The sequence below is a fragment of the Dipodomys ordii genome, unplaced genomic scaffold, assembly GCF_000151885.1.
Source record: "Dipodomys ordii isolate 6190 unplaced genomic scaffold, Dord_2.0 Scaffold97, whole genome shotgun sequence".
Classification (NCBI taxonomy): Eukaryota; Metazoa; Chordata; class Mammalia; order Rodentia; family Heteromyidae; genus Dipodomys; species Dipodomys ordii.
In genome coordinates this window covers 6,050,909-6,122,997 of record NW_012267313.1, presented here as the reverse complement: position 1 = coordinate 6,122,997, position 72,089 = coordinate 6,050,909, and the positions used below count along the sequence as shown (strand labels likewise).

Here is a 72,089-nt window from a genome sequence, read left to right as displayed (position 1 = left end):
AGGGCGTAGGAATCAAATACAGAGAAAACAGGGGTTATACCATGGAGGAAGAACATACAAAAGAAACAAAATAATCACATAGTACATTATAAATACCTTAGAAACAACTTTCTTCACCTTTCTTCAGGTCAGATTTCACTGCCAGATGAGTTCATTTCAGGTCAGTTTTGCTGCCAAATGAGTCAGGAAATACCTTTCAGTTTGAAAGCTTTTTGAATTTCAAAATCATATATATGAGATTGTAAATCTGTAAACATTTGTTCTCTTTTCTATTTATTTCTCCACCTAAGATTTAAGAATTATGGATTTATATTTGGTCTATCTTTATTTACTGTGCCTACAAAGTCAAGAATAATATAACATATTTCCAATAAATACCTGTGGAGTGGATGAATGAATGAGACCTGCCAACAGAGTTGTGCCAAATAAGGGTAATCGATCATTTATGCTAGAAACTTTAGCTTAAATAGTAAAATCAAGAGTAGAGTACAGGCTATGGATTGATGTAGAAACTAAAAAAAAAAAGACAAAGTTACATATGGAAAGAAAAGTGTAGACACAAAACATTCATGTAAGAAGACACCATGAGATAAAAGTTACAGAACTAGTAGCTCTTACATAAGCAGTATTTTACAAAACATACATGAAGCATTATTGAAATCCCACTGCCCTCTGCATATGAGTTGAGTTTGTTCATTTGTAAAGACATGTCCATATTCTTGATAGTCACTTGATTTCTAATCAAAATGAAGATCTTCTAGGGAAAAATAATAAGAGATTTTTTCCCACTGTGAAACATTAATCATAAGCTAACTCTTAAAAAAATAAGTAAACTCATGTTTAATATTTTCTCACAGACACAGAGACAAGCTTCACAAAATGGAAATTTTAGTATTCTTGTTTCCTTTGGACTTAATTGTTTTAGGTACTTTCTAGCAGGCTGAAATCTTTAATTTCAAATGCCATGACATAGACAATCTAAGTCCAGTTGGATTTGAAGACTTAACCAAGGTGTTTACTTCCCTGGAAGTAAGTCTTATGGAACAAAAACTTGACAGGGTAATTTTCATTACTCTAACCAGTACAAGAGAAAAGCTTTGCTACTTTTTGATACTGAGCTCAAGATTATATTTAGAAAAAAATATTTAGAATATGAAAGACTGTAAAAATAATCTGAGAAAGTCTACAACCACCAAATAAACAGACTAACTTCTTAACAATTATACTTCAAAGAGAGTAGATGCCATTATTCACTTACAAAAACAAAAAATAGATGTAAATCACTGTAAGTCCCTGTGATTCCATGAAAAACATGTTTAAGTAATAATTGTAACCCCTCTGTACAGTATTTTCACAATAAAAAACTTATTAACAAAAAGTTTAAGTACCAAATGGAGCCTAGGCAAAGCTACCCACTCAGCTTTCCTAACAGAAGGAAAATTGCTGTGGGGGTCTAGGTAATTGATCCATGATTATTATCACATATATACACATGATGTGACATAGTATATAAAAAGTACTGAAAGTGAACATCTGGGTCTTCTGATGTTCTTCCTGAAAGGAACAATGGAACCCTAAAAACTTAAGTATGTATGGTACCTTAGTCAGTTTGCAGAGTGGGGGTGGGTGAGAAGGGAAAGGAAAGAAAAGAAGGCTAACAGTGGAATTTTCCCCCTAAAGCCATTTGTTAAGCTAAAAGTACTCTGCCTCAAGGCTGGCATTTAACAGGTTTGCCAGGAAGCCACATTTATCACACCAAGAAAAAAAAAAAAACTCCACAAAGGAGACAGCATGATAAATACTTTGTTTCAGGATCCATGGATAGAGTGTCCAGGAACAAGGATAAGAATTTATCTCCTTAAAACCTGGGACCTGGCTCAACTAAAATCTTAGCAATTTGCTTCTGAACACCCAACCTAGTAATTGATTTAAGACATTAAATATATTTAATTACATGATGCTTCATCACATTCTTAAAAGGCTGGTAGAGTTGTTCACTGATCCAGGACACACATGCTAGTTATTTGTTATGGTGATTACTTGCTTCACAGAGTCCCTACCCTTGACCCAGCCCCATAGATCAATGTCAGGGCAGGGGAGATCACCAGCAACAGACAGCATGAACCCTCTCTTCAAGGTTAGGCTTTGGAAGCTAATAGCTAATCCTACATTCTGAGATCAGATTGGCCTGGCTTTGAATTTTATCTCCAAACACAAAGTTGTGTGACCTTTCGTGACTTAACCTCTGGAAACCTCAATTTCCTCACACAGAAAATGAAACTAATTATAAAGTATGTTCCAAAGGATGTTTGTGAGTTGAATATGTGGTACATGTGAATGTATATAGTACATAGTAAGTGTTCAAAAACTAGTACTATTTCTATACTACTATTTTATAGAACTTCCCTTTTAAACTGATGTCAGATTAATTTACACTCTACTCATTGCCTCTGTTAAAAATGTAGACTGTTACCTGCAGAATTCTAAATGCTCTCAACAACAGACTGCATCATAGAAGGTCCATACAATGTTATTCCTAACAGTTGAGTTTTATGCCAAACAAATGTCCATAAATTTGTACCTAATCTGTTATAATAGTTGTAATTGTTATCCAACTTTTGCAATTCAATAACTAATAACTAAAACTAAAGAGCTTACTGGGAAATTCAGTTAAATATATTTAAAAGTTTAAGTATAAAAATGATTTCTGCCAAACAAATGACAAAACAATAAAAAAAGGATTATAATCTAAGAAGTACTGCAATTAAATTGAATCATGGGTACTTTAAAAATCTTTACACATTTTAAATAAACTACAAATGGAAATTGTAAAAGGTGTCTTTTATATATTACTAATGGAAGTAATATCTAATGATCATTGATAGTCCCAGCTGAAACAGAGAAAAGCATTTCTAATAGCTTCAGAAATACTGTTAAAGTCATTAACCACTCAGGAGAACTTTGGGACAGTGGACACATTCAGTTAGAGAGAAGTAAGACCAAGAAATACATTGTACATCACAGAAAATACACTTAGAAACATATTTTAGATTTTTAGAGTTCTTGAGTGTAGATTTATATATATTCTCACAACAAAAAGAAGCATGAGATATAATATGTATGTTAATTAGCTCAGCCTAACCATTCTACAATGTGTACATACACGAAAACATCATAAATATGCAAAATATTAACTTATCAAATAAAAATAAATGTGTGATTTTTTAAATAAATGTTAATAGGTTAAGGAGAAGGAATTACTTTAGCAATCGTGGAAGGACTTGTTGTTCTGTGATTACTCACAACCATATTTAGTCACACTAATGATAGAGGACAGAGTAAAAGTTCTCAATAAGCCATGCTAATAACTGGTAAAATAACCTGGAGAGTTTTGCCATAAGTATAGATTCCTAAGACTGTGTTCAGCAGTGTGATTTAGTAGGTGTGAGGGAGGGCTCAAGAAACGGGGGGAGGGTAGATGTACCTGATGGATAACTAGGTAGGAAAAATAAGGACATGGAGCAGTTCTGCCTAATCAAAACATAATGTGAAGCACAGACAAGATTCACATTTTCTAGAAGCCTCATTTTAAGTGAAGTCTCTTAATAATACATTGTAACTTCATAATAATATACTTTTTCAAATTAATTTTGAAAAAAAACTCCAAATAGTATTATTTCAATGTGTTGTCAAGTTAAAAATTATTAATGAGCCAGGTACCGTGGCTCATGATTAAATAATAGGTTACTGGCTACTCAGAAGGCAGAGACCTGAGGATTTTAGGTCCAAAGCCTAGGCAGACAAATCTAGAAACTCTTATCTCCAATTAACCAGCAATAAGCTGGAAGCAGGAGTATAACTCAAAAGGTAGAACTTCAACCATGAGTGAAAAAGCTGAGCAAGAGTTCAAGACCTGACATTCAAGCCCTAGTACCAGCAAACACACACAAAAAAGAAAGTAAGCCAGACACCAGTGGGTCATGCCTATAATCTTAGCTACTCAGGAAACTGAGATCTGAGGATTGAACTTTAAGGCCAGCCAGGGCAGGAAGTCTATGAAACTCTTATCTTCAATTAATCACAGAAAAGGCCGGAAGTGGAGCTGTGGCTCAAGCATTAAGAATACTAGCCTTGAGCAAAGGAGTTCAAGACAGCACCTAGGCCCAGAGTTCAAGCCCCAGTACTGCAAAATTTTAAAAAAAAATTAAAATAAGTTATATTGCATTGTCTTAACTTGTACCCAGGCTTGGAAATCCAAGGTATGTAAAGTTTACCTTTGCAGCACTTCTCAATTAGTACCTGCCATATAGAGCTACTGGCTACCATCTTGTGAAGGGAACATACTAAAAAAGTGTAAACCATCTTAGTGACGTTGGTACCTTCATAATAGTACTGTATATTTTTGTAAGTAATATTTTTAATTTATGTTTTTATTATTCATATTTTATTTTTAAAATTATATTCTTCTTATCTTTAGTTGTACAAAGGGCTTATCACTCAACAGTACTATAGTTTAAAGATTTATCATGATTAAGTGCTTCAGGAAAGGGGATGATAAATTTGGGAGGTTAAAAAAGACTGAGGGCTGGGAATATGTCTAAGTAGTAGACTACTTACCTAGCATGCATGAAGCCCCAGGTTCCATTCCTCAGTAAACAGAAAGGGCCATAAGTGGTGCTGTGGCTCACGAGGTAGAGTTCCATCCTTGAGCAAAAAGAAGCTCAGGGACAGTGCCCCAGTGCTGAGTTCAAGCCCAGGACTGACAAGAGAGAAAGAGAGAGAGAGAGAAAGAGAGAGAGAGAGAGAGAGAGAGAGACTGAAAGAACATGGAAAGATCAGAGTGAATATCACTTAACTGCAGTTTTTGCACTGTGAATTGAAATACCTACATAAGTATTTAAAGGAAAACAAATGAAACATAATTATGTACACCAAAATAGTTTGTAAACTTTAAAGAGACAAGATTAAAAAGCTGTCTACTGCTAGGAATGTGACTTAGTAGTAGAGTGCTTGCCTAGCATGCATGAAGCCCTGGGTTCAATTCCTCAGTACCACATAAACAGAAAAAGCTGGAAGTAGCACTGTGGCTCAAGTAGTATAGCATTAACCTTGGGCACAGAGAGGTTCAAGGAAAGTGCCCAGGCCCTGAGTTCAAGCCCCAGGACCAGCAAAAAAAAAAAAAAAGTTGTCTTCCAAGCCAGGCACCAATGGCTCATGCCTATAATCCTAGCAACTTACGAGGCTGAGGTCTGTGGATCGAGGTTCAAAGCCAGACCAGTTATAAAGAATTGTACTCATTACCTTGCTCATGTAACTGTAACCCTTCTGTACAGTATTTTCACAATAAAAAATGTACCAAAAGAAAAAAAGCCAGACCAGACAGGAAAGTCTCTGTGAGACTCTTTTCAGCAATTTACCATTCAAAATCAGGAAGCTGGGCAGTAACTCAAGTGATAGAGCACTCGCCTTGAGCACAAAAAAGGAGGCTCAGTGCCTAGGTCCTGAGTTCAAGCCCCAGAACAGACAAAAAAGAAAAAAAAAGTTGTATGCCATACTATTCTATTTTTAGGTCTAAAAAACAAATTTCCTGAAGAATTTTTATCTTTCAGAACTAGTGAGATACCAGTGGCACAGAGGAGTATAGTGCTTTGTCTCATAGTGTCCAGTCCCTTCCAATGAGGTTGGAGAAAAAACAGGCTCTTGAACCTACACATGGATATTCCTACAATGTCTCAATGACTAACGATGCAGGGCACAGTCCTAGCTGTCTCTGAGATGTGAGATAACCATATATGTTTAAGAAAAGTTTGTTTACATTATCACCATTGAAGCCCTCTTGTATTATTAATGTATACCAGTTATAAAATCATAAAAGGAAGAAAGGGAATGAGGGATAGAGTAAGGAAGAAAGAACAAAGAGGAAAACAGAAGGGAGTGGGAGAGAAAGGGAGGAGAGAAGGAGAGGCTAGAGGCATTATTCAAATGGTAGGGCACCTGCCAAGCAAGTTGAAAGCAGTAGATTTAAGCCCCAGGAGGCTGGGAAGATGGCTCAGTGGTAGAGCGCTTGCCTTGCATGCATGAGGCCCTGGGTTCGATTCCTCAGCACCATATAAGCAAAAAGAAAAAAGCCAAAAGTGGCGCTGTGGCTCAAGTAGTAGAACGCTAGCCTTGAGCTGAAGAGCTGAGGGACAGCGCCCAGGCCCAGAGTTCAGGCCCTATGACCAGACCCAAAAAAGAAAAATTAAGATCAAGCCCCAGTACCACCAGAAGAAAAAGAGAGAGAGAAAGAGAAGGGGAGAGGGAGGAAAAGAAGAAGGGAGAGACAGAGAAAATAATGAGGTTAGGAAGAGAAATATCTTTATAGTCGACTGCCCAGTGTAAAAGCACACAGTAGATGCATTTCTAAATGTTCTACTGTATGCACATACTTCCTGCGTTATCTCACAGTTATTATGTTAGTGAAAGTATATTTTGGAGGCTCAAATTAGTTTGAACAATGACTTTAACATAGAACTGATGCACATTCTCCTTTGAGAATTCAACAATGCTTTGTTTTGTTCTGTTTTGTTTTAATCTCAACAGTACAGTATTCTAGCCAGGAATATCACAGCTCATAATGCCATAAATCAAACAAAATATTTGGGAAAGAAAGTTGCTTAATTCCTCACCCAACACTTACAGCAATTTGAGAATGAAACAAATTCAATGTCAGAGGTTAATAGACATATATGAAATACCATATTACAGACTTATTAAACAGTATAAAATGCTATAGAAACCTAGTTTTTCATCTCAAGATGTTCTTAAATTTACATATAAATCTATTATACTTCCTATGTGCTTTTTCTCATTTTTTCCCTCACCTGAAGAATACAGATGACTCAAAATTAATTTTTAAAGCAACTACAGAGATATTTATAAAATTATATTAATTCACTTTGAAAGTGAATTATTTAATATACTAATTCATGAATACATGAAGGTAATGGTAGAGATTGTCTACCTGAGATTACATTTGATAGTTGTTTATCAAATAAAGGCACTAGATTTTTACCGATCTGTCACCTACACTTTCATTCTGGTTAAAATGTTCATGAAAACTCAGGATCCAAATTCATAAGAAGTACCTTGACAATATGAACATTTGGTTTTACATTTATATATACAACTCATAACAGATATATATTTATGATTAACAATTTAATAAACTTTTGTAGCTTCTTTAGAGATAGATCCAAAGGTATTTCAAATTTTGCCAATTATCTTTTAGTAAACAGATACTCAATATATGTTTTGGATAAAATTTGATAAGTACTATTATCAATTAATAGGACCAATCAAAGTGATAGTTAAATAAATGAATTATTTATACCAAGAACAAAGGTGTCAGTTTAAAATACTGGTAATTAGAGTATATCTTCCAGTAGATTTTTATTTTGAGTGGCAGGACTGAGTATTAAACTCAGGGCCTCTACCACGAGTCATGACTCCAGCCCCTTTTTACCCTGGTTGTTTCTTGAGTAGGGTTTCATGTTATATCCAGGAGGACCTGAAATTTGATTCTCCTACTTTTACTTCCCTATGTCACTGGGGATGACAGGTGTGTACCACTGTGCCCAGCAATTGTGCTGATTTAGAGTGAGAATAACAAGCATATACAACCATACCCGACATTGAGTGAGATGAAGTCTCAAGAACTTTTATGCTCACATTGGCCTTGAGCCACAATCCTTTCATTTCTGTCTCCCAAACTGCAAGGATTATAGGCTTGAGCCACTCTATGGTGGCCAGGAGAGTAATTTTTATTTATTCCCTCATCTAATACTTTTCAATATACAGCGTCCTTTGTTAACATGCATTAAGTTAAATCATTACAATCATTGGTTCTTCATGGTCAATAATACATACATTCAAACACAACTACAAGGTGAGTATACACATTTCATACCATATATTAAACACTGTGTTGCCCAGCTCTGGTGGCTTGCACCTGTTGTCCTAGCTACTCAGGAGGCTGAGATCTGAGGACAGCAATTCAAAGCCAGTTTGGGCAGGAAAGTCCATGAGGCTCTTATCTCCAATTAACCACCAGAATACCAGAAGTGGCACTGTGGCTCAAATGGTAGATCACATGCCTTGAGCTGAAGAGCTGAGGGACAGTGCCCAGGCCCAGAGTTCAAGCCCCATGACCAACAAAAACAAAAACATTGTGCTGACTCCCTATGTGCAAAACCTGCTCCCTCCACAAGTACATATTAATCTTCTCTGCCATTGTTCTGCCAATGGACAAATTACTTCTCAAATTCTGAGGCATCTAGGGTTGTGGGGATTTTTTTCTTTTCCTTCTATTTTGGGCTCCTCTGGCTGCATAAGCACCTCTTACTTATTCATCACAGACTTCTTCCTTTTGAGAGATATTTCCTTAACACAGATGAACCAGTGGTTGCCTGTTTGTTAATCCTATACAACAAATAAACATCAGGCAAGAGTCATAAAACATATTAAATAAATGTGGCAATGAAGTGATATGAGGCCTGAAGATACAGATGCCAAGGAAACAGAAAAAAAAGAGAGTTACTATCGTCAGCTTTCTATAAACTTTGGGCCGGCTGGAGCTTAATATTGTAGAAAGGGCATCATCCATCTGTAAACTTCCCCACAATGTTTCCTACTTCATTTTTCCATCCCATGATCAGCATGGATCAAGCAGGGATTTAGACTATTTGACATCTAGTCTGCTTTATTCTCTGACTATTTGCAGATGTCTACTTTCAGTAAATGCACATGTTCTCTGCTGGGTACTTTACACTAGAAACTTGGTCTCATATTTCTTTTTGTGTCTCTGTGCAAACTCTATAATCTCTCCTATCTTCTTTAGCTCCCACAGATCATATTCACTAGAATGTGTTCATATATCTGTGTTCGTATATCTAGCAGGAGAAGTATGGAGTACTCAAACTGGAACAAGGTTTAATGGGGGGGTGGGAAGACTGTTTACAAAAGGCAGTTTGGAGAAATGGTAAAGGATGCCATTAAGTCCAAGGCCAACCAACACTACAAAAATGTTATTACATATGTAGCTATTAGTCGCTGTCCTCTTGTTCTACAAAAACTAGGTTAGAGGCCCTGAGCCTACGCACCCTCACGGCCATCTAATCAGAATAACATGCTGACTTTTTTTTCTTTTGCAGAGATGTTCTTTTCTGCTATTCTCACATGGAGCTGTGAGTCATGTTTTCATAGCCCTCACCTCCATGGCCACAGGGATTCAGCTGGAGATGAAGAAGTCACTAAAACTAGACCTCAAATGTTATCTTGCTCTAATTAGTCTCTGACTGAAGAGGGCTTATTAAAGTCCCTGCCTAGACATTTTGAATTTAAGCTGTACACTGGTGGCTCACACCTCAGGCTGAGACCTGAGGATCGTGATTCAGAGCCAGCCTGGGCGGGAAAGTCCCTGAGACTCTTATCTCCAATAAACCACCAGAAAACCGAAAATAGCACTGTCAAGTGGTAGAGTGCTTTCCTTGAGCTGAAGAGCTCAGGGTTAGAACCCTGGCCCAGAGTTCAAGCCCCATGACCAACATAAATAAATAAATAAATGAAAATTTGAACCTAGGTGAACCATTCCATTACTTTCTAGTTATGACTGTGGTGTGCTGAGCATGGGAAAGCTTGGTGGCCCTGATTTGATCTGTCACAAAGGAGTCTAGGGTGAGGCAATAGGCCTTTCATAGTCCCTTGTTTGCATCGTACTCATGACTTTCACAGGCGTGATGTATTTCTCATTGCCTGAATCTTATTTTTCTCTCAACCTACTGAACTTTTCTTCTCCCTCTTTAATATTTCAGATCCAAAATTATTTTTTCAGAAAGCCTTCCATTACTTCTCTGTTTGTAAAAATGAAAATTATATTTTAGTAGAAGGAGGAAAAGACAAATTAATTATAAAATTAAAATTATGCTATTCCTTAACCCAAACATGCAGGTTCCCTTAATTATTCATTTTATACACTGATGACACACTATCCAAAACTTCCTCTTTACAGTCTATATTAACCTTTGGAGTAATGTGCCATCTATTCAATATGCAAAGCAGCTTTCTTCCTTTTTAGTTAATTATTTCATGAATAAACTAATTTGCAATGAGAAAATCACTATTTTATCAATCATTACCCTGTCACATTATTCAATTATCATCTTTCCAGAATCAAAAGTCCCATTTTAGTCTAATTATATTTAGCAGTGCAAATCATATCTGGAAATCCCCTGTACATGAAATATGACAAACATTCTTGTTAACATTCTCATTTGTGTGTGTGTGTTTTTGTTTGTGTGTGTGTATGTGTGTGTGTATGTGTGTGTACACAGAGCTTGAACTCAGAGACTCAAGCTTTTGCTTAGCTGGCATGCTACCACTTGAGCTACACCCCTGGTATATGCTGTTTTGCTGACAGATTAGAGATAGAGTAGACTTTTCTGCCTGCCTGGCTTCAAACCATGATCTTTAGATCTCAGCCTTCTGAGTAACTAGGATTACGGGTTTATCACAAGTATCCAGCTGAACAACACCATTTAAATTTTTATTTCATTTTATTATAAAGGTGATGTTCAGAGGGGTTCCAGCTACGTAAGTCAGGTAATGAGTTCATTTCTCCCTGAACAGTGTCACTCCTCCCTCATTGTCTCCTAGATTTTCCCCTTCTAACCTCCTGACCCCTAAGTTGTATAGTTCATTTCCAACATAGTGTCTAGGGAGTATCATTGCTGAATTAGTTCACCCTTTTCCTACTGTTTCTGTGTTCCCCCTTCCCCTCCCAAAATCAGATAAACACATATACAAGAGAAAGGGTACAGAGCCCAAAAACAGTGACAAAAGGGAATAAACCAAAGAAAATGAAAAAAAAATCACAAAATAGTACAATAAAAACAAAACCTCTAGTTTCCATTTCTTGGAGTTCATTTTGACAAGCATTATCTTGTATGATCATATGCACACAGCTATTGAGCCTTTGTGAGCCTCTCCTAAGAATATCCTCCTTTGGTCTCACTGTTTGAATGTTTGCTGTTTAATTAATCATGTCAAAATGTAATTTTTTTCTTACTGTCCATTGGGTTTTACTTTTAGATTTCTAGGCACATTCTAATTGTTACAAAAGAAGGATTTTTAATCATTCTTTGAACAAAAGACTATTTGGGTTTGGTAGCTCATGCCTATAATCCTAACTAGAGGTTGAGATCTGAGCCAGCAAAAAAAAATCTGTAATCTCCAATTAACTAGCAAAAATTTGGAGTAGAGGTATAGCCCATGTAGTAGAAAACCAACCTTGAACAGAAAAGCCAAACTAGAGCATGAGGCCTTGTGTTCAAGCCCAAAGACTGGCACAAGAAAGAAAAACAGCACATTTTATGAACCATGGGAAAGGCATATTAAGAAAGTATTCTCCTTGGAGTCTTGATAAGGTGGAAGGAATAGATGGAGGAGAAGAGTAATAGAAGGAGTGAGTCAAATTAAGATGCAATGTACACATAAATGGACATTTTAAGTTAAAACCTTTTACAACTAAATATAATTTCAAAAAAAGTTAAAAAAGAATGTTCATGCCGGGCACCGGTGGCTCACGCCTGTAATCCTAGCTACTCAGGAGGCTAAGAGGATCACAGTTCAAAGCCAGCCTGGGCAGGAAAGTCTGTGAAACTCTTATCTCCACTAAACCACCAGAAAACCAGAAGTGGCGCTGTAGCTCAGGTGGTAGAATGCTCACCTTGAACTGAAATGCTGAGGGACAGCACTCAGGCCCAGAGTTCAAGTCCCATGACTGAAAAAAAAAAATTCACTATTTTGAAGGAAATCTTAATCAAATGTGCAATCTATAGGTTAATCTGGAATGGAAAAATTAGGAGCCAGAAGAGATAAGAAAGTGCAGAGAAAGAAGAACAAGAACAAAGAACTATACTGTCTGACCTCACTGCTCAGAAAACTAAATTGCAATAAAAAGAATATACAAAGAACCTAACATCAAAGAATGAAGGTCACAGACTCAGACTGGAAATATTTAAGTAACAAAGAAAATTTACAGAAATAAAAAGTAAAATAACAAAGGAGGGGGTAACAATGCTCAACAAGAAATGTACTTATTATCTTACTTATGTGACTGTAATCTCTCTGTACAGCCCCTTTATGAGAAAATAAAATATATATTTTATTGTAAAGAGGCTGTACAGAGGGGTTACAGTCACATCAGTAAGGTAATGAGTACATTTCCTATAGAGCGTTATTACCCCTCCTTTGTTTTTCCCCTACTATCCCTTCCCTCCCCACCACTCCAACTCCTCTCCTCCCCCCCCGCAAAGTTGTAAAGTTTGTTTTCAAAGTAGGGTCTTATACATCTCATTGTTACAATGGGTCAACCTCTATCCTTATTTCAGCTTTTTGTTACTAAGAAAATAAATTTTTTAAAAAGTAAAATATCACATTAAGTACTGAGTATGCAAATAGTGAACAAAACTGAATTTTCTATTTGAAAAATGCTGTTCAGAGCACCAACAGCTCTAAATGGTCACAAGCAATGCTCTTAACGAGCATGTTATCTACAAAAGCACAAACCCACAGTGGAGAGCTGAAACCAAGAGCAGGAATCTGAACAGACACAAGGTCCCAGGGGGTAGAACAGTTTTCTATAATCTTTATAAATAATCTTTAGACCTGCTTCTATGGACCCCTTAGGACGGGGGCCCTAATAAAGTCCATGGACTCTGAAAGTTATTTATAAAACTTTTCTGAGAAGGTTATACAAATATATTGTCTCAAGTACTGTGTAACAAAAAGTTATAACCTATTCCTTAGGGGATATCTGGGTTTTAACAGATCTTAAAACTATCTGTATATAGGTTGATGTTTTACAAAAACAAGTAATCCAACTGTATTATTTGTGTGTGTTTGTATATATAAATATATATATTGTGTATATACACAAACATGTATCTGCTACTACAATTCTATATAATAATAATAATAAACACTATAATTTATATTTCAAATATTGGACTAAGCCCTTTATGTACTATATGACAATCCTCACAAAACATGATAAAACAACTATTATTTTTCCTATGCTAGAGAAAAATAATTGAGGTTTATATAATCTATTTCCATGTTGTCTCCCAAATACTAAATGGAAAAGCTAGGATTCATAACCAATCTCCCTTGACTATATATCAGTATGCAGACAGAGCTAAAGGTAGGCACATTTGTATGTATATATCTATATTTGCATGTATATATGTATATAGAAACACCCACATGTATATATATATATATATATATATATATATATATATATATATACATATCTAAAGTGTTTTTTATTTTTTTTGTGCCAGTACGAGGACTTGCACTCAGGACCTGGACTCTGTCCCTTACCTTTTCTGCTCAAGACTAGTGCTCTACCACTTGAGCCACACCTCCATTTCTGGCATTTTACTAAGTAATCAGAGATAAAAGTCTCATGGGCTTTACTATCTAGGCTGAGTTGGAACCATGACCCTCAGATCTTAGTCTCCCAAGTAGCTAGGGTTACAGTGGTAAGCCACCAGCACTTAGTTACATTTGTTTTGGGCAGTCATGGGGCATAAACTCTAGACATGGGCACTGTCCCTCAGCTCTTTAGCTCAAGGCTAAGGCTCTACCACTTGAGCCACAGCACCGTTTTGGCTTTTTCTATTTATGTAGTGCTGAGGATTTGAACTCAGTGTCTCGTGCATGCAAGGCAAGCACTCTACTACTGAGCTATCTTCTCATCCCACACATTTTTATTTTTAAAGCCATTGCATTCTGTTCCCCAAGTTATCACTTTTCATATGGACTGATATGGAAACTATAGGAACCCTTACTAACCAATCTGATGCCCAGTGGTTAGCCTACAAATATCCCATTTTAAAGACCTTAGTATAGCAAAGAAATAAAAATGTTACTATTGTCTTTGTTCATCATGTCTGAATATACCTAGTATATTTAAAAAGAAAAACAAAATAAGTTTTAAGATCAGATATGCCCTCCCCACTATTTGTGGAGCCCAGAAAAAACTCCTGGATGCATTATGATTAAACATCTATGGTTTTCATTTATTAATACTCACACTCAACTCATTATTACTGATACAGTAATCCTGCCAATGATATATGTTGCCAAGTAGTAGACTAAATTTCAGGTTCACCTTTGATTTTCTGATGAGCCCATAAAAACTATATTTATTCATTCAATAGCCTCAGATTTTAATGGAAAAAGATTTAGTGTATTAATAAAATGTTCTGTTTAGTACACACAGTCAAATATATATACTATAGAAGGACTACTTACTCAAAGTAGTAGTTTAAAATCAATTATGGCCTGAAGTAAAATATATGCAGACATGAGAACATTAAACTTTAAAGGTTAATTAAAGTTGTCAAGAGAAATCCATAGTTTAAAGGTAAAGTTAGGGAAATTATATCTAAACAAGACTTCTAAGAAGATAGAATTATAAAATGAAGATAAAAGTTAGAATGAAACTCTCCAATTTAAAAAAAATGTTCTGACTCTTTATTAATTAGGATAAATATCTAACATAGATGGGCATCAAGAAAACTTACGTTTAGGCCTTGATTTTCTTGCTTAGTCAGTAAACTTTGTGTGTGTGTATGTGTATGTGTGTGTGTGTGTGTGTGTGTGTGTGTGTGTGTTTTATTGTAAAAATGCTGTACAGAGGGGTTACAGTTTACATGAGCAAGGTAATGAGTATACTTCCTGTTGAACATTGTTGCCTCCTCCTTTGTTTTCCCCCCTACCATCCCTTCCCTCCCACCTCAACTATGCCCCTCCAGCCCTGCCAAAGTTGTAAAGTTTGTTTTCAACATAGTGTTTTGTACATCTCATTGTTACAATGGGTCAACCTGTATCCCTATTTAAGCATTTTGTTTTTTCTCTTCTCCTGTCCGAATTAGAGAAGTGTATATACAAGATGTAGGGCACTGAATCAAATACAATGAAAATAGGGGTTATATCATGGGGGGAGAACATACAAAGAAACAAAAAAATCACATGGTACATTACAAATACATTAGAAACAATAGCAAGAAAGAAAAAAGATATTTGTGTCCCTATCTTGGGGTTCTTTTCACTTAACCTCATCTTATATGGTCATATGTACATAGCTTTTGGCCTTTTCTGCTTGTTCTACTCATGTACTAGTTATTGCAACTAAGGGAAACCATGGGACCTATGTTTCTTTGGGCCTGGCTTACTTCACTTACTATAATTTTTTTCCAAGTCTTTCCATTTCCTAAAAATGGGGCAATGTCATTCTTTCTGATAGAGGCATAGAATGCCATTGCATATATATATATATATATATATATATATATATATATATATATATATATATGTCACATTTTCTTGATCCATTCATCTACTGAAGGGCATCTGGGTTGGTTCCATATCTTAGCTATGGTAAATAATGCTGCGATAAACGTAGTTGTGCTGGTAGGCCTTGTTTGTGATCATTTCAAAAATTCATGTGGAACAATAAAGGACCCAAATAGCAAAAATGATCCTTAACAGAAACAACAGTGCGGGAGGAATATCAATACCAAATTTCAAACGCTACTACAAAGCCATAGTAATCAAAACAGCTTGGTACTGGAAAAAGAACAGACCTGAAGACCAATGGAATAGAATTGAAAACCCAGAAATGAACCCACAGACCTATAGCCACCTAATCTTTGATAAGGGAGCTAAAAAAAAAATAGAATGGAAGAAAGACAGCCTCTTCAGTAAATGGTGCTGCCCAAATTGGTAATTCACCTGTAGAAAACTAAAGTTAAATCCTTATATATCACCCTGCACCAGAATCAACTCCAAATGGATCAAAGGCCTCGAAGTCAAAGCAGACACCCTGAAAACATTACAGGAAGGAATAGGAGAAACCCTAGGTCTCCTTGGCACAGGCCAAAATTTTCTTAATAGAGACCCACAAACACAACAAATCAAAGAAAGGCTGGACAAATGGGATTGCATGAAGCTGCAGAGCTTCTGCATGGCAAAGGACATAGCCAGTAAGATCAATAGAAAGCGCACAGATTGGGAGAAGATTTTCACTAGCCATACAACGGACCAGGGTCTCATATCTATTATATACTTGGAACTCAAAAAATTAAATCCCCAACAACAAATCCTCAAAAAAACCAACTGCCCAATAAATAAGTGGGCTAAAGACTTAAAAAGAAACTTCTCTGAAGAGGAAATAAGAATGGCAATAAACACATGAAGAAATGCTCAACCTCCCTAGTCATAAAAGAAATGTAAATCATGGGGCTGGGAAGGTGGCTCAGTGGTAGAGCCCTTGCCTTGCATGCCTGAGGCCCTGGGTTCGATTCCTCAGCACCACATAAGCAAAAAGAAAAAAGCCGGAAGTGGCGCTGTAGCTCAAATAGTAGAGCACTAGCCTTGAGCTGAAGAGCTGAGGGACAGCGCCCAGGCCCAGAGTTCAGGCCCCACGACCGGACCCAGAAAAAAGAAATGCTAATCAAAACAACACTGAGATTCTACCTCACCCCAGTTAGAATGGCTAAAATCAAGAACTCTAATAACAACAGATGCTGGAGGGCATGTGGCCAGAAGGGAACCTTACTGCATTGTTGGTGGGAGTGTAAACTTGTTCAGCCACTTTGGAAAGTAGTATGGAGGTTCCTCAAAAGACTCCACATAGAGCTCCCCTATGACCCAGCAATCCCACTTTTGGGCATTTACCCAAACGATCAATAGTCAGTAAACTTTTATTTTCCAGGTATTCTTGCAGTGCTCTGTTCAGCTTAATGAAGGGAGCTAAAATGGATTACAAATTCTCTACAAAAAAAAAAAACATATGTAAATTTATTACAGCTCTACAAGGTGCTTTGGTGAAACACATTCCAGGTTTATGTTCCTTGGATATTGTCTATCAAGGAAAGGTTCAAAATTTAACTCCACAAAGGGCCTGGAGGCCCATGGATTTACCAATCTATCATTTTTCTCTGTATCACTAATAACTGTAACACACACATACCAATAGTTTGTACTCCTAAAGTGTTTCTGTTGATCTGCATTGTTAGTTTATTTACTAATATTAATATCTCCTTAAAGTTTGAAACTGGCTGGGCACCGATGGCTCATGCCTGTAATCCTAGCTACTCAGAAGACTGAGATTTGAGGATCACAGTTCAAAGCCATTCTGGGGACGGAAAGGCTGTGAAACTCTTATCTTCAATTAACCACCAGAAAACCATAACTGGCACTGTGGTTCAAGTGGTAGAGCACTTACCTTGAGCTGAAGAGCTCAGGGAGAGTGCCCAAGGCCAGAGTTCAAACCCCCTGACAAAAAAAAAAAAGAAAGAAAGAAACTGAAACTGAGTGTCTATTGTTCTAAGAAAATTAATACTACTGCTACCAACACAGAGTGAGAGAGAGAGAGAGAGAGAGAGAGAGAGAAATACATTAACAATCCCACAGCTCTAAAACCAAGCATGCTCAGTTTTCTAAAGCCCATAAAAATCTCAACATCTGACCAATTTTGTTTTTACAGGAACAGGGCTATTACACTGGAAAATATGCATAAAAATGTGCAGCATTCAGAAGCATGGAGCAGCTTTATTTCACATTTGTTTCCTATGTAGGAAGCACGCATTCCTATATCCTATGCACATGATAGCACCTGCTGCTGTAACTCCATGCTCAGTCAGCTCCCCACCTTCCCATTTTAGAAAGGCTTCATAGGAGCCTTTCTCGAACTGCTGTAGAAATGCTGCCATCTCCTGTTCATTGTATAAAATACAATGAAATTACCCCCTAAGAAGAATGAAACAAAATTTTAAAAATTTTTTTTTCAAAATGACAGTCCTATGAGTTTTGTTTTAAATTTCGTATTTTTAATTATAATTATTTTGAGAGAATTTGTGGTTTATTTGAACATTAAATTGGTAGATTTGAGTTTTTGAATATTTTTGGTGTTATCAAAATTTAAACATAAAGCATTAAAAATTAAAATCATGCAGAGACTGATAGCTAGCTCACGCCTGTAATCTTAGCTATTCAGGAAGCTGAGATTTGAGATTCTTATTCAAAGACAACCCAGGCAGGAAACTCTGTGAGACACTTGTCTCCAATTAAATACCAAAAAGCTGGAAGTAGAGCTGTGGCTCAAGTGGTAGAGCACTAGCCTTGAGCAAAGAAGTTCAGGGACAGCTCCCAGGCCCTGAGCTGAAGGCCCAGGCTAGGCACAAAAAAATTTAATAATTATTAGTTATATTGGTTTGTAAGATTAAGATATTCTTAAGAAATGATTGTCTCTAACGATTCTAACTCTATAAACACCAACGTTAAGACTGAAGATCAAGGAAAATCTAACAACTGCACAAGTAGAAATTGGTGTCTTACCAAAGCAGATACAAAAAATAATAATGTTTCAACTATTCAAAATAGTTTTATTCAATAAATCACTCTTTCCTGGCCAAACAGCTTCCCTGACTTCCTTTGTCATTAAATATCTGACTGGCTATCTGTTGTGGACCTCTGTTCTGGAGATTTCACTGCTCAGAACACCTGCTGTGATCTGAATAATATCAGAGAGTACCACCCAGAAAACTTCAATGGACAGTACAGCAAATGGATAGCCCAGGAAAGATTGTGTTTCTACACCTACCTTTTGTATGAACATTCTTTCAAATCTGTGCTTATCTTTTGTGGAAACAAAATGAATTATCAGCTTATTTATAGGGCTCATTCTTGGTATTCTTAACCAACATACACACAATCAACTGATGAAACATAAATGCCTACTATTATAATTTTCAATAAAATGACAAATACTATAATCAGTTTATTCACTGGTTCCCAGACTTCTTGAAGTCTTTCCTGACATCTGGGGCTCTATCTTCTCTAGTGAAAATTAATAGAATCAATTTCCATCACTTTTTCCATCTATATTTTTCCCCCATCAGGCCTCTTCCTTCTTAAAGAGTGATTGTAACTGTAGAAATCATAAGAAGAAAATATTGTCATATTAGGCCCAAGTTCTTTCTAGACAATAGAGACCATCTCCAGAAACATCAGAAGAAATAAAGTTACATAATTATTTCTAGAAATAACAGCCAATAATGAAGGCTGGGCTCAGTGGTAGAGTGCTTGTCTTGTATGCATGAGGCCCTGGGTTCTATTACTCAGCACCACATAAGCACAAAAAACTGGAAGTGGTACTGTGGCTCAAGTGGTAGTCCGCTAGCCTTGAGCTGAGGAGCTCAGGAATAGCGTCCAGGCCCAGAGTTCAGGCATCACAATAGACCAAAACAACAACAACAACAATAACAACAACAACAAAAAAAAAGATGGCTATTCTCAAAAAAATAACTGACCAAAATTGCTATTTATACTTGCTTTAGGTGACAGTACCAAAGAATATCACATATCATTTTGAAACATAGTATAATAGTTTGCTTTAATTGTTTGAAATGTGTACTATATATCAATAAGCTAACTTTGAAAGGTGATTATAAAGCATATGATTAGAATCATATTATATATGCTTTTATTATCATACAGTGATTAGTCTTAAATAAAAACTATGATAACATGAGTAGTTTCCTTATAGTTTCTTCAAAACACTAAAATCAAACATGAAGCAAATTAGGAGTTCCTTACATAGCAAAGTAAGTAAAAGACATGTCCTTTTTTTGATACATTTATACTTCAGTCTTCTTATCAAGACCATCTCAGCAATCAAAAAAAAAAAAATCATGCAATTCCAGAATCGCAGACAAAGAAAAATAGGGATACAGGTGGACCCATTGCAACAATGAGATGTACAAGTCGTTATGTCGAAAACGAACTTTACAACATTGGTGGAGGGGGAGGATTGGATGGGGGGCAGGGGGAGGATGGGAAGGGATGGGAAGGGGAAACAAAGGAGGAGGCTACAATGCTTGATAAGAAATGTACTCATTATCTTGCCCATGTAATTGTAACCCCTCTGTACAGTACTTTTACAATAAAAAAACATGTAAAAAAAAGGATAGTTTATAGAATTTCCCACTGAACTTCACAGGACTTGTTTTATTTATAAGTTCAAAGAATTTTTTTTTTACCCTTTTCCAACTTAGGTAAAGCAATATACATATCAAATGAACTGTTTTCCTTAAATGCTTGGATTTCCTTAAATGCTTGTTTTGTAAATTTGGTTGACAAATAAATTGTGAGCTGTAAAAATGGTGGAGGACTAGCCCTGAGCAAAAAGCTCAGGGACAGTGTCCAGATACTGGGTCAAGCTCTGTGACTACAAAATTTAAAATTAAAATTAAATGCCATTTCAGTTGAGATTGTGATCACCAGGGGGAAAGCTAATGGAGTTCACCAGGTAAAATAAAAGTAGAATTAGTCAGATAATAATTTACTTATTCTTTTTTTTCAACCTATGATTTATAGCATCAAGTGACTGGTGACCTAAAATAAAAAGTGAATGCTGGCATGTTTTTTTTAATCTAAGAAAAACATCTGTGGAGTAAAATAAGAAAATAACATTTTCATACTAATTTAGAATAACCTGTTGAGCACTGGTGGCTCACACCTGTAATCCTAGATAGTCAGGAAGCTGAGATCTGAGAATCATGGTTCAAACAGCCCAGGTAGGAAAATCCATGAGATTCTTATCTCCAATAAAACAGCCAGAAGTGGAGCTCAAGTGGTAGGTTGCTAGTCTGGAGAAAAAAACAAAAAACAAGCTTAATGATAGTTCCTAAATCCTGAATTCAAGGCCAATACACACACACACACACACACACACACACACTTTGCTCCTTCATCCTTCTGCCATTCTCTGCCTCTTTTCTCCCTCACAGGAATAATGCTTGCTTTTAAAAATGTTACAGTCACTAAAATAAACCCTAAGTAATTTAAAATTGTCATTATGTTAGTGGATACTGCATTCATTCATTGGACAGGAAGTATCCAATTCATTCAAAGTCCTGCTTGTTGACCATTGCTAACAGAAAAGCAACAGTTTAATCATTACACATTTTCCAAAAATGTCTAATGTATTACCTACTGGATTTTTACTACACTCCAATTGAACAGTTTCAAACCGTGATTGAATGTTAGCTTCGCTGTTATCTGTCCTGTGTTGTCACCCAACATATCCAAACCAAATGGCAGCATGCAAAAACCCAAGATGTATTGAATCAGTGGCTTCACAAGGCAGCACTGGACAGCAGTAAAGGCAGTGATAAGGTTGTACCTTATGCCTGGACCAAGTTATTTAAAAATCTAAAATAGTTAATTCAAATCCTGTCCTCTGCACACAAGGCTCTGAATTATGCTTTTGTTCCTTATACTGTTTTCATGTTATCACTTCTATTTATTTTAGAATACAATTTTCTAGTTACTACACGACAGAAATTTAGAATAAAGTATTTTGAACTGATGATAAAATTTTTTAAAACGTAGCTGGTGGAGGGAGAAAAGTCTTTAATTCCTTCTTTAAAAATATCTGTGTTTTCCCTTCTGAAATAATAGCATAACTGCAACTCTTACTATCCAAGAGTGATAAATACCTCCCAGAGAGACACAACATGTACCCATTTAGCAAAACCTCTGCTGACACTGGAATTTACCAAGTTTATCCAACATCAAATATAAAAGAGAAAACAGGATTTTAATTTGTACCATTTTGTATGTTAATATTTTACTTTCCCCTTATGAATATCATATGTATTTATTTTTATGTGCATTTTGCTCCATTTAACCTGATGGCAGCACTGTGAACTATCACAGCCCTTTCACTCTGTATTTCCCTAACAAGCCAACCAGGTACAAACGGTTTTTATATCCATTTGTAAATTTTAGTGAGTGGTGATTTTCTTGAGAGAAGGAAAATAAAAAGACAAACACTACATTTGTGTAATGTTTAATTTACATCACTTGTACAATCCTGTGTTGTTAGCATATGTCTCAATAAATAGGCTTCAAAAAGAAATTATTGCAGTGTAAAAATAGTTTCCCTGAATTCAAATACTTTTTACTATTCCCAGGTCTCAAAATAGCTTTTAAAATTATTTTTTCAGACTTTTAGAGCCATGTACCTCATATTGTGATAGGATATGTTTCTCTGCCCTGATCCCTGGAGTAGAATTGGAGTGAAGAGAAGTTGAGACAGCTTGGCACCTTATTAGTCTGAAAGAGGCCTAACCTGATTCACCTTTGTTGCCAGAGAAAAGAATGTGAGAAAGTAAGGGTCAAAAAAAAAAGACAACCCAGCAGGGGCCAGGCGCCAGTGGCTCATGCCTATAATCCTAGCACTTAGGAAGCTAACATCTGAGGAACAGGGTTCTAAGCCAGCTCCAGTAGGAAAGTTTGTGAGACTCTCATATCCAAATAACCACCAAAAAGCTGGAAGTAGAGTTATGACTCAAGTGGTAGAACACTAGCCTCAAGCACAAAAGCTCAAGGGACAGGACAGGCCTGAGTTTAAGCCCTAGAACAGTCACAAGAAAAAGGCTGGGGATATAAGCCTTAGTGTAAAAGTGACAGTCAAAGAAATAAACTTGTAAACTCATCAAGCAAAATATACTGGAACACCTGCTATCCCAAGCACTGTTCTAGGCACGAGAGATATAGCAATAACACTCAGTGCTTCTATGAAACTTCAATGAAGAAATTACAACCCTTGCTGTAGTATTCTCTAAACAATGCCCATTTCCCATAATGGGTCTTTTCTTGAACCTTTTGTTGTTCAGGCAACTTTAGCCTTAACTCAATACAATGAAAGAATAAAACCAACTTAAAAGAAACAATCCACTCTTACTGAACACAATCCATTTCCTGCTTATATGTGAAATAATTGCAGTACAACTAGGATTGTAGCTAGTTGAGTTGGTAGAGCACTTGCCTAGCACATGGTTTGATCATCACCACAAAAATAAAAATAAAAACATATGACCGTAGTAACATGAGCTGTCAAGCTACTGAAGCACATGCCAAACAAAATGCCACTCTCCACTGACTTCACCATTTATGGATAGTGAGTTTTGCAATAAAGGCTAAACCATTCAATCTGGAATTAAACCAGTCCTGGAATCAACCTCTAACACTCTTCCTTCTTGAAGACAAAGATTTAAAAGGTATGATATTGTTTGTCACTAATCCCCACTAGGGGAGGCAAAGATAGGAGGATCACTGTTCAAAGTCTGCCAAGAGAAAAAGCACAGACTGTACCTAACAACAAATTTTAAAAGACAAAAGATTTTCTTTTGGGGGGGCTGGGAAGGTGGCTCAGTGGTAGAGCGCTTGCCTTGCATGCATGAGGCCCTGGGTTCAATTCCTTAGCACCACATAAGCAAAAAGAAAAAAGCCGGAAGTGGCGCTGTGGCTCAAGTGGTAGGGCACTAGCCTTGAGCTGAAAAGCTGAGGGACAGTGCCAAGGCCCAGAGTTCAGGACCCATGACCGGACCCCCCCCAAAAAAAAAGATTTTCTTTTTTAAAAAAATTATTAAGAAGGAAGTACATGCCAGAGTTGTGGCTTGGGCATTCATTGAAAGCCAACATTTACATTTTTGTAATTTCTGATTTGTATTTCATATAGACATATTGCATTGAGAAAAATTGGTTTTGTTTTGTTGTTTTGGCTATATTGGAGTTTAAACTCTACTACTGAGCCATGCCTACAGAACAACTGATCAGTTGGTTTCTTAAAACTCTAATTGCTGTTAAGGTAACTTTATTTATATTGTTAAACTACTCAAAAATACAATTAAAATAGGCAACATTATACAAATTATAAAATGTCAATGTCCTTTAAATTTTAATCATTTACTGGCAAGACTAATTAGACTTTTTTATTGTTAGTGTTTGTCAGTGTTGGAGACAGAATCTAGGGTCTTGTAGGCAAGTTTTCTACCAGTGAAATATAGATTTGACTCCTATTTAGGTCTATTTCAAGGCAGCAGTATTATTTTGAAGTTTGACTAGTCTTTCCATTTCCTAACAAATGGGGCAGTGTAATGCTTTCTGATGGAGGCATAGAATTCTATTGTGTATATATACCACATTTTTTTGATCCATTCATCTACTGAGGGGCATCTGGGTTGGTTCCATATCTTAGCTATGGTAAATAATGCAGCAATAGACTTAAGTGAAGTAAGCCAGGCCCAAAGAAACATAGGTCCCATGGTTTCCCTTATTTGCAATAACTAGTATATGTCTGAGACAAGAGAAAAGGTCAGATGTTAGATGAAATGAACCCCAAGATAAGGACACAAGTGGTTTTTTCTTGCTTGCTATTGTTTCTATTTACAAGGTGATTTCTTTGTCGCTTTGTATGTCCCTGTCCCACAGTATAACCTGTTTTCACTGTATTTGATGTTGGAATAATTTGGGGAGGGGAAGGGAAAAAACAAATTATTTAAATAGGGATACAGGTAGACCCATTGCCACAATGAGATGTACAAGACACTATGTGGAAAAATGAACTTTACAACTTTGGGGGTAGGGGGTGTAGTTGTGGAGATGGGAGGGCAGGGATGATAGAGGAAAAACAAAGGAGGCAACAATGCTTGATAAGAAATGTACTCATTACCTTGCTCATGAAATTGTAACCCCTCTGTAAAAATCTTACTTAAAAAAAGTTTTACTTAAACAGTAACATGATTATGTTATGTTTTAAAAAACGCAACCAAAACTAGCAAACTAAAGTGCAACAATGCCCTCTATCCTCTTATCCTACAGCTAAAATTTCTTCAAGTCAAGGCTCTTCCTAAGAACTTTGAAAGTTAATACTTCATCTCATCTTTGTGTCATACTGCCCTCTGCTGGATATACATATGCATATACATATGTGGGTACATATATGTGTGTGTGTATATATATATATATAAACTTTTTATATCCCTTTCTTCTTTCCTTCTTTGTATGAATTTAGTCTTGTATTTGGTATAGTATTACACATGCTACATAAGCACTATGCCTGTTGAACCATGCCTCAGCTATTTGGTCTTCGGTTTGTTTTTTGTTTGTTTTGGTTCCTACATGGAGTCTAACTAATAGGATCTCCATTGGCCTTGAACTTCCATCTCTGCCTCCTTGAATAGCTGGGATTACAGGCACGAACCACACCTGGCATTGAATTAAATTTTTTGTTTTTTTTAAGCACTGTATGTTTTGTAAAAGTAGTGGACACGTAGACAGTGGTGAACAAATTGTATCAATGGTGATACAATGGTGATACAAATTGTATCAATGATAAATTTAATTCTGCGAATGTACTACATCATGTTTAATAAAAGAAAAATGTCTTTAATCAGGATGGTGGTATATACCTTGAGCTTGGAAGCTGACTTTGGCTGTCCAGTTGTCTCCAAAACATCCAAGTTTTCTTAGTATAAAAATAACGCATGTTGAAAAATAACAGAAAAATAAACACACCCACTTCCAGAATCGTGAACCCAGATTTTTGTCTTTCCTATTGCAGGCACTTTGTATTGCTTCACCTTTTTTTGAGAATGCTATCTTCATGTATATGTTGATACTGCTTTCAAAATATACACCATGCCTTATTACTGTAAACTTAGCTATTCAGGAAGCTGACGTCTGTGGATCAAGATTCAAGGCCAGTCCAGACATTTCTGTCCATGAGACTCCCAAATAGACTGAAGTGGAGGTGTGACTCAAGTGGCAGAATGCAAGCCTTGAGAAAGCGCAGGGATATCCAGGACCTGGGTTCAAGCCCCAGGACCAGCACACACACTCAAAATTACAGGAGATGGGCACCAGTGGGTCACTCATGCAATCCTACTACTCAGTATCAATTTGAAGACAGGGCAGGGCAGGCCAAGAGACATCTCCAAAATCCTGCAAGAAGCTTGGACATGTGGTTCGAGTGCGGAGTACCAGCCAAGCAAGCAAGTTGACCATATTCAAACCCTGGTATTAAAAAAAACAATATCTGCAATATTTGCCTTGACAAACGTCCTCCCATAACATTTTTACAGCACCCTAATAGCCCAGCAGTATTCTATCTCATCATTCAACCAACAAAAGTGTTACTAATATCACTATGATACACTTAAAACTATTCCTATTCTTTTTTAAAATGCCAAAGTTTTCTTTCATCAAAAGGTGAAAATAGATTCTCATGATTTGCAAGGCCTCCGGGGTGCACTTTACAGGTTTTGAGTATCTCTGATCTATCTTTATCAAAATGGAAATCAAACTAGCAATGTTATGATCAATGAAAAATGCCCTTAACACATTTCATATGAAAAGGGAAATTTTCAAACTCCCCCAATGTAGGTAACAGCCTATTCCTCGAAACTTGCCCAAGCAAACTAGATTGTAATGCAACCTTAATTATATTAAAACAGAAAAACCTGACTCAAACATCTTGTAATGAAAACAATTCCAATCTACAGGCACTACTAACTGTAGTATGACAATTTATTCATTTTTGCATTTTAGTCTCAACTCCTGAACTCTGTTGGTACTCTTACAGAACCTAACACTCAGCATTCACTGAGCAGGCACTCCCATCACTTAAAATAACACCTTCAATTCTTCCTCTTTTGAAATGTAGACCTCCCTTAATCCCTATGCTTGTCACTGGAGAAAACTATGTCCTATCACTAACCCTATATGTGCCACCGCATCCAGCTTCATATGGCTAACTACTTTACCTAATGTGTTACTGCATCCAGCTTGAGTTTCATAGACTGCATGTCTATTTTTGGGCTGCAATCCCAGTACTTCAAGATTTTTAGTTTCTACTTCTGACTTTTCCATCCTGGCACAAGGTACCAGCAGTGTTTATTACACTTCACCCAAGACTATGAAGAGAATGTGACCCTTCTGGCTTTCTCCCCACACTTAGTAACTCATGCTGCCTTCTCACTTCACCTAGACAAGGACAGTGCAGTGCAATGCCCATTTCAGCCACTTACCTCTCCCATCCTCACCCCATGAAGCGGCCCCATTTTCCTTCCTTAGTCTCCCTGCACTATGGGTTTCAGGGGTGTTTGCTATCAATTCTGCCTATGCTTTAAAGCTCAAAAATTCCAAGTTCTAACAAAACCCATGACTCTGGTCCCTAAATACACAAGAGGCGGAGACATGAAGACCTTGAGCCAAAGTCAACTTGGGCAAAAAGTGGACAAATGGAACTGTAACCTAATTGGTTAGCCTTATATGGAAAAAAATGCCCTGAATTCCAGGGCTATGCCAGTACTGGCACACAGAAAATCAAATTCCATTTTAAAAGTTGACACTCAACAATCCAGTTAAGGCTGGTAAATGGTGGCTTCAAACACAGCAGCTTTAAACATTCTATGGCTCCCGATTATGTTAATTATGGTTTATATTGCCTTTAGTTGTAAAAAGGGGTTCCGATTCAACAGTATCAGTTTATGTGTACAACTTAGTGTTACCTCTTCCATAAATTTTAATAAAATCAGCAAGGAGCAAGACAAAGGAAATGTTAGACCAGAGGCTAAAGCCAGTTATCAGTTAAGGACTCCTCCTACTATTTGAATAAAAGCTTGTTCAAGCTTGAAAAGCACTGCTCAAGCTTACCACTCTACTACTTAGTCCCTTAGTGTAAGACATATGGCTAACTTCTTTCCAGAGAACCAATTGAGTGCTTTCAATCTTTTAGCATCAGCCCATGCCAATCTCTGCCCTGGGATTCTAGTGTGCCACCCATTTCCTATCTCAGCCTACTAGATCTGAAGAATATCTAGCCAGCAATAAATGCCACTCCAAACACTTGGCAACCAAACACCTTAAGGCAGGTCTCTGACCATAGTTCCAATGCACAAGTTAACCGGTAGAATACTGCATTCATTTTGAAAAATCAAGTTCCTATCTCAGTTAATCCATTATTAGACTTTTCTCCAGATCTTTTTACAGCCCCAAATAACAAATCAGAGACAAAAAAAGTCAACTTTTTTATTTGTTCATTTCTTGCATTTGAAGTACTCTTCGATGACATCCTTGGCCTGAGACTCTTTGCCATAGTCCTTCAAAAAAAGGTCACATGCAATATATTAATGTTTTGAAGCTCCATTTCAATTTTTAGCACTTTCTGTAATACAGTCTTAAAGATACTTAAATTTGTTGTAGCCATTCTCAGGGACCTTAATGACTTTGATTGTAATTAAGGCTCGTATCATGGCACTATTATTGCCAGCTTCATCTAAATCTCTGCATATACACATTTGTTTAGATAAGCAGAGTCATTGACTGGCTTGTGTTAAGACTATTTTTCTTCTAAGGAAATGCAGAATTTAAGCTTATTAAAAACACTCTTCATTTTAAAATCCAATGCAACATGTATCATTTAGACAATAGTGACTTACCTTAACAACTACACAACTGCAACCAACCACTTTACGGGGTTTTCCCTCTCGATCAATTTTGCAGAGACCTACCCACTCCCCTAGTTTTTTGTTATCATCGACCTGTAGGGGTTATTTACAAAAACAAAAAAGAGCATATTAGGTTAATAGACAATCATAGTACGAACAATGAGTTAAATAACAAAGATAGCTGTGGTCAGAAGGGTGACATGGCAGTTTCCTCATAGCAATTCAGTAGAGGGAGCCAGTTGTCATCATGCACAGCAACAAACCAGTTAAGAACTTTCTAGGAAAACTAGTATTCATACATGTTTTATGTCAAGCACAACTGGATAATTACCTTCAACATAGTAACCAGTGATGTAAGGCCCAAGTAATGTATAAATCATGTGCTTGGCTCTAAAATATACCTTGGCATGTAATCCTGGTATTACTATACAGCATTCACCTCTATATATGACACTGTATTAAGGCACTTCCCAACCCTTTTAGCAAATCTAATCAACTTACCTTAATAAGGTTGATTTGGTGCTCAGCACAAAGTGCCTCCACCAACTTGACATACATGGGCTCATTGCAGTTGGATGCAAGCACACAGAGGTGTGCTTGGCGCCTGCAACATAAAATGCGTGAAAACAACAATTAGGCCAAAACTTCCAGGTACAAATACCCATTTCTCTACCAAGTGTTTTTCATAATTGGCCACAATGGTCAAATATAATAGGCATCTACTTATGTAACAGCGATACAAATCTTTTTTTAGTCCACTTGAGTTCACTTATCTACAATGACTTAGTACCTATTTTCCCAGTATGAGTCTGTGTAGGGATATGTACAATTCTGTGTCCTAGCAACAATAATTCCTTGACTTTCCTACACCTTCAAACACTCTTACTATGTTTACCACTAAGCAGTAACTTACAACTCTGAAGATTAACCAGGACCTGAACTGAACACTAGGAGTGCTATTCCTTAGATTTTCTGGCCAAATCACAGTGAAAATACAGTGAATTGATGTAACAGACAAGTCCTTATATTGCAAATTTAGGTGAATGAGTTAGAAAATACATTTCTGCCATTCACATTATCTGCCCCGAGTTAACAGTAGAAACAGGCTAAACGTTTACATGTAAAATAATTGTCCCTAGTAGCTATTCAGGAAATTCAGATGACGTACATCAGCTTAACACTTGATATTTTAAGTGCGAATCCCCACATATCCTCCAGGCAACGCTGATACTACAGGTTTGTCAGACTGTTGATTTTTCACCCATGAAAAAAGGTGAAGGGGTATCCGACAGTTTAAATCATCATTCAAACGCTGTAGTACTCGGCTTAAGAATCAACTGCCAATCCCCAAGCTGCACAGCAACCCACGTTTACAGCCACTCGCATTAGTCTAGGTGGGTCATAGAGATCTGAGTTTCGGGTACCTTTTCCTAGGTTTCCGGGTGAACGGATGTCATCCAGAACTTTTGTGCTAACATCATGAACTTCACGCTTTCTTCCCTTGGCTGCAGTTTTGTTCGGGCCGCACCAACCCAGAGTATTGAGACTGATACACGTACTTGTCTAGGGCTTTGGCGGCTTCGCGGATTCCACGTGCTAGGCCGTCGTGGATGAGGGCGGTCTTCAGCACCTCTTGTAAAGCAGTGTTGACGTCCATTACACCTCCAGCAGCAATGCTGCAACGCCAAGACACGCCGTCAGTCAGCGCTCCCCGTGCGCCCGCGCGCGGCCCCCAGCCTCCGCGCGCCCCCGGCCGTGCCCACCCAGGCGGCAGCGGCGCCCGCCCGGGCCCCGGCCCCAGCCCGCCCCGGCCCGCGGCTCACCCTTCCTCGGCCATGGCGGTGGATTACGGGGGAAGCCGAATCTTGAGCGCACTGTAACACCAGAGATAAGAGACGATATTAATTCTGACTGATCACCGCACCACACGCGACGCGCGCTCCGGCCCAATACTCACCCCGAGCCTCCGCCTCCGCGCGGCTTGGCGGCGGCAGGGAAAGAGGTCGCCCGCGTCCGCCTGGCGATATTTAAGGGAGCCGTAAGACCCCCCCCCCCTACACGCATGTGCATTCCCTCCCACGGAAGAGGCTGGCTCTCTCAGTGCCGGGCCCTGAGAAACTTCTGTTTCCGGTTTGAAAGGATTCGGGCACAAAAGTCCGTCATCCCCGGTGGGCGGCTTGGAGCGCTCGCAAACAGGCACGATCCGGACAGTCTGCCTTGCTGGGGGCGTGGTCTGTGGAGGTCCCCGAGAGCGTCCTCTACGGAGCGCGAGAAGAACCCAAGCTTCCGGTCCGCGTGGGTGCTGCCCGCGGTTCGCGGGGCTCCCCGTCCATCCCTCACGTCACTCGTGTTAACCCTTTCCACGACACTTCGCGGTTTCTTATTGGTTGCGCTCATTCGACTGTATCTTCTCGAGTGGCCTGCTTCTCCCCGGCGTTGCTAACTCACGTGGAGGGGGTCATGTTCCAATCCCACTTTTCCGGTCAGTGGCGTGATACCGGAAGTCGGTTCAGCTCTTGGTACAGTAGCTTCCAGAAGGAGCCTTATGGTTGCGAATTGCACCCGCAGTTCCCGGCCTCAAAGCTGGGTCCGGCCAGGTGCACCTGCAACCGAAGCCAGAAAAAAAGGAAGCTTAATGCTCATTCCTAGCTTTCCGACGCTTGGTTTCCGGGTGTTTGAGCCTGCTTCTCTCCTTCCTTTTTTGTAGCTCAGACAGATGTCTTGCTTCTGCTTAAAAGGAAAAAAAAAAAGGTCTGGGTTTATTTGCATTTTCGAGATGAGATTAAGATTTGAATGAAAGAGCTGTATACCTAAAATAGGATACTCAAAATCCCATGGGCGATTTTAAAACACCCAACTGAGGCCTAGAAAGTTAGGGAGGTGGGCTGATTTGGAAAGATGAGAACACTTTAGGATTGTGTGACTGTTTGAGATGGTCTTGAAATAAGGAATTTCTAGAAGCAGGGATGAGTGTTGTAAAAGAAGAATGCGACGGGGCAAAACCCAAAGTGTCGCTATGACTGCTTTGTGTATCTGAAGAGAGCAAGGTTTAAGTGGTAGGGCATTTATTTCCTAACGAAGTGGATGAGGCCCTGAGGTTGATACCAGTAAGGCATGAGCAACCACGAAGTTGTCTGTTTGAGAACATGTGGTAGGATTAATAGTATTTTAGCACTTTTCTCAGTGTCTAGTGGTTTATATGCTAAGCATATTTGATTTTTTTCCTCTAGAAATAAATTCTTCCAGAAGCAGGCAATTTGGTAAAGATATGGGAAGTGCAAGTGGGGAGAATCGTCACCAAATAAAACATTTATATCAAGGAAAGAAAATTAACTCTTCCCAGCTGTAGATTTTTGTTTTGTTTTTTGTTTGTTTATTTTGTCCAGGGGCTTGAACTCAGAGCCTGGGCACTGTCCCTGAGCTTTTGCTCTAGGATAGCACTCTACCACTTGAGCCACAAGTGCCACTTCTGGCATTTTCTATGTGGTACTAAGGAATTGAACCTAGGGCTGCATGAATACCAGGCAAACTGTCTATCACTAAGTCACATTTTCATCCTACCCCACTCTAGATTTAAGTTCTGTCTTCTAGAAGCTCTGACATGAATCTGTTCTGTTGACATGAATAAATACTTTGGACATCTACCTTAAAGTTCACGTAAATAAATATCCGTTCTATCAGCCACAAACTTCCTCCTTGCAAGTGGAGCTCTTTCCATTTCTTTTTTCTCTTTAATTTTTTATTTTTCCATTTTAGGTATTGGAATGGTAGAAAAAAAAATACAATGGCTCACACCTGTAACCCTACCTACTTATCAGACTGATCTGGGGCTGGGAAGGTAGCTCAGTGATAGAGTGCTTGCCTTGCATGCATGAAGCCCTGGTTTCAATTCCTCAGCGTACACGTAAGCAGAAAAAGCTGGAAGTGGCACTGTGGTTCAAGTGGTAGAGCACTAGCCTTGAGCCGACAAAAAAAAGACTGTGATCTGAGGATCACTGTTCAAAGACAGCCTGCACAGGAAAGTCCATGAGACTTATTTCGAACTAACCACTAAGAAGCCAGAGGTGGAGTTGTAGCTCAAGTGCTAGAGTACTAGCCTTGAGAGAAAAAGAAGAAAAAAAAAAACACTTAGAGATAGTGACCAGGCACTGAGTTCAAGCCCTAGGACCAGCACCAAAACAAAACTCACACAAACAGATTTTAACATTTACGTGTCTGAAATTGTACATAATATGTGGAGTTGTAATGTAGCTTAGGGATAAGAGTGCTTGACTACCATGCTAAAAGCTCTGGGTTTGATCCCCAACATTGAAACTTTAGTTACATGTAAAAAATAATAAAAAGCTTCAGATAAAGGTTTACTGTATCAAAAATAAGTTGGTAAAATTAAAACAAAAAAACATGAGGGCTGGGAAGGTGGCTTAGTGGTAGTGTGCTTGCCTAGCATGCTTGAAGCCCTGGGTTTGATTCCTCCTCAGTACCACATAAACAGAAAACTCCAGAAGTGGCCTTGTGGCTCAAATGGCAGAGTGCTAGCCTTGAGCAAAAGAAGCTCAGGGACAGTGCTCAAGCCCTGAGTTCAAGCCCCAGCACTGGCAAAATAATAACAACAATAAGAAGAATGTTGGTAGTTGTGTAGCTTATAAAATTGTTAGCCCTTTCATTGGAAAGCCCAGTTCATTAAGGAAAAATAAAGATTGTGAAAGAATGGAACTAGATGATTGTGTAGCCAAATATGAAACCCATAGTAATAACTTACATATTTTAGGACTTTGTGTAATTGTCATAAAGTTTCATAAGTTTTGCTGAGAGTAACTCAGCAAAATGAACTCCCTCTTCCCATAGCTTAGTCCACTCCTTCCCTTCTCCACAGCTTAGCATGCTTCCTTCCTAGGCAACACCAAGTCCATGTAGTAAAGGCAGTAAATAATCAACTTCAATCCCCTTTACCTTGGGATGGCACTTCTCTGGGGCAGCTACTACCATATAAGGCAACAAGAGCCCCTTAGAATGACCTTCAGGTCTGGGCAGCTGCAGGACCAGTTATCTACTATTTGGATAGCAGCCATAAATCCTAGTCCAGGGGCTGGAAACGTGGCTCAGTGGTAGAGTGCTTGCCTTGCATGCATGAGGCCCTGGGTTCGATTCCTCAGCACCACATAAGCAAAAAGAAAAAAGCCGGAAGTGGTGCTGTGGTTCAAGTGATAAGAGTGCTAGCCTTGAGCTGAAGAGCTGAGGGAGAGTGCCCAGGCCCAGAGTTCAGGCCCCACAACCGGACCGCCCCCCCAAAAAAAAATCCTAGTCCACCATGATAAAGCCCCTGGTCACACTTCCACACTGGGGGCTCCACCTCATAGCCCCTGATAAACCTCCTAGGTTATACAGTCACCTCAGACAATAGCAGGGGCTTCTTCTCACCCCTTTCCTTCTGAGAATGGGTCTTGCTGGCCCCTTTTCCTGGCAGTAAACCTTTCTTTGTTCTCTGTACCTGGATGTCTGTGTGGTTGTCTGGCAAAGTCTAATCTTTCATTAACCTTAAAAAAAAAAAATCAGATACTGTTCTCCAAAGAAGAATGACTTGTATTTGCAAATAGCATAGCATTCCAAAGGGAATACACATAACACAATAACCTGAGGGCATAGTCTTAAATAGTTGAGCCAAAGGGAAAATTGTAAATACAGAATGAAGATTACATCAGATGAATTGAAATAGTCATTTTCTTCAGTGATTAATGACAAGCAGTCTAAGGTTGAATAAAAAATTTCTGGGCATAGGAAGTGGCGCTGTAGCTCAAATGGTAGAGCACTCGCCTTGAGCTGAAGAGCTGAGGGACAGCGCCCAGGCCCAGAGTTCAAGCCCCATGACCGACAAAAAAAAAAAAAACAAAACACAAAAAATTTCTGGGCATATGTCCTTGAAGAAGTATTTCTAATATAAGGCTGTGGTGACCTCTGTGTGAGTTTGTGGTTTCATAGTTTTTGTTGTTGCTGCTGCTGCTGTTGTTCATGGGGCTTGAACTCAGGGCCTGGGTGCTGTCCCTGAGCTTTTCTGCCAAGGCCCAGTGCTCTACCATTTTGAACCACAGCTCCACTTCCCAATGGTTAATTTGAAGTAACTGTCTTCAAGGACTTTTCTACTTGGGCCGGCTTTGAACAGTCATCCTCAGATGACTGATTATAGGTGTGAGTCACTGCCCAGTCCAATAGTCTATTTACTATCAGCCAATCAAGAGTAATAGCTTTTCTTACAAAACCTCTTGGCTTTAGTTTTTATTCAGGTTGACATAGACAACTCATTTTAGACCCTGACAACTTTTATATAAGCCACACACTAAAAAATGACATGTTTCTATTGCTTGTGATGCTACCAGAACTATCCAAGTGTAGCTGCTCACTGCAGTGACAAATCAATTTATGAAAATGAAACATACTATGAAAGTTGTTTAGAAATAATACTTAGCATTCATTAATGAACTCATTAGAAATGATCTGACTTATAGTTTGCAACTGAAATCGAAAACAGTAGCCAAAAGAACAAACCTTAAATTTACATAAAATTTATTCCCCTAGAATACAATGAGGACTTGAGTATATATACCTCCAGACCCAAAGCTGCTTCCTATAGAATACGGCTGTGACCTCTGTGACATCTCTTTTAAAAATTAATTCAGAGGCATTAAAATGTATCTGATAACTGTACTTAGTAAAGGGTCATTGGAAGGAAGCCATTTGTTTCACTAACCTTAGAATTAGAACTATACCTTTTTATAAAGTCCTAGTTATAATTGATTCTAAATCCAAAAATGAATGTAAAGAGCAAATTGGTAGTAATTCAAGGATTTTATAAAAATATAAAATCTCTACTATTTTTTGACTCTCTAGTCTTAATTAAAATACTTCCAATCTCTAGATCTTAGTAGTTCATCAGTAAAATAAATGACCTGCCCTAAGCACTTTGGGGGGTTGGACATTCTATGACTTTCCTTTTTTTTTGGGGGGTCCGGTCGTGGGGCCTGAACTCTGGGCCTGGGCGCTGTCCCTCAGCTCTTCCTTCAGCTCAAGGCTAGCGCTCTTCCACTTGAGCCACAGCACCACTTCCGGCTTTTTTCTTTTTGCTTATGTGGTGATAAGGAATCAAACCCAGGGCCTCAGGCATGCAAGGCAAGTGCTTTACCACTGAGCCACCTTCCCAGCCCCTATGCCTTTATTTTCAAAACAAGTTAACTGTTAGTAAACGTTAACATCTCTGCTGTCTGCCATGAGTTTTCTGATTTCTCTTGACATTAAGCCCCCTGATGCTGAGCTGTCATTGATGCTGGCTTTGCATCCTACTCTCTACCTTAATAATGTTCTCCTTATTTGTAAATGATAGTTATGTTTTTTAAATACTAAGACATATGACCATGCACTTCGTAGGACATGTGGTTGATATTACTTTGCTTATAGTTCCTTTTATATAACACAATGAGCCGTGACTAACAGAAACAAAAGAAATATATTTATTTATAAAGCACTGAGTGATGGCTTCAGAGCAGTTGTGTCTTACTGAGCAGTTGAGCCTGGGAAATGATGTATTAGGATTGTTTCTAGGATTCTGGTTACAGAAATTCATCAAAACCAGTTAACTGTCCAAGGAGTCTTCAAACAATCTATCATGCATGATTATTTTAATAAAATATGGCAAATATTAAACACTAGGAGTTTTGACAAGCCTACCTTCCTTGTAGATGACAAATGTAACTCTGAAAATGTTCCAAATAACTACACAAAGACATTGGAAGAGACAAAAAGCAGAATTGGGTAAAGAGGTGGGGGAATCACACAAGGAAGAAGATGGCACTGGCTGATTCCCCCCCCCCTTTTTTTTTGTCAGTCCTGGGGCTTGAACTCTGGGCCTGAGCATTGTCCCTCAGCTCTTCAGCTCAAGGCTAGTGCTCTACCACTTGAGCCACAGCACCACTTCCAGTTTTTCTGGTGGTTTATGGGAGATAAGAGTTTTGTAGTTTTTCCTGCCCAGGCTGGCTTTGAACTGCGATCCTCAGATCTCAGCCTCCTGAGTAGCTAAGCTTACAGGCGTGAGCTACCGGTGCCCGCCTCTGACTTCCTATTTTTATGGGTTTTAGCAAGATAGCACCTCTGTCACTACCAATGAAGCAACTGATCATCAGAATTCCACAATCTTAGACTTTGAAAATCTGAGGGCAAAGCTTAGAGCTCATGTAATCAATGTCCAACTGAGAGGAGGAAGGGAAATCCAAGAAAGGACACACCCTTAGAATAAAAACCAAAATTCTGTGTACAGACTGTACCCACATCTCCTACTGACTCCTGAATTACACGTGCATGGTGTAGGTTCTCAGCAGCTCAAGAAAAACTAAATAACCTGCAGAAGAACTTTTAGCTGTTGTTTTTTTTTAACAATCACTAGAGGAATAGATTGTAAATTTTGAAGGTGATCTCATTCATTACTAACATTTTTTAAATCAGTGTTATTTGGAAAAATATAATAAAATCCAGAATCCCTGCAATATATCATTAAGAATGTTCTTGAAGCTGATAGAAAGTGGCCTACACTTGTAATTCTAGCCACTCAGAAAGCTGAAATCTGAAGATAACTGTTCAAAGCCAGCCTAAGCAGGAATATTCATGAGGCTCGTGTATTTCCAATTAACCCCCAAAAAGCTGAAGGTAGAGGTGTGACTCAAGTGGTAGAGCACCAGCTTGGAGTGAAAATGTTCAGGGACAGTGGCCAGATCCTAATTTCAAGGCTACTAGTGCACAAGCAAGCACTTACATGCACACAGATGTGCACACACACACACACACACACACACAGAGTGTCCTTGATAACATTCAAAATTATTAAATCTACTGTGAAATAGAATGATTCATACTTGAGGAAAGGCAATTTAAAGAAACTGATCTCAAGATGATCAAATGTTAGAATCAGAGAAAAAATTAGAGCAGTTATTGAAAGTATGATTATAAAAATTCCCATCATGAATGAACAGATAGGAATTTAGAGACTATAAAAAGATCAAATAGAAATTTTAGAAAAGAAAGTAAAATATGATAAATAAGAAACTCACTGGAAGGTGTCAGTGATGGACCAGTGATCTTTTAGCTAGATCACTTAGAAGCTATCCAGCTGGGAAAACAGCAACAAAACAAACAACAAAAAAAAAACCCTCAAAAATCAATTAAAACATGAATAGTTCAAGAGGGTGAGACCTAAAGAATCTTGGTTTAAAGCTAACCCTGGCAGAAAAGTCCATGAGAATTAAGCTCCAGAATAACAAGAAAAAAGTTGGCCTGGAGGCCTGGCTCAAAAAGTAGGATGTCCACTTGGCAAGCAAGCCATGTAAGTATGAAGGCCTGTGTTCAAATCCTGATACTGGACAAACAATGAGAAAACCTCAGATAATGAAAAAAAAACGAAGACATTCTAAGATCATCAAATAGTAACCTACCAGCAGAATTTATCACACGAAGACACATTCTTGAAGAACAGTTACTGGAAGTTATTCATGTTAAAGAGAAATGTTATCAGAAAGTTCAGATGTTCCAAAATGATGAGCACTGGAAATGATGGACATTTTTATTGAATTAGAAAGAAAACTGTCTTTTCCTTTTAAGTAAAACAAACAAGCCTATGGCTGTTAAAAGTTATGCATAATGAATTTTCTGTCTTCATCATGCATAAGACAACTGAAACACAAAAGATAGAAGAGATTGGACCCTAGATAAAGAGGTATATAAGCAAATCAGCTAGAAATTAGTGGTTTATGCCTATAATCCTAGCTACTCAGGGAGCTGAGATCTGAGGATTGTGGTTCTAAACCAGCCTGGGCAGGAAAGTCCGTGAGACTCTTATTTCCAATTAATTACCAAAAAGCTGGAAGTAGGTCTGTGGCTCAAGTGGTAGAGCACTATCCTTGAGCATAAAATCTCAGGAACAGCAACCAGGCCCTGAGTTCAAGCTCCAAGATTAACACACACACACACACACTCACACACACAAATATTACAAACAAATCAAGGGCTGGCATTGTGGCTCAAATAGTAGAACCCACTTGCCTAGTAAGCACAAGGCCCCGAGTTCACACAGCAATACTGCCAAAACTTTATAACCACACACAAGAAAAGTTAAGAATGTGTATTGTGTTCCCTAAGCAACCATTGAATTAAACTGGAATGTGTCAGTAGCAGACTGACAGTAGCTAATTAAACTAGACTTACCTAAAAAGACAAATTAGACTTCTGTTTTTTTTTCTATTAAAAAATGGTCAGAAAGAAGAAACAAATGAACAGAAAATGGGATGCTATAGAACAAATAATAAAATGGTAGACCTAGAGCCAGTCATGTCAATAATAACTTAAATATAAATAGGCTAGCTGCTCAAAAGAATATCAAAATGTATTTTTTTAAATGAATTACAAGGGCTGGGAAGTTGGCTCAGTGGTAGAGCGCTTGCCTTGCATGCATGAGGCACTGGGTTCGATTCCTCAGCACCACATAAGCAAAAAGAAAAAAGCCTGAAGTGGTGCTGTGGCTCAAGTGGTAGGGCACTAGCCTTGAGCTGAAGAGCTGAGGGACAGTGCTCAGGCCCAGAGTTCAGGCCCCACAACCAGACCAAAAAGAAACAAATAAAAATGAATTACATGGCTGGGAATGTGGCTTAGTGGTAGAGTGTTTGCCTAGCATCTACGAGGCCCTGGGTTTGATTCCTTAGTACCACATAAACAAAAATAAAAAATAAACAATTTTTTTTAAATGAACTAGAACTGGATTCTGGTGGCAGGGAGATCCACGAAACCTCCAGTAAACTATTCAGAAAAAATGCTATGGCTCAAAGTGGTAAAGCACTAGCCTTTACCATTCAGGGACAGTGCCCAGGCTTGAGGTCAAGTTCCACAACAGACCAAAAAATAAAAATAAAAAAGAATTTCAATCAGTTTACAAGAGATTTTTTTCCCTTCAGTACTGAGGTTAGAACCTCGGGTTTTGCATAACAAATGCAACCACCCAGGAATTTTTATGTAATCTTCAAAATCAACGCTAGCACTTCTTCCCAAGGTCATTCTGAACTCCTTTTATAGTATATAATCCTTTCAATATGCTTAAATTTATAAAATATATTGCATTATAATAAAGCATTATTCAGGTCTGTTTTGCCTGCTACAAGGAGATACACTGCTGGAGAGCAGAGGTTAATTGGAATTCTTTCTCTCTCTTTTCAAATTAGTTTACATTTTCTAACTTAACCCTATGTTTTACAGGAGAGCATTTCATTGTTGCAGTCCCACACATGTATATATTCCAATCAATCTGACTCTTATCACCCTCCCTCAATCCCTCCCTCTTTCCCTTCCTTCCTTTCCAGACAATTTCAGTAGGTTTCATTGTCCTATTTTCTTTTTCTTTTTTTTTGGGGGGGGGGTCCGGTCGTGGGGTCTGAACTCTGGGCCTGGGCGCTGTCCCTCAGCTCTTCCTTCAGCTCAAGGCTAGTGCTCTACCACTTGAGCCACAGTGCCACTTCTGGCTTTTTTCTTTTTGCTTATGTGGTGCTGAGGAATCGAACCCAGGGCCTCAGGCATGCAAGGCAAGCGCTCTACCACTGAGCCACCTTCCCAGCCCCTGTCCTATTTTCATAGTTATAAAAAATCTATTTCAACCCTGTTCAGCTTCTCCTTGTAGCTTCATTTCTCCTTAAATTCATAATGCCTTGCACAAGGTGGCAATTTAATAGTCTTTTGTTTCACTTTGGCAGCAAATCAAGACTATTTATTTATTGTGGTCGTAGGCTTGAATTCTGGGGCTGGGTGCTTCCCTCAGCTCTTCAGCTCAAGGCTTGCACTCTACCACTTGAGCCAAAGCACCAGTATGGGTTTTCTGGTAGTTTATTGAAGAGTCTCATGGACCTTCCTGCCTAGGCTAGCTTTGAACTGCAATCCTCAGATCTCAGCCTCCTGAGTGGCTAGGATTACAGGTGCGAGCCACCAGCACCTGGCTTTATTAAGACTTTTTAAAAGTCACATTCCAGCCTTTTCAAATTGTGAAATAATATGAAGCCAAGTAAAGTCTATTTTTTGTGTGTGTTCACATATTGTATGAGAATAATAGTCACCAACACGCACAGACACTCTACAGAAAAAGCACTTTAATCTCTGTTGTCCAGATAAGAAATCAGATTTGGTTCTCCAGTCAAACAACCAGCAAGTTCCTCAGTGAAACCCAACCAACTCAGCCATCTGTTTCCAAAAGTGATCCTCAGAGTCACTCACAATCAGACCTCAACATCCATTATTATTAGTGTGTGTGTGTATGTGTGTGTGTGTGTACACACTAGTACTAGGTCTTGAATTCAATGGCCTCGAATTCTTGCTTGGCTTTGTCTCTCAAGGTTGTCACCCTATCACGTAAGCCACACCCCCTCTTCAGGCATTTTGGTGCTTAATTGGAGAAAAAGAGTCAGACTTTTTCTGCCTAGGCTGACTTTGAATCCCAATCCTCAGAAGTCAGCTTCCTGAATAGCTAGGATTATAGATACAAGCCATCAGCACCAATCACATTATGATTCTTGCTAATATTTTTCTTCAAGTTTGCTTCACATTGCTTTAATTTATCAACCATTGTAAAAACTATCTCACAAGTGAGGTGCAGCTCAAGTGGTAGAGGGGCCAGCCTTGAGCCAATAAAGCCAAGCATGAACTCAAAGCTTTGAGTTCAAGTTCCAATACCAGCACTCTCACTCCCCACAATAAAAAACCCACAAATATGATCTCATTTACACATGTGAAATATAATATGCAAAAACAATGAAATAAAAGACATGTAAAAGATAAAGTATAAGCCTCCTTTTCTATTTCTTTTTTTCTTTTGTCATTAAAGTAGAGGAGGTCTGGCTTCTTTACATGGGCGTGAAAGGCACCGTATAAATTACAGCAGTTGAGGCCGTGAGTTAGTAGCAAATGTAGGTACAGGAAACTGGAACAGGGAAAGGAGACGGACAAGGATGGGATAGATGGACAAGAGGGGGAGAGAGATGGAAGGGGTGACACTGATCAAGATGCATTGTACATGTGAATAGACACCTTACACTGAGACCCTTAAAAAAAGGGGGGGTAGGAGGGGGATAGCCTAGCTCCGCCCCGTCCTCTCCGGCCCCGCCCCGTCCTCTCCGGCCCCGCCCCTCACGCCCCGCCCCCTCACCCACTCCGGCTTCGGAAGGTTTTGCAGAGCTGGCCGCTCACTGCCAGCCGGGAATGCAGGATGCCAGGCCGATGCCAGGCGGGGCCGCGGCCCTGGTCGACGAGCCTTGCACGCTGAATCCCGGGCCCCCCACAGGCCGAGGCTCGGGCCCGGGACTGGATGCTCCGCGCACGGACGACGCCGCGGGTTCCCCGACTCCTGGCGGGAGCGGAGGTGACCGAGCGCGCCGCGCGGGCGTCGGGCCTGTGTCTTTGACTATGGCGTTAGCGTAGTCAGTTTTTCTTTTTCCAGCTCGCTGTGATTCCCCGTGAGGTTCGCTAGGTCTCGGGGTCTGGGCCAGGGGTCGAGTGTGGGGTTGCCCACCTAGGGCAGCTCAGCTCAGTAGTTCGGATGCATTTAACTTAGGTGTGCCATTAAACCGGGGGGGGGGGCAGGAAACAGCAGCTGTCTAGCGTTCACTCCCGCTCTCCTTTCCAACTTCCTCTCTTTTCCCTTCTCCGACTCCCAACATTTGTACCAAGGTTTATTTTTTTCTTTTAACTTCCTCATCGAGCACTGATTTTTGGGTTTTTCTGGATTGTGATAGCAACCTCTGGAAAAAAATAAAGCAAAACAAATACATTGTTTTTCCCCTCAGAACCATTTGATTTAAAAAAAAAAATAAGGCTTGTGCTTGCTTAGATGTTTGAATCAGAGTAATTGATTGGGGATTAAAAAAAATGTCAGGCCAGCCCTGTGAACAAATGTTGAATGAATTAATGTAAAAAAAAATAGTAAGCAGTATAAAAGAAATGACATATAGAGGTACACGGGGCTCCTCTCTGCAGATCAGACTATTGTGTTAAATTCATCACTTGAATGATTTAGTTTGTTTTTTCCTACTTATACTTCACTGAACCTAGAATTCCTAGTACATAGCTAACCCTGCATGCTTTAAACATTATTGAGCCTAGGTAATACATGAAGCCAATAGTCTGAGAAATCAGAGGTGTTACATTTCAGCAGTCTCTTTGGAGATCACCCTGCTTGCTGGCAGCCTTGGAGAAATTTATCAGTGACCAGGGAGATAGGCCTAATGGTAGCAAAACAGACCTAGTTGATGCTTTCATAATTCCTGCATTGAAGTTCTCATAGGAAAAGGGTATACAGATGAAAATGATACCTTTTCTACATCACATTGAGGTTCCAGAGTGGTTTCCCATTCCTTTGGTTATGTGCTCACTTTCTTTTTTTTCTTTCTTTCTTTCTTTCTTTCTTTCTTTCTTTCTTTCTTTCTTTCTTTCTTTCTTTCTTTCTTTCTCTCTTCCTCTCTCTGTCTCTCTCTCCTTCTTTCCTTCCTTCCTTCCTTCTTTCTTTTTTATGTAATATATGAGGCTTGAACTCAGGGCCTGGGCCCTGTCTCTGAGCTTTTTTTGCTCAAGGCTAATGCTCTACCACTTGGAGCCACTTCTGTTTTTCTGGTGGTTAATTAGAGATAAGAGTCATGGACTTTCCTGCCCGGGCTGGCTTTGAACTGCAGGCCTCAGATCTCAGCCTCCTGAGTTGCTAGTATTGCAAGCTTGACCCACTTGCACCCAGCGTGCTATATTTAGAATAGCTCTTAGTTCAATCCATGTCTTTAAGATGCTTCATCTCTGCAAGAAATGACCATGTGTATTTTCATCCTCAGTCTAAATTACACCCCTGTAATCACAATGCATTTTTATTCAAGGTGATGGCACTGAAGAAAGCGAGTCACCCAGGCGGCTTTCCAGAGAACAGATCTTTGTACTGATATCAGCAGCTTCCATGAACTTAGGGTCCATGATGGCCTATTCAATCCTAGGACCCTTTTTTCCCAAGGAGGTAAAACCTTTTTATATTCTTATGAATTAGAATGTTCTATTTCAAGGTCTGCTTACAAAATCGGTCATATATAGAATTTCAGTTAACAGAATGTTTCATGCAGAATATGTAGTACTGAAGATTTAGTGGGTAAAGCAAAACAGAAAGAACATTTTCTTAGGTAATAATTCACCTAAAGTATAATTGACTTTGTGTACATGACTTTGTTTATCATATAATATGATTAAACTTGGAGACTGCAATTGGGAAAAGGAGGCACATTGAATACTTTAGATTTAAATGCTGCTGAAGAAGTGTTTTGGTTTGCTCATATCTTGGAATTAGGAAATTGTAACCCAATAAATTCTCTTCCTCACTCAAAGAAGTGATATTTGCATGAAGGAAGAGTTCTCATTCATATTGCCTAGTTAAATCTAATGGTAGCCTTTTAGATGCAACAATAGGTACAGGCACAAACAGAATATCCCCAACAGAGTTGCGTGGAATATGGACTAACTGGGGCATAATATAACAGGGTAAAGAGGCATGGGGCAAGTGTCAACAATATGTCAGTGTATTTTATTTTGTGCTTTAAGTCAAAGCTTTGGGCTCAGGATGAGTAGGCAACTTCTCAGTCTTCTAACATGTAATCCTCCACGGGCTACAAAATAAAAATAAAGTAGCTTTTCTGCTAGAAGAACAATATGGCTCCTTACAGAGCACACACTGTTTTCCATGCAGTTCTCATCCATTTGCCCATTCCCACCCATTTAACCCATTTGGTGCTTCCAGCAACCCCATTCAGGAGGGTAGGATAGTATGAATTCTGTCATGATGCAATGAAGAAACCATCTCAGAAGTGAAGGGACTTCCCAGCCCAGTCCTATTCCCTAGAGGCTTAAGCAGTTCCTTTTGTGAAGTGTGCTAGTCATGGGATGTGGTAGGGCAAAAGAAGGTCAGAAAAATGTCCATCTCGTGCCCGTTTGTGAGAAGTGAAAAGTGTGGAATAAGAAGAAAAAGAAAGGCTTCAGATGACTTGGAGATACTGTAACAATAACCACAACAATTTAAGAGGTTGTCCCGAAGTTATGAAATTCATGAGAAAGCTTAAGAGACACGAGAAAGGGAGGAGACCTGGAACAGAGCAGCAGTTAAATGGTGTGATGCTGAATGGGGCTCCAAAGGATAAATGTAAGGTGTGGCTTGAGAAATGCTGGTTTCTATGGTGAAAAGCAAAAGCAAGAACCCTCCAGGTATGGTCAGGGGAAGAGTAAAGAGAACAGCTTGGGGACAGCAGACAGCTCCCATGTGGCCTAAACCTAGGGTGAAATGAGCTTTGCTGAGGCCCTGAGAGGCAAGCTGCAGCTAGCACATGAGAGCACACAAGTGCTTGTCAAGAAACTTAGTCACTGGGAGATCATTACAGACACTTGATTTGGGTTTTGTGGAAAAACTATTGATGGCTTCGGAGATTATAGAAGGAAAAACCAACTCAGACCTACTGTCTCTTACTACACACTCAACACAGATCACTTTGGTAGCCTCCAAAAATAAACAAGTAGTAAACAATTCCACAGGAGCAGACACCATCTGGGTATCCACTAATCCTAGTCAGTTCTGACATTCTCTACTTGGTGATAGCATCAGATTTTTACAAATTGAGGGCTCTGTTCCCAACACCGTCCACTCCCTCCTCTATTTTTCATTTGCCAGTCATATACCTCAGGTTGCTTTACTTCTGCTTCCACAATCCCATCCTTAGTGTTGAGGATTTGCTTGAGTAGCCACAGAACTCAGGGAAACACTTCTGCGCACCAGTTTATTGTGAAGGCTACAGATGAAGAGATGCATTAGGTAAGGGACACAAGCACAATATTTCCATTCCCTCCGTTGACACAGTCCACCGGCTGCATCCAGGATGCACCCTCCTCCAAAAACATGGGTAGCTACCCAGAAGTTCTCTGAATCCTGTGTTTTTTGGTTTGCTATAGAGATTTGTCTAGGCATGATTATTTAAACTGATTGTGGAAGCCCAGCAAGACCTTGAACTCTTTGCTCAGTCTTTTTGGAGCATGATCCTACTGGAAGGAGGAAGGTCCTCCTTCCAGAGATAAATGAGATTAACAAGGTCAGAGATAAAAGGCACAAGCCTTGGAGAAAAACAAATTTATGTATACATATATATTTAGTTATATACTTATATCCCAATGAAGTATGATAGAAAAGAACTGAAGTAGGATTAAGCAGTTATGAGGGTATTTCTCAGCTCATCTGAGACTGAGCACCATTAATGTTTGTTTTCTGTTAAGTTTGGTCTACATATAGCATAATCTTTTGCTAGGCTGTCATAAAAGTGTCTTAATAATGACATTTTTCTTGTTTACACCATTACCTCATGTGGTAAAAAGGGAATGCTGTTTTTGAAATCTATAGAATTACAGGTTCAGTTTTTAAGCAGTTACTGCAGTGCGGTATGTCTGCCTCTGTGACCTCACCCACCACTAAGGGTTTAGGCAGCCACTTATGAAGGTCTTCCTAGGAAAGGGGCCTTTCCTAATATTTACCTTAGAACAGTAACAGCTAGGGGAGGCCAAGACAGTAGGATCAAGAGTTCAAGGCCAGCCTGGGCTACCTGGCACATTCTAGGCCAATTTGGGCTATATACTGAGATCAAAAAAGAACACAACAAAAAAACATGTGCTAAGCCGGGTGCTGGTGGCTCACTCCTGTAATCCTAGCAACTCAGGAGGCTGAGATCTGAGGATAGAGGTTCAAAGCTAGCCTGGGCAGCAAAGTCTATGAGACTCTTATCTCCAGTAAACCACCAGAAAACCGGAAGTGGCACTATGGCTCAAGTGGTAGAATGCTAGCCTTGAGCTGAAGAGCTGAGGGACAGCGTCCAGACCCAGAGTTCAAGCCCCACAAACAAAAAACAAAAAACATGTGTTTTTCTATGGTAAAATGTTCTGTAGTCTGAAATGAAAAGAGCATCCTTGAAAAAGGTTAAATATTAGATGATTATAGTATCTTGCATGAGAAGGGATGGAGAGCATGTGTTCTTAAAATTGAAGACAGAAAATGTGGTGAAATGTAATTATGGCTAGTAGAATATGGATTGTAATGGATGTGTGTATATGCGTGCATGCATGTGCGTGCCTGCCCTTGCATGCTGCATTTCTGTATGAATGAATAAAATTATTCAAAGCTCATGTGGAAGGATGAGTCTAAGGTAGATTCCTCTAACTATAGCCTGCTGGCATAATGCCTGATTGTGGAAGATGCTTTGTCAATGGCTGCTGACTGGGAGTCTAGATCTGTGCAAGTCAGACTTCAAGCTTCATAGTGTGCAGTGTTGCCAAGTTATCTTTGAAAAATTAGCCTCATTAAATTCTTACAGCTAATGTGCATAGGATCATATAAAATAATATTATTGTATGGAATGAACTCCAGGAAATGGAAACGAGACATTTTTTAGTTGCTGTTGTTGCTGTTTTTTGTTTTCTTTTCCTTTTGTCTTGTTTGTCAGTCTTTGAGAGGATAAGGTGGGACACAAAAAAGGTGGAAGAAAGGGTGAACAAATACAACAGTAGTACTCACTAGATGTTATTGTGGGTAGGACAGGAGGGAAAAACTGAGAGATGTAGGAAGGTTAGACAAGGTCCAGAAAGAATTGCACTCATTACCTGACTCATGTAAGTGTAAGCCCTCTGTACCTCACCTCTGAAATAACAATAAAATATTAAAAATAAATAGCCAGTAAAAAAAAATAAAATTAAAAAAAATTCCTCTAACTAGAGGCCCTATAAAATATGCAGCAGCGGGCTGGGAAGGTGGCTCAGTGGTAGAGCGCTTGCCTTGCATGCATGAGGCCCTGGGTTCGATTCCTCAGCACCACATAAGCAGAAAAAGCCAGAAATGGTGCTATGACTCGAGTGCTAGAGCACTAGCGTTGGGCTAAAGAGCTGAGGGACAGTGCCCAGGCCCAGAGTTCAGGCCCCATGACCGGCCAAAACAAACAAAAAAAAATATGCAGCATTTTCAGTGGGTTAAAGAAAGTTTTCAACCTTGCCTCTATTTTTATACATGAATTCAGTTGTGTATCACCACTGTAGCATTTGAACTTCAAATGAGTTAGATTTAGGATAACTGCTACTATAATGCTTGAGTTCGGGACCCCGAAAAAGACCACCAGAGACCAAGATCGATGTAATCAGCAGTGAGGTATTTATTGTGAGCTAGCTCGGTCCTCTGCACACACAGCAAGCAACTGGTGAAGTTGAGAGGCCCGAGCCTGGGGTTTGCAGCAGTTTTATACATTCTTTGGGGAAGGCTGGGGCTTTGCACTCATCATATCATTCCTTGACAAATCAACACACACTTTGGGAGAATCATAAAACATCTCTAAAACATGATTTGCATGTCCACTGGCGGGAAGGAATCTAGAAAGGATTATTGGTCAGATAAAGGGGTTGATGCCCTTTACAATTATTGGTTAAAGTCACAAGGGTGGTGCAAAGGAGTACGTGTAGAACAGCAGGACTTTCTGGTTAGATATTGGTCACCACTCCTAGGTGGGGGGCTGTCTAGAATCTCAGACAAATTCGGCTTATCTTAGGTAAGCATCATCTGCAGTTTTCCAAGGACTGTTTGCACTTAGCTTTTTGTGGAATTTTCTGGCTTTAGGACTGCAGTAGGTCAGAGGCTGAATTCCAGAATAAAATGAGGTCCCAGGTAAACTATTGGTCAGGTCTTTCATACCCCCATTTCTTCTTGGATACTTTGGAAGCCAATCATGGATTCCTCTGAGTAATTTTATAGGATTTGACTCTACTACTTTTGTCCAGGGGCTGGTACTGGGCTCATAACACCATTAAGTGGTCTGTATTGATTCGTTCTTTTACAAAGACTCCCTTGCTTCATGAGAAGAAGTCCAGTCCCTGGCGATTTCAGAGAACTACCTCTGCCAATGAGTCTACCTGGTTACATCTAGGGGTACTGTTACACCATCTGTAGGAAATTTAGAGCTTCCTGCTGGAGCTCAGTGTGACTAGACTGAATGGGGCTAGATATGATCTCCATACCAGTTTAAGGAATTTCCTATGCCTGCGGGTTTTTTTTTTTGGGGGGGGCAGATGTTTTTGTTGCCATTCTTCTCCCCTCCCATCCTTTCTACCTCTCCCCCCTCCTTTTTCTCTTCATCAATTTCCCCTTTCCTCTCCTCTCTTCCCCTCTGTCTTCTCCTCTTTCCTTTATAGAGACTGCATCTCACTTTGTAGCCCATGTTTTTTTTTGTTTGTTTGTTTTTTGTCAGTGTGGGGCTTGAACTCTGGGCCTGGGTGCTGTACCTCAACTTTTCAGCTCAAGGCAAGAGCTCTATCACTTGAGCCACAGCACCACTTCCGGTTTTCTGGTGGTTAATTGGAGATAAAAGTCCCATGGATGTTACTGCCCAGGCTGGCTTTGAATTGTGATCCTCAGATCTCAGCTTCCTGAGTTGCTAGGATTACAGGTAGTGCCCAGTGGGAACAATTCTTTATAATCATGGTGAGTAAATTATTTTCATGTCAGAGACTAGCATTATTACTATCTTAGTTTCCCTTCCTGGCCTATTCCACTTATTTTAAAATTAGAATCTTTGAAATTCTCCAATTTCTATTTCCTTTATTGATGTTCTTTAACATTTGTAGAATCTTTGAAATTCCCCAATTTCTATTTCCTTTATTGATGTTCTTTAACATTTGTTCCATTCTTATTTTTCAAAGGCTGAAAAGAAGGGAGCCAGCAACACTATGATCGGTATGATCTTTGGGTCTTATGCCTTATTTGACTTGCTGGCATCTTTGATATTTGGAAAATATGTAAGTATTGAAGTTTATATACATTTTCTAATTTTTAAAAATTACATAATTTTATCCATGGATAAGGAATAGCCACCATTATAGTTTTATAAATTATGCCCCTGTTGACAGCCCTAGTCCTTAGAATTGTTTTATTTTTAAACGCTCTCCATATTTATTATTAATATATACTATTCTTTCAAATAATTAGTGTATTATTACACTAACTATATATATGTTTCCTTAGTTCTATAATTGAGGATTTGTTTATGCAAATATAGATGTGTTGAAGCAATCCACTTACCACTCTTTGACATTTATTATAGCTTGTATGTATTGGAGCAAAATTTATGTTCATAGCAGGAATATTTGTCTCAGGAGCAGTTACAGTTCTCTTTGGGTAAGTTACTTTTTGATATGTTTGGGAATTTGTTGAGCCTTTTTTTTTTGGGTCCGTTTGTGGGGCCTGAACTCTGGGCCTGGGCGCTGTCCCTCAGCTCTTCAGCTCAAGGCTAGCCCTCTACCACTTGTACCACTTGAGATACAGCGCCACTTCCGGCTTTTTTCTTTTTGCCTATGTGGTACTGAGGAATCGAACCCAGGGCCTCAGGCATGCAAGGCAAGCGCTCTACCACTGAGCCACCTTCCCAGCCCATGTTTGGGAATTTGAGTAACTTTCATCACCTATCTTCAGTTATAGATGTTCATGTCTCTTTAAACACTGGTAATATTATAGTCTGCTGAATGTATGGTTTGTGACTAACGGTGAGAAGAGATGAGTGAATAGAGAGCAATGTCTCCCCATGTAGCCCAAGCTGGCCTCGTACACTCCTTCCTCCTGCCTTGTGAATGGAAAGACTGGCAATAATATATCAAAGAAAGAGCCTTACTATTAAACTTACCACTAGGCCCAATGTGGTGATGTGCACCTGTAATCCTAGTAGCCAAAAGGCTGAGGCAGGAGGATTTTGAGTTGGAGGCCAGCCTAAGCTATATAACAAGATCCTGTCATAAAAACACCACACAACACAATACAACACAGCACAATAGAACACAAAACTGGCTACTTTATCTCTTGTGACTGAGAGTTATAGAAACTTAACTTCTTACTTTCTTAAGTTATAGAAACTTGTTGACTTAATGAAATCATGAATTTCTTTCCAAATGGTTTGAGCACTATTATCCAAGTGCTAAAACAATTATCAGAAATCTTTTTCAGCTTCCTAGTTCTATTTCTTCTTCTTGTGCTATGTTCTTGGGCAAGCTCTCTCTTTTGGTGACCAGCAGGTGTCAAAGCACCAGCAGGAAGAGAGTGCTGCTTTCCTAATAGCTCCATTAGAGTCATTGAAAGGAGTTCTTGCCTGACCTTTGTTGCCAGCCCATTCCTACCTCAAGGCCTCTATAGACAAGACAAAAGAATCTTACTAGTTTTAGGAAGTGGGGAAGGGAAGAAAAGGAAAGTAATGGAGGAAGTGAGATCGGAATATAGTGTACACGTAAGTAGAAATGTCCCAATGAAATTCCTCCATGTATAACTAATGTATGCTAATTTAAAAAATGTTCTGAGCTAGGTGCCAGTGGCTCATGCATGTAATACTAGCTACACAGGAGGCTGAGATCTGAGGATTGCATTTGGAAGCCAGCCAGGGCAGGAAAGTCTGTGAGACTCTTATAACCAATAAACTACTCCAAAAAAGGTAGAAATGGCAACTGTAACTCAAGTGGTAGAGTGCTGGCCTTGAGCACAGAGAAGCTCAGGGTCAGCATCCAGGCCTAGAGTTAATGTCCCAAGACTGGCAAAACTAACTAATTAAATAAATAACTAAATAAATAAAAATGTTCTGATTGACCAGGTCAGTTTAAGTGCTCATTTTTTTTTTTTTTTGGTCCTGGGGCCTGAACTCTGGGCTTGGGTGCTGTCCTTGTGCTCTTCAGCTCAAGGCGAGCTCTGGAGCCACAGTGCCACTTCCGGTTTATTGGAGATAAGTGTCTCATGGACTTTTCTGCCGGGGCTGGCTTTGAACTGTGATCCTCAGATCTCAGTCTCCTGAGTAGGATTACAGGCGTGAGCCACCAGCGCCCAGCTTAAGTGCTCATTTCTGAACATGAAATAGAACTGTTTTCCCTTGGCTATTTCCAGGAAAAAAGAAAGAATGCCAAAGGCAAAATAGTTCTGAAAATTCTTAAGCTTAGAATCCTCAAACTAGCAGCAAAGTAACTAATAATAGGAAAGAGCTCATACTAGTGCCTGGGGAACAAAGATAAGAGTATGAGAAGATAAACTGAAGTAAAGCATGGAATGAAGTATGGTTTCTTTCTTCTTTGTCTTCTTTTTTTTTTTTTCCTAGCCTTGGATCTTGAACCCTGGGCCTGGGGGCTTTCCGTGGGCTGTTTTTGTTCAAGACTAGCACTTTACCACTTAAGCCATGGTGCCACTTCTGGCTTTTTTATTTTTCTGTGATTAATTGGAGATAAGAGTCTCAAGATTTTCCTGCCCAGGCTGGCTTCAAACCATAATGCTCAGATCTCAACCTCCTGAGTAGCTAGCCACCAGTGCCTAGCTGTTGCTGCTGCTGCTGCTTCTGCTTCCTCTTCTTCACCTTCTCCTTCTCCTTCCTTCTTCCTTCTTTTTTTTTGTCTGTCATGGGGCTTGAACTCTGGGCTTGGATGCTGTCCCTGAGCTCTGCAGCTCAAGGCAAGTGCTCTACCACTTGAGCCACAGCACCACTTCCAGTTTTCTGGTGGTTTATTGGAGATAAGAGTTGTTAGGTTTTTAAAAAGAGGTAGCTGAGTAAGAACTGCACCACGCACGTGATATTCAGGTAAGGGGTAGGTTTATTCAGTAGACCTGCTGGGACCAGGCAAGGTTGGCACTCCATGCGGCTGGCAAAAGAAAAAAAGGAACGTCTGGCCCTGGTTTAGGCCTTATATAGGGTAAGGGGTGGGGAAGGGTGTGTCCAGGTAAAGGGAAGTGGGATCAGGTGGGAGAAAGGTGTGGCCACATCAGGTTAAGATGTGACCTCTTCCAGGTGTCCCAGTTGCCTAGGTAATGCAGGTACTGGGCGAGGTCTGTTCGCCGTCCAGGAATGGACCTTACAAGAGTCTCATGGACTTTTCTTCCCGGACTGGCTTTGAACTGCAATCCTCAGAGCTCATTCTCCTGAGTAGCTAGGATTACAGGTGTGAGCCACTGGCATTTGGTGGCTTTTTCTTCTTTTGGTGAGATTATTTTCTGTATTCTTGTTCTTCCTTTTTTGATGGTTGGTTTGTTTTGAAGGCTTGAGACCTATCATGAGAGAAACCTGCTAAACCTGCTAGTAAGAAGATTTCCCTCATGTATAGGTATTGCCAGAGTGATTTCATACTCAACTCAACCTCAGTATCTCTAGGTTCTACGTCTGTTAGAAGCAAATGCTGGTAGAAATATTTGAAAACAAAATGCATCTGTACTGAACTTTTTTTCTTGTCATCACTAAATAATCCAACATGACAATAACAACTATCTTCATAGCATTTATGTTGTACTAGGTATTGTAAGGAATCATCTAGAGATGATTTAAGGGAGACAGAAGGTGTGGCTTAGCAGTAAAATGCTTGTCCACCATGAGTGAGACCTTGTATTTCATCCTCAGCACAGCAAAAAATAAGTAAATGAATGAATGAATGTAAATCAAATAGTAGCAATGGTCGAAAGCACTTAGCTGGGTGTGTAATAGATTATATGCAAATAGTAAGCCATTTTAGAATAATTTTTATGCTGGTACAGAGGCTGGAACTCAGGGCTTGAGGACTATCCCTAAGCTTTTTTCCCCTCAAGGCTACCACTTGAGCCACAGCTTCACTTCTGACTTTTGGTAGTTAGTAAGACAGAAGAGGCTCATGGACTTTCCTGGCCAGGCTGGCTTCAAACTGAGATCCTCAGATCTCAGTCTCCTGAGTAGTTAGACTTTATGTGTGAGTTACTGGTACCTGAGTATGCATTTTGTATGAGGCATTTGAGTGTACTCCCATTTTTGATACCCAAGGGGGTTGGAACCATTTCCCTATGGCAACTGATGGATGATTATATTCCATAAGGGCCTATTTAGTATTTTTATCTAGGGAACCAATTCTGGCAGCAGAAAAAGAAAATTTGAGTTATTATGACTCAAATTTTAAACAATAAAGGCAATTTTCTGCTGAATGTTAAAAAATAAGTCTTAATTCCCACCACCCCCACACCCCCTGCCCCGTGCAGCAAACCGGAGCCAGTGGCTCACATCTGTAATCTTAGATCTGAGTACCTGCAGTCTAAAGCCAGCTAGGGCAGGAAAGTCTTTGAAACTCTTTTCAGTTAACTACCAGAGAAACAGGAAGTGGCATTGTGGCTCACAGTGGTAGAGCGAGCTAGCCTTGATCAAAGAGAGCTCAGGGAGATCACCCAGGTCCTGGTTTCAAACCCAGGACCAACAAACAAACAACCTGAAACCCCAGCATATTCTTAAGAGAGAGATTGACTTTTTAACCATTATGCATAATAATCTACTCTTTTCCATGAATATAATCAAAGTGAAAAAGAAAACCACACACAGGTTGACATATGGGAATTGTCCTTTTCTTTTTTAGTGTCTTGGACCAACTTCCAGATGGACCGATATTTATTGCTATGTGTTTTCTTGTGAGAATAGTAGATGCAATAAGCTTTAGTGCAGCAATAACTGCATCAAATGCCATCCTGGCAAAGGCTTTTCCAAATAACTTGGCTACAGTATTGGTATGTACTTTATACATTTTCCTTTACTCCAGGTCAGAATATTTGCTTGACCTTCCAAGCAAAAGCTGGACTCCATTCTTCTGAACCAACTTTTCTTGACTGTCCTCTGCTTTTGTTTCCTTATACCCTAATTTCTATTTCTAGCAACAAGACTATGCTATTGATGATAGTTAGATGCCCTTCTGATGTTTCTCAAACTGAATGGGCTGTTTCTCAGGTAGATGTGCTCCAAACCAACTATTACTTCACTACTTTTAGTAAAATCTTTTGAGTAGTATTTATTTAGCCCTCTCCCTGTAATCTAGGTCTTGACTGAGTTACCTGAAATAGTCTTCTACTTCAGAAGAGTGCCTGGTTGTGAATACTTAGCTCATACCAGAGCTCTTCCTCCACTCTTCCCAGATGTTTAGAGATCTGTATGGAGTCTGTAAGTGTTTCAGTAATGTTGAAGGAATGCAATCTTATTTGGGCATAAAAATCCAGAGCCTGCTGGCATCACACTGACAAAGGTTCTTACATATTGTCTAGATGTAAACCTAGTGTTAGTGACATTCCAGATGTCCTGTCCGGCCCTGAGAATCTGCCTTTCTCACCCTGGTAGCTTCCTCTCAGGTTCCTGTATCCACCCCCTGTAGGACCCCAGGTTAGCATATCAGACCAAAAGCTACCTTTATTGTGTGTATTTGTTTTCTAGACTTCAGAGTATGATCACCTTAGTACCAAAGACTCCCTTGATTTACTCATATAATACCATAGTTTGAATTTTTTTAAACTATCAAATGCACTTCTCTATATGTTTCTTTTATCTCTCCTTCCTTCCTTCCTCAATCCCTTCTTCCTTCCTTTCTTCCTCTCTTTTTCTTCCTTCCTTCCTTCCTTCCTCCCTCCCTCCCTCCTTTCCTCCCTCCTTCCCTTTCTCTTTCTCTCTTTCTCTTTCTTTGTTTCTTTCCTTCTTTCCTTCTTTCTTTCTTTCTTTCTTTCCTTCTTTCTTTCTTTCTTTCTTTCTTTCCTTCTTTCTTTCTTTCTTTCTTTCTTTCTTTCTTTCTTTCTTTCTTTCTTTCTTTCTTTCTTTCTTTCTTTCTTTCTTTCTTTCTTTCTTTCCTTCTTTCTTTCTCCCCTCCCCTTCCCTTCCCTTCTCTTGCAAGGATAACCCTGCTGAACCTTGATGTTTATTCCTGTTCTAGCTAAGAGCATAGGTGCATTTGCAATGTTAATAGTTTTCTAAATTGACCCTAGTTCTCACCCATCAACAATGTATAAGAAAATTTCTATTTTTGGATCTTGGCAGAAATTTGTGTTGATAAGTATATAGTCAAAAGTTCATGTCTTGAGATTTAATCTCTTCTTTTATTTTAACGAGTGAGGGCAAGCTGCTGCCTGTTCTGAGAGTTATTTGTATTTCATGTGTCAGCAGTTTATACAATTTTCCCAGGAGCCCATTTCATTTTTTTTCTTACTGGCTATCTGAATGTCTTTGGGAAATTCTTTTTTTTTTGTTATATTTTCTCTTATTTTTCATTTGTTCTTTGATATTCTTGCCATGCATAGTTTTGCATGTTTTCATATTACCTGATTTATCAGTTATTTCCTTTATGTTTTGTGTTTTGTAATGTAAGTAGAAAATCTCCACCATGCTCACATATATTTTATTTTCCTAGTATCTTTATTATTTAAACATATGCATTTAAATTTTTGGTCTATCTTTGTGTGCAGATTGTGTGTATGTATGCAGATTGTGAAATACAATTTTTTTTTTCAGATGGTGAACTGTTAATTCTTCAAGTACAATACATTAACTCAATTTTGTTTTTCCAATTTTAGGGAAGTCTTGAGGTTTTTTCTGGACTAGGATTCATTCTAGGCCCTCCTTTAGGTGGATTTTTGTATCAGTCCTTTGGCTATAGTATACCTTTCATTTTTTTGGGATGCATAGTTCTGTTGATGATACCACTCAACATATGTATTGTACCCAACTATGGTAAGTCCAAATTTATTTATTTCCAGAATCTTAATGTATCAGAATCTTGGGAAATGTAGGTAATTTACCTATAAGAATGTCTTCATATCATAAAATCTTTCCAACATTTGAAACTAACCAATTATTGTATGCCAGAGCTCTTGAGTTGAATCACATCTTTAGAACAGGAAGTTTCTATGGGTCATACATGGCCTCAATATTTTTAGAAGGCTGTGAGATATGAGGGTAAGGCCAGTTTTCCTGACCCATTGTGTCTCTCAGCATACCTATGGCATAGACCAGATGCAAAAATATAGGACCACATCAGGCAGTAACAAAAGCCACTATGATTTCAAAGCTTTATACTGCATGGGAGACAACCTACCCTGTGTTAACTGTGTCAGTTTTTCTTTCAGATATAACTGCATATGTTTTCCTTCTACATATCCATGAGGGATAGGGATATGTAGATTCAAAGAGGTATACCTGTTCAGGAAGGCACAAAATACGGTGTCCTCATTAGGTACTTGTAGCTTATTTGTAAATCCTTCTATCCCGATGAAATTTACCAGCCAGGGCTATTATTACTATTATTTTAAAATTGTTATTATTCTCCTTAATGAGCTGTACAAAAGGGTTTCAATTCAACATGTCTATGGATACAATGCATCTTGGTCATTGTCATGCCTTTCCCCCCCATCTCTCCCATCCCCAGCCATCTCCTCAAGGTTGCCTAGACCTGTATTGGACATTGTGCTCTTATCAAGTTACCAGTGGAACAAAATTAGATAGCTAACTTCTAGTTCAGTTTTCTAAACTGAAGGAAAAGGTTAAAGAGCCAGAGAAGTAGACCATACTAAATCATATGGTGGTGCGTGTCTTTTTTTTTCAGTGTTTCTTCAGTCGGATGGTTGGCTGATAATTAAGTAGTAGATGCCAATTCAGTCTCAAGAAGCAGGAGAAAAACTTGCTGACTCTTTATCATACAAGATAAAAGACTTTGCTGCTGGGCATCCATGGCTCACACCTATAATCCTAGCTACTATGGAGGCTGAGATCTGAAGACTGGGGTTCAAAGCTAGTCCCTGCAGAAAAGTCCCTGTGAGATTCTTATCTCCAATTAACCCCTCAAAAACTGGAAGTGGAGCTCTGGCTCAGCATGGTTGAGTGTTAGCCTTGAGCGAAAGAGCCCAGGCCCTGATTTCAAGCCCAATGACTTAAAAAAAAAAAAAAAGAGAAAGACTTTGCTCACACAGACTAAATACTTAATAGCAGAGCTATTTAGAACTTCTAGGTCACTAGTCAAAGTCACTCCTGGAGATCTTGCTTCCCCTCCCCACTTGGTATCTTTTGCAACCTCCTCCACCACTTATTAATTTGGCACGTAGTTATCTTCATTTCTCTTATCAATTAAAATTTCTCCGTATCCTTATTAAACTTGAAGTCCTATGTGGTTATATTTCTATCAACTGAACAAAGCCAAGCCAAAACAAACAAAAACCCGAAAAGTTTCAATGCAGTTTTTCACCTACTGTATATCTTTTATTTAGATAAAAGAATTTTTAAAAAAGAAAGAAATCCAAACCAAAACTTGTGTTTGATGTTGTTAAGCCCATAGGTGTTCAAATGCAAATCTGTGGTGATCTCTGGGCAGAAGCACTACAACTGCCTTCTACCTAGACACCCCCTGGGTCTATAGCATCACGGAGCAATTGGCTTTATGCTATTTAATTGGAAATAAGAATGTCATGTATTTGTCTTCCCAGGCTGGCTTTGAACTAGTATCCTCAGACCTCAGCCTCTTTTATAGCTGGCATTACAGGTCTAAGCCACTTTCTCCAGATAGTACATCTAAGTTTTTTGGATGAATCAGACTTAGAGTCAGGTCTTATGGACTAGCACTTGAAGGGAAAAAAAGCAGGAAAAAATGAAAGGAGTTGTGCAATATGCCTGGAGGCTGGAATGAGGAGTGCTCCATGCTTGGTATGGGAAGCAGTTGAATTAAATGTTTGGGGAATTATAGGAAATGAGAGTTGATACTAACTCATCTTAAATGGTAGAAATAATTTGCATAGGATTCAATGGCCTCCCCTTTCAATCTAGTATTTGCTTTGCCAACAGAAAAAAAAGTTTTGTTTTTTTTTAAAAAATAAGCTCATATTTCTCTTTGAGCACACACATCTTATTCCTTTAGTAAATCATAAATGATGCTTTTCTCTGCATCAAATCACATTCTTGAATTCTCTATCCTGTCCAGAGAAAGCCTTCTGGGTTACAACCTGAACCCTAATACCTCTTCTTCCACTCACACTTGGATTCCAGTTAGTTCTTTTTGTATCTGAAAGAATATTTTTTTGAAGGAAATAAAATGTGGCCTTTACATTTGGATATCTTAAGAGATGCAAATGGAGATGATATTCATTTTGGAGCAGAGTTGCTCTAGTTTATTCATTTATTTATTTTTTCATTTTAATCCTAGAGTCTGGTCCCAGCGAACACTCCTTCTGGAAACTTGTCACTATCCCCAAGGTTGGCCTTGTAGCCTTTGTCATCATCTCCTGCAGCTCTTGCCTGGGCTTCCTCGACCCTATTCTGTCTCTTTTTGTCTTGGAGAAGGTAAGAAGTTTGCTTGTCAAAGAGGGCTGCTTTGTATTAAGCAGTCATAATTGCTTGTCCTTGGGGCCTTTCTTTGGGAAAAGACCTTTGAATGGCTTTGAGGAAGAAGAGATAAATTGGGAACTGCACACCAAGGTAGCTGGTTAAATATTAATACTCCATTGATATCAATCAAATTAATATTATTATCCTTTGTTTTAATACTAGGGGCCTCAAAGTACAGATTGTGGACTGTCAGCATCATTATGAGCTTGGCACACATGCACACCCTCACAACTCTATTGTTCTTGTGTCAGAAACCTTAGGACTCAAATCAAAGACTGTCTCTTGATAAGCTTTCTAGGCAATTTTTTTAAACTTGTGAAACACTATATAATTCATAGGACCTACATTATATGTTTGATATCAAATGTTACAAAACAAAGCATGTCTATCCTCTGCTCTCTAGTTAGACATTGTTTTCTTCCCTGGTGAAAAAATAGGTCATTTACCAAAGTAAAGTTAAAATTAGGAAGAATACTGTGGTGGCCAATTTTGATCTTGAACTTGATTGGATTAAAAAGTACCAAACGGATTAGTTAAGCAGAAGTCTAGGTGTGACTGAGAGTTTTTCCAGAAAGGATTAACTATGGAGAAATTATTGAAGGCAATGTGTATTCTGAATGTCAGAAGCACCATTTTGGATGGAATAAAATAGAAAAAAATGGAAAGCCAGTTAGCACAGGCAGGTATGATTGCTCCCTTCCCTTCCCTTCCCCTCCTCCCCTCCCCACTACCTTCTGTCTCTCTCCCTTACTCCTTACTGTTGTCCTTCCTTCTCCCTCTTTCCTTCCCCTCCTTTCCTGGCCACCATGACATGAATAGCTTTGCTCTATCACACTCTTCCTGCCATGACATACTGAAACCATAAAAAATAATTCCTCCTTATAAGTTGTTCTGTAGGGCATATTGGTCACAGCTGTAGAAAGCTAATGAATAGGAATGCTGCATATATTTAGAAGAGTAGTAACAATATGTGTTGAAGGTAGATGCTTATTATAAGAAATGCCTAACTATGTAACTTCAATGAAGGATTTCTTTTTCAGTTTCATTTGCCAGCTGGATATGTGGGATTGGTCTTCCTGGGTTTGGCACTGGCCTATGCCATTTCTTCACCGCTGCTTGGCATACTAAGTGATAAAATGCCAGTATGTACACTTGATGTTTACTTGAATTGTTTTTGTGTGCTTAGATCAGTTTTCTAACGTTTCCTCTTGCACTCTAAAGTTCCCTTTAGCACTCCAAAGGTCCATCGGTTAAAACTGGTGGACTGATGGAGAGACTCCAATGTTTTCAACCTCAGCCATCACCCAGAGAAGATTCATTTTTTTTTTTTTTTTTTTTTTTTTTTTTTGTCGGTCGTGGGGCTTGAACTCTGGGCCTGGGCGCTGTCCTTCAGCTCTTCAGCTCAAGGCGAGCGCTCTACCACTTGAGCCACAGCGCCACTTCCGGTTTTCTGGTGGTTTATTGGAGATAGGAGTCTCACGGTCTCTTCTGCCCGGGCTGACTTTGAACCGCGATCCTCAGATCTCAGCCTCCTGAGTAGCTAGGATTACAGGCGTGAGCCACCAGCGCCCGGCTGAGAAGATTCATTTTTAATTATTTCATATGGACAAAGAGGATTCTTAGCTGAGACTGTTAGAAAATGATTAGTTTATACTTTCTTTTCAATTTCTTAAAAGAAGAAAATCTTCCTGTGCTGCCACAGATTCATCCTGAAAATGAATCTGTAAAAATTAGGGAGTATAATACTAGGGAGTATTATAATGGGACTTAATTAAATTGAGAAATTTGGCTTTAGGAGAAATCTGATTTACAAAGTGGGAGTTTTAAGCATCGGCCATGTAAATGCACATTGATTATCCATTTTCTTAGCAGAAAATCACTTCTGTTTTATTGTAGTCCAACCTATTCCTTCTAGATGCTTACTATACAAAACTGACCAGCCAAATCTTAAAGTTTTATGGCTTCTTCTATGACATTAGTGCTTAGTTTTTGTATTTTCTCTCTTCATTTGACTTGCATATATATTTCAGCACTTGCATCATGTGGGAATTATTGGGTAACCCAGATGGCAAAAAAGCTAATGTCTTAAAAAAAATGTTTGCAATTTGGGATTAACACAGTTGTGAGCCAGGCATGTTGGTATATACCAGTTATCCCAACAGTTGGGAGGTTAAGGCATGAGATCTCCAGTTTGAGGCTGCCTGGACTACATGGTAAAACCTTGTCTTGGAAAAAATAAATTCATAGAGAAGGAAAGAAAGAAAGAGAAAGGAAGAAAGAAAGAGAGAAAGAAAGCCAAGAAAGAAAGGAAGAAAGAGAGAGAGAGAAAAAAGCTAAGAAAGAAAGGAAGGAAGGAAGAAAGAATAAAAAAGAGAGAGAGGGAGGGAGAGGGAGGAGGAAGGAAGGAAGCAATGAAGGAAGGCTACTGCCTTACACAACAGAACATAATATATTGCTGCGATTTTTTTTAGACTGAGTTTATAAGGGATAATTTTACTGGACACTATTTTTGGCTATTTAGACTTCTATAACAAACATCATACTCTGAGGAATAAAAAAATTAAAAGTTTTTTTTCATTTTTTAAAATTTACTTTTACTGTCAAGGTGATATACAGAGGGGTTACAGTTACATACATAAGGTGGTGAGGACATTTCTTGTCAAACATTGTTGCCCCTCCCTTGTTTTTCTCTCACTTTCCCTTCCCCCAAGTTGTCATAAAGTTCATTTCCAACATGTCTTGTGAGTATCATTGAATTTTATATTGGTACCCTGTGTTTTGTATATGTGTTGATCTGAATTAGGGAAGGGAAGGGGAACAACAAAATGAGACAAAGGACAAAGGGTGAACTAATGCAACAGCGATACTCTTCTATTCATTTCTTTATTCCCTTTCTCCCATCCACCTATGTAATAAAAGGAAACCAATGTTTTTTGAAATGGAAACATGCTCTTTATATTTTTAGTTTTGTCTTTTGTTTTGAGACAAAGTTTCCTATTTTGTTTGCCTGGGCTACCTTGAACTCTGCTTCCTGGTCCTCATTCTTGCTTTTACTGCTGAATCTTATTTCATTGTATTCTGTATTTGTACCATCATTTGTTTGTTCAATCTCTCTTTTCTTTTAGTTTTTTAAAATGATTTTATTGAGATTAAGTGATTACATAAATTTCACAAGTGTTGTGAGATAGTGATGCTTAGTTAAAGTCACGAACACATTTTAACCTTCACAAGGCAAATTCTCATTGTTATGGTCTATAATGTTTGTGAATTGTATGAGCTTTGACAATACAACTATTTCTTCCACATCAGGTGATGTGTATATTTCTTTCCTTTTGTTTAGTGTATGCTGTTCCCTCTTTCTCTCTCATATCCTCTTTCCCATCCCTGCCCTTGAGTTGTTTAGTTCATTTTCATTAATGTCCATTGCAGCTGGTGGACCCCTCTGTTGTATATTTTCCCGTTTCCCTCTGATTTTGTGCTGAGGGCCAATTTTTGCTTGATGGGTGGCTGATGGCTGTCTCTAGTGTCTCCTTTTTGGAAGAAGGGACAAGAGAACTCTCTGAGGATTCTTTGTAAGAGAGCTCCACCTTCAAGACCAAATCACCGTCTTAAAGCCTGCCTCCAGATACCATAATTAGGATTTAATATAGGAATTTGAGGGGAATATTCCCATTCTGTCTATATTAAGGGCTTTTCAAAACAAGGCAATTCTGTGTGTGTGTCTTTGTGTGTGTCTGTGTGTCTGTGTGTCCTAGGGCTTGAACTCAGGGCCTGTGCACTGTCCTGGAGCTTTTTTACTCCAGGCTAGCATTCAATCACTTAAGCCACAGCTTCACTTCTAATTTAATTAGATATAAGAGTCTCCCAGACTTTCCTTCTCTGGCTGACTTTGAACTGCAATCCTGGGATCTCAGCCTCCTGATGATAGGATCTGATGATAGGGTCTCAGCCTCCTAGGATTATAGGTATGAGCCATGGGTGCCTAGCTATTAATGTGACTTTTCTTACCTATTTTGACTAGTTGATGGCTTCTGTATGGTGACTGCTTAGGAAACTCTTAGATATTTTGAATAGTTCACAATGTGCAAAATTCTATCACACTCACCCTCCTAAGGAATCTATGTCCTTTGCTCATCCTTTACCTTGTGGTATATTGTCCTTCCTTTTGAGTTAACATCTATTTTTTCTTAAATGTAAAATTTCTTTTCTTTTTTCAAGGCATTGGTAGTTTTGAGTATCATGATTTGAGTTCTCTAATGGTTTTTAAGTATGTTTGCTTCTAGACGGTCCTTCTCTAAGCATTTCTCTGGGCTCTTTTTCTTTACCAGAATCAAAGGAAATGGCTTCTGGTGTTTGGCAATTTAATCACAGCAGGGTGTTACATTCTCTTAGGACCTGTCCCAATTTTTCACATTAAAAGGTAATTTTTCTCTTTCAGGGTTTTGACTAAATGACACTAATAATTATTTCAAAAAGTATTCTACTGATATTACTTAGTAATTTAAGCCTTAATGGTTAAATAATTCTTTTTATTTAGGTCTCTATTGAGTTATTTGGTAGTCTGATAGTATTTTATATTCCTAGACATTTGGGTCCAACAAACAAGACTGCTAAATCTTTATCAAATGCAAAAAACACTAAGTCTTCTGTTTCAACCCAATACTTGTTAGTGCTTATTTTAAAATAGCATTTGTTTCTACTAACTTTTGCTTTATAGTTTTTAGAATATATATGTATGTATGTGTGTATGCATATGTGCACATATATAAATAACAATGATTACTTTTTCTTGTTTAGTACTGGGACTTGAATACAGAGCCTCAAAGGTTCTTTACCGTTTAAGCCACACTCCCAACCTTAGAATATATCTTTTTCTATTTTCACTCACTTCTTGAGTCTGGGACCACATTTGGTATGTTTGTAGCATCTAATAGTTTCTCATTAAAGCTTGTTAATTTTTTTTTTCTGAAATAAAGGGAGCTTGTTAGATCTTTTAAGATACTTTTTGGAGAAGATGTGTTATCATGGGAAGAGAGATCTCAGTCTTTCAGACTTGGATTTGAGTTTTGATTATGTCACTTACTATGGTGTGAACTTAGGCAAATCAGTAAACTTCTAGGAGCCTTGTCTTATTAGCTGCAAAAAAAGAGCACCTGTAATGTGAAAGCAGCCATACATAATACTTACTTACAGGAATGAATGTGTCTATGTTTCAATACAGGTTTATTCCTAGACAATGACATTTAAATTCTATATAATTTTATAATAAAGAGTCAAAATAAGATTTATGTCACAAGTATTAAATGAGATAATATATGAAGTTCCTGTTGTCATGCTCAAAATAGAACAAATAATAGTTTCATCTCTTCTTTTCCCCCTTCCTTTATTATTGTTTAGTTGGTGAGTTTCAAGGCTACATGATTCTAAATGAACAGAATTTGGAGAGAATTTTGTATAGTAAGGTTGTTGGCCCAAGATGCTTGCTACTTTATCCAAAGATATTATCAGATAGATTAGCTGATTTTTTTCTTCACAAATACAAGGAGCTAATAGATGATCAGGCTTAATGGCAATAGAACTGGATAGGAATGACAAAACTAGTTACATAATCTGTTAAACTAACTTCTCTGAGCCAGGCACCAGTGCTCAAACCTGTAATCCTCGCTACTCAGGATGCAGAGAGTTGAGGATCACAGTTCAAAGCCAGGAAAGTCCATGAGACTCTTCTCTCTAATTATCCATCAACAAGCTAGAAGTGGAGCTGTGGCTCAAGTGGTAGAACTTAGCCTTGTGCAGTAAAGCTCAAGAATAGTGTACAGGTCCTGCATTCAAGTCCCATGCCATCATAATCAAACAAAAATAAAACTAACTTCTCTGAGAGCTTATCCTCTTCACCTTTAAGATGGTGTATCTTAAAATGCTAATGTTTTGTTTGTTATAAAACTCTCTTACAGTCAGCTGTGGCTGCTGGTGTTGGTATTAGTTATAATTGGCATCTCCGCTGGAATGAGCATAATTCCAACTTTCCCAGAGATCCTCAGTTGTGCATAGTAAGTGACTCCCGTTGCTTGAACAGCTGCCTCGTGGCTAGCTTCCTCAAATCTCTTGGTTTTGTCTGATGTTGAGTACCTTCCCCAATAGTAAATCGTCATGATCTCCTAGTCTGAAAATGTTATGATATAAATTCTATTAACACACAAATAGGTTAAAAAAAAGGATTAGTCATAGATGATTGGCTCAGTTTATACTTCAGTGTATACATCATTTTGCAAGGCCAAACAAATAGAAAGTCTTTGGCACTGTCCCTCTTTCATAGGAGATCCATACAGGAGCACAAGTACTTGGCCATTGGTCCTGGATAGGACAGGCCTTTCAGTGAAAAATACCAAGTACAATGATAGTGCTGGGTCCAGTCTACACATCTCATAGAAATATAGAACTCCCTCTGTGTTTCCTTAAAGCCACCCATTGTTCTGTTTGACTCATTTAGGAATCTCTTAGATGATTGTGATTGATAAGAATGTAATACAAAGGGTTTTATAATTCTTTATATTGTACCATATATGTGATAAAATTATCTTCAGGAAAATTATGGAAATTCCTTCAAGTTGGATATATATTATTTTACTTGTTGGTCTTAAAATGTTGTGTATACTAAGCATATGTTCCACCATTGAGTCATATTCCAAGCTCCCTCGATTTGCTCTTTTATGTTAGAGACCGAATGTTCTTGTTGTTGGTTTCCAGGTTATTCCTGGTTTATCTTAATCCCATGCAGGTTTTCCTTTTTTTGAAAATCAATGAACTTGGGGCTGGGAAGGTGGCTCAGTGGTAGAGTGCTTGTCTTGCATGCATGAGACCCTGGGTTTGATTCCTCAGCACCACATAAGCAGAAAAAGCCAGAAGTGGCGCTGTGGCTCAAGTGGTAGAATGCTAGCCTTGAGCTGAAGAGCTGAGGGACAGTGCCCAGGCCCAGAGTTCAGGGCCCATGACCACCAAAAAAACAAAAACAAAAACAATGAACTTTTATTATTTATTATCTATAAGTAGTTGTGTGTATAAAGGAGTTGCCATTTAACAAAGCAGTTTGTGAATACAGTGCATCTTGATCAATGTCAACATTCTCACCACCCCTCCCCTACCCATCCCTTTCCTCACTCTTCCTAAATTGGTAGGATATACTCGGATTCTTATCTGCTTGTTTTCTCTCTTCTCTTCTTCATTTGTTTACCCTTTTCCTCTTGACCCCACTCCACCCCTTTTGAGTAGCCACTTGTAAGCATTATGCCCACCTGTGGTCCTCAGCTCCATTGAGACTTGAGCTCTTCCCTGCCCTGGATTTCCTACCTTACAGCTGCACCTCCCTCTCTCTACCGAGACCCACCTGAACTCCCATCCATCTCACTTCCTAACCCCCAGACCCTGCTGCTACCTATAGTGGAGGCTGCCATGTGCTCTCTCTCTGGGGGAAATATGGTACCTCTAATAAACCTTGTAATCATCTTCCTCCTGTGCCTGCCTGCCTCCGTGTGGTCCCCTGGCGTGGATGGGGAGGGTCCTTTCACCACTTCCTTGTATTTTATTTTGCTGAATTTAATTTTGGCTTTCTAAGGAATTACATTATTTGAGATCTCACTTGAATCTATGGTATTTCCGTTAATACAGTTATATATACTTGCATACTACCCATTGTATTTACTCACGACTTTGTATGTAAGCTAAATCTAGTTTCCACATATAAAGGAAAACATGGGTCCTTTGTCTCCTGGGTCTGACTTACTTCATATACTCATGTCTGTCTTTGCAGTGAGAATGGATTTGAAGAAGGATTAAGTACACTGGGACTTGTTTCAGGTCTCTTTGGTGCCATGTGGTCAGTTGGGTGAGTAGTCATTGAATTTACTGAGACCTGAAAGACAGAAAATACTGTCTTTATTTTACGGATGAAAATATTTAGACACCAAGAGGTCATATGAGTTTCTCAAAGACTAACAGTTTACACTGGGGAGAGCTTGAGTCCCAATCCACATCTTCTGCCTTAGAATCCTAGTCTACCAGCAGATTGAATACCAAATCAGAGTGGTCCCACTCTGTTTCAGTTGAATGATATTTGTGAAATTCCTTTAGCACGTCACCTATTTCAAAAAATGTATTCCTTGGACTGGGAAGGTAGCTCTATAGTAGAGTGCTTGCCTCCTATGCATGAGGCCCTGAGTTCACTTCCTCAGCACTACATAAACAGAAAAAGCTGGAAGTGGCGCTGTGGCTCAAGTGGTAGAGCATTAGCCTTGAGCTGAAGAGCTGAGGGACAGCACCCAGGCCCAGAGTTCAAGCCCCACAACTGACCAAAAAAAAAAAAGTATTTGTTTAGTGATGTATTTACTTAATTTTTAGCTTCTACTATGCCAAAGAGATAACTGTACCATAGCAGCATCACAGATAGTGAATAAAGATGTATTGAATGGATTCATATTAGATGCAAATACTGTAAGGAGAAGGAGTAAAGATTCTTTTGAACATGTCATACTTATAAAAGCTTTTTTTCACATAAGCTGCCAACCTTTCGAAAATTGTTTAAATAAATTTAAAAACAGCATTTTGGTAGAATTTTCTTTCTTTTCTCTCCTTTCTCTTTTTGTGGTGCTGAGGATCAAACACAGGGCCTCAGGACCTCACACACTATATTCTGCCATTGAGCTACACCCCCAGCCCTAGAATTATTTTCTTATAGCCATGCTTTGTCCAAGAACTGGCCTTTTTCTTCGGAATTTATATCTCCAGTGAAAGGAAGATGCATGCCTAATGTATCATGCACCTTACATAAAGTATTTTTGTGCACTATTTAATATTCATTCATTCTTCTTTCCATTGTTAGTGCTTTTATGGGACCAATGCTTGGTGGATTTCTGTATGAGAAAATTGGTTTTGAGTGGGCAGCAGCTATACAAGGCCTGTGGTCTCTCATAAGTGTAAGTAACCATCTTTTTTCATCTTTTTTTGTCCATTTCTTTGTGATTTGAGGAAACTTAATTTAAAGGATTTAAATTAACTTTACCTTTTATTATGTTAAAGGGACTAGTGATGGGCTTATTTTATCTTCTGGAGTACTTCAGAAAGAAAAGGTATGCTTAACCTCAGGTCTTTTTTTTTTTTCCCTCCCCATAAAAGCCAATTTATGGAGATGGGAAAGAAATACTGTCGTAGATTCATTCTTTTAGTCAGCAGATTTCTGGGTACCCTGAGGCTTATCACTTGGTGGACATTAGGAGCATATTTGGAGTGGGCACCTGTGGCTCATGCCTGTAATCCTAATTCCTCAGGAGACTGAGATCTGAGGATCATGGTTCAAAGCCAACTTGGACAGGAAAGTCTGTGAGACCTTGATCTCCAATTAAGCACCAAAAGCACTTGAGCTGTGGCTCAAGTGGTAGAGCACTAACCTTGAGCAAAAAAGCTCAGGGACAATGCTCAGGCCTCTAGTTCAAGCCTCAGGACCAGTACCTGCTGCCCCTCCCCCCCACCCAAGAACATGTTCAGGTGGAGATGTAGGTACTGTGAGTGTTTCTTTGTTTTTAAGATAAATAATACTGAGATTCCCCTATTGTTTTTTTCCTCCAATGTAGGTCTAAATCTCAAGACACTGATAGCATGGAAGATGAACAAACTGACCTTTTGTCTGGTGAAAGCTAGCACAAGTCTTGTTACAAGATGGAGAGATGGGTTCTCCTGGCCTTGAACATCACTGCTAGAAGTGTTTCTTAGGTGCACAAACAGAACTTTGTGGATCTCATATTTGCATTCTTGAGAGAGTCAACTTATATTTGGAATTCTTTGTTGGACTAGACTTACAGTTGTTTTTAAAGTTAGCTTACTGAGCCAACCATATGAGAAAGGGAATGACAAATCAGCAAGTTTGTGGATTTTATTTTCTATGCCAGTACTAGGGCTTGAACTCAGGGCCTCATGTTCTCATTTGGCTTCTATCATCAGAGCTGGTGCTCTACCAATTGTGCCATGCCTCCCATCTTGTGTTTTACTGGTTGGTTAGACATGTAGTCTCACAGACTTTTCTGTCTAGTTTAGTATCAAACTTCAATCCTCCAGGCCTCAGCCTTCTGAGTAGCGTGATTACAGGCCTAAGCCACTGGCACCCAGCTAAAGTTTGTATATTTTAGTCACCAATATTGGCTCTGGCTTTTTTTGTTTCTTCTGTTTACTATTTATTTAAGGCACTGTTTCTATGAATGTATCTTTTCAGTCACTAAGAAAAAATGAGGTGATTTGTTTTGTACTATACATATAAAAATAATGCAAAATATAAGAATTATTGTGAAATCCATTTTAGAAAGATATATGCTGTCTGTGTGCTGAGGGCTTTGTTCTTGTTGAAAATTTAAATTTTTTGTCTGGAAAAACTCTGTAGCATTGCTTGGCCCTTAATTTTTCTTGCAAAAAATTTGTATTTGTGTAAGATGTCCGTTTTTGTGACATTTTCAATTAAGATCTAAATTTTTATAAACATTACGTGGTATCACATTAATTATTCATTTATCTTACTGTGTTTCACATCTACCCTCTGATTTCTTTTTGCTTGCTTTGTGTGTGTGCTCACTCTTACTTAAAATTACCCTTAGGTTTGCAAAGGGACTTCAATTCAACTTCAGTTTCAATTTATGAGTGATAACTGTCACTCTTTCCATCACTCTTCCTCACCCTCATCTATGTGTACTTTTGGTGGATATATTCCATCCCTAGAGCAGGGAAACACTCCTCTATACCCAGACAGGTTTATACGTTGTATATTAGGAACACTTCTAACGTCCTGTAAAATCTATGCTTATTTGACTGCTTTCATTGGACTGACATTTTACTGAGGTGCTAGGGATTTAGTTGTGATCATGATAAACATAATCTTTGCCTTCCTTGAAGGTAGTAAAGTATAACAGTGGAAAGAGATAAAGAGAGGTAGATAAAGTAAAGATGGGGAGAGAGAGAGGGAAAGAGAGAGAGAGAAGGTATGTTTTCTGTGAACAAATGTCTATTATTCCTTCATATTTTCCTTGGAAATTTATATGGAAATTTGCCAGACTTTTTCTCAATTCTTTGGAAGGGTTTTGTGATTAAACAAAGCCTTTCTAATTTTAGTTTGTATATTTATTATAATACTGGTAACTCCTTCAAGGAGCCTCAGTTTGATATCCCAGGAAGACCAGAGTTGGTGACTTGCAATACTCCATTTGGAAGACTTGGCATTTTTGCATGCTTTGATAGACTTCCATGATGCCGGTGTTACCCTGGCAAATGATCTCCAAGTAGATACCATCCCATCCTGTTTCCCACTGCTTGGATAAATGTTTTGCCTGTTCTGTTAGTTACTGAATTTCATTCAGCTTGGGCAATGGGAATGAGAATGAGTCTTCTTGTGACCAACACACTTCATCTGAGCCTATATATAACAGATAACTCATGACCAGGTTATATTTCTAAATACAGAGCAATTAATTCTTCAGATAGGCTCTGTGTTAACTTTTTGCTTTGTATTGTAATTCCTCACTTGTTTGCTATCCTTTCACAAAAAGAAAGTAGTGCTTGATTGTAATATAATTATAGTCATAATTATCTAAAACATTTATGTGTATTATTCTATGTAGTCATTACTACAGCTCTTCGTGATAGGTACTAAGATGTCCATTTACAGATTAGGAAACTGACACAGAAAGTGCAATTAACTTGACAAAGGCCATCCCCCTGGCAAGAGGGTAAGCAGGGACCTGAACAGGGATGTACTCTAAACTGCCAAAAGCAGACAAGAATATTTATATGCTGCTGTATTTCTAATTACTCTAAAAGTTAAAAGGAAATGTAGCTTAGACCTACAGATATTTTCTTAGCGTTTCTGTTTGTCAGTTATTGCTTGCTTGAGAGCTCTACATTTCATCAAGTGTCTGGCTGGGGAGCAATCAGCTGAACTCCTTAGTCTTCAGGAACACTCAGTTGCTTAGTGGCTTTTGACAGAGAGAACTTCATTTCTTTTTATTTTTGAGTCATAAGTCCTCATAATAAGTGTATCCCTATGACAGGGCACTACCTCAGAGCAAATGATGAAAGAAGGGGGAAAGACAGAGAGAGAAAGAGAAATAGAGAAAGAGATGGAGGAGGAGGAGAAGGAGGAGGAGGAGGAGGAAGTTGAACTGCCATTTCTGACCAGTTATTACTACCATTACTTCATTAGAAGTGTGACACTTGGGCCAGGGTAGAGAATTAGATCCTCTCATTAGAAAAGGCAATGTTGAGGAATGTTTGGACATATTTGCAAGTCACCACAGTGGGGAAAAGGGAAAATTGTACATTTCCTTCCTCAAACTATTAACTCTTGAACACCAAGATTTTTAAGCTTCTTTTAATCTTTAAAATTGCTAATATTATTATATTCAAATTTCATTTAAAATGAGGCTAACAGACATCTAATCTCTTCTAAGAGAAGAGATTGTAACTAATGTGACTGCTGTGATCACAGGCTTAATTTTGATAAGTTGTCAAATGTGTATGTGTGTGTATATTGTTGTTTCCCATTCACATGGAATGCACCACATTCTCCCAAGGTGTACCATTATGACATGGGGACACAAAGGGGAAAGATCCTTGTAGCAAAGGTGGATTCACATTCCTTAGTCTCTCCAGTTTTTCCAGCAGCTGTGAAATGGAGCTCCTATGCTATAAATATCCATCTCTTCCCAGCATAAGACAAAAACATGAGGGCCTTTATTTTCTGGGATGGCTTCAACTTCACAGAACTTATTTGAAAGTGCAGAAACTCTTAGCAATTTGTCAAAAAAAAGTTATGTTGTCATTTAAGCAAAAGAATGTTACAAAGAAAAAGGAAGAGAATGATGTCTGTGTTCTGGGAGCTTTTACAGGACTTTGTGGCCAATGGGAAAGAGCATATTGGTATATAATATTGGATTCAGTCACAGGCAATAGTTTAGTGCAAGTAAATTCTAGGTTAACACTTCGTATTTATTCCAGGAAACCAAGTGCTCTCACTTGGCATGGCTTCATACAATATTACACACACACACACACACACACACACACACACACACACTCGCACACAACGAATTAGGTTTTGCAGTGGGAATTAAATATAATCCAATATTTTACCTTGAGCTTCTCAAATCACGTTAAAAAAAATTAACCTGACCAAGATGCCTTCCAATTTGATATTGTGGTGATGTTCAACTACAAATGCTAACAATCTGAATGTGAACCTAGAAATGATTAGGAATACTATCTTTACCTTAGTTCCTCCTCTTATCAGATTGTCTTCCAATGACAAGTTGGGCTGATGTAATTTTTTTTAAAACCAGAGACATTTATTTTGCATTTGATTTCACAGGATCAACTGCCTAATGCGAGAATGATTCACTTCCTCTCT

General features: G+C 38.8%; 2 protein-coding genes across 2 annotated transcripts; one reads left to right on the top strand and one right to left on the bottom strand.

The window, feature by feature from the left end:
- Nucleotides 1–27,965: 27,965 nt before the first annotated feature.
- Rps12 (ribosomal protein S12) lies at nt 27,966–30,458 on the bottom strand. Its single transcript, XM_013026910.1, has 6 exons — nt 30,367–30,458; nt 30,233–30,283; nt 29,969–30,085; nt 28,911–29,013; nt 28,401–28,502; nt 27,966–28,061 (listed from the first exon to the last, which is right to left on the bottom strand). The coding sequence occupies exons 2-6, from the start codon at nt 30,244–30,246 to the stop codon at nt 27,999–28,001; spliced, it is 399 nt and encodes a 132-aa protein (XP_012882364.1). The 5' UTR covers nt 30,247–30,283; nt 30,367–30,458; the 3' UTR covers nt 27,966–27,998.
- An 11,218-nt stretch (nt 30,459–41,676) lies between these two features.
- Nucleotides 41,677–69,178, top strand: Slc18b1 (solute carrier family 18, subfamily B, member 1). The gene is made up of 14 exons (XM_013026813.1): nt 41,677–41,835; nt 43,334–43,467; nt 49,209–49,304; nt 49,610–49,683; nt 53,889–54,036; nt 55,858–56,014; nt 58,473–58,609; nt 59,695–59,796; nt 62,983–63,074; nt 64,609–64,704; nt 66,462–66,536; nt 67,530–67,623; nt 67,727–67,776; nt 68,278–69,178. Exons 1-14 carry the CDS (start codon nt 41,694–41,696, stop codon nt 68,342–68,344), a joined length of 1,464 nt encoding a protein of 487 aa, XP_012882267.1. The 5' UTR covers nt 41,677–41,693; the 3' UTR covers nt 68,345–69,178.
- Nucleotides 69,179–72,089: the final 2,911 nt, after the last annotated feature.

Coding starts and splice junctions, on each gene's coding strand:
- Slc18b1 (XM_013026813.1), top strand. CDS start 41,694: ATGCCAGGCGGGGCCGCGGCCCTGGTCGACGAGCCTTGCACGCTGAAT. Junction 54,037..55,857: donor ATAACTTGGCTACAGTATTG/GTATGTACTTTA, acceptor TTCCAATTTTAG/GGAAGTCTTGAGGTTTTTTC. Junction 67,624..67,726: donor GCCTGTGGTCTCTCATAAGT/GTAAGTAACCAT, acceptor ATTATGTTAAAG/GGACTAGTGATGGGCTTATT.
- Rps12 (XM_013026910.1), bottom strand. Junction 29,014..29,968: donor GCCGCCAAAGCCCTAGACAA/GTACGTGTATCA, acceptor TTTATGTTGCAG/GCGCCAAGCACACCTCTGTG. Junction 28,062..28,400: donor GCAGTTGTGTAGTTGTTAAG/GTAAGTCACTAT, acceptor CTTTTTTTGAAG/GACTATGGCAAAGAGTCTCA.